Source organism: Triticum urartu, chromosome 7A (assembly GCF_056163025.1).
Source record: "Triticum urartu cultivar PI428250 chromosome 7A, HENAU_Tu73, whole genome shotgun sequence".
In the NCBI taxonomy this organism is placed as follows: Eukaryota; Viridiplantae; Streptophyta; class Magnoliopsida; order Poales; family Poaceae; genus Triticum; species Triticum urartu.
In genome coordinates this window covers 10,786,918-10,859,006 of record NC_141879.1, presented here as the reverse complement: position 1 = coordinate 10,859,006, position 72,089 = coordinate 10,786,918, and the positions used below count along the sequence as shown (strand labels likewise).

The following is a 72,089-nucleotide window of genomic DNA, read 5'->3' as shown; positions in this document are numbered from 1 at the left end:
GCAAGGAGCTTGCCGCGGGAAACCCCCACTTCGTGCCCGCGCTCCAGCTCACCTGCCAACGTGTCGCTCTAGGACTCTCCCAAGCACACGTGGCAGGAGGCCGTGCAGCTAGGGGTGCGAGGTGGCAAGCAGGCGCTGACAAGATAACCATCGTGGCAAACGGTGGCGTCCCTAGCGGTCCCTTTCGGTACTGTTTAGGCGACACAGATGGGCAATTAATGCCCTTGTCCCCTGCCGCCAGGGTTAGGTATGATAACACTGTAACAGGTAGCTGTACCTACCACAACACCTTTCCATTTTTGCCCTTTACCTCCGTTGCCACCTGTGGGTAACCCCTTGAGCATATAAAAGGAGGCCCGTGTGCAACGTAGAGGGGGGTTGGCCAGCTCGTCCACTCACGCTCGGTCTTGCTAGCCGCCGGTGTGTACTGTAGCACTCCGTGCTCCCGAGCTAGAAATCAATACACATCCACAAAGCAGGAGTAGGGTTTTACGCATCCGTGCGGCCCGAACCTGGGTAAATCGCCCGCGTGCTCCGCCTCGATCTGCTCTTTGCGCGACCTCCGCCCCCGCCGAACCGAAAGGGACCCGGTCCGCCGGTCCCATAGGTGCCCGTGGATCAGCAACCCCGGCATCTCTGGCGCGCCAGGTAGGGGGCGTCGAAGTTGTGTGAACCAGATCCGGCGTTCTTGCGAGCTAGATCTTCATCATCTTCATCAACATGCCGCCGAAGAAGAAAGTTTCGGAGGCAGCTGCTCCGTCCGCGCCGAGCCAGCCACCGCCGGAGCAAACGGTTGGTGGGGCGGGCACCGGCGGAAGGACACGCGCTGACGAGGGAACTCACGGTGCTACCAGGTCCCAGGACAAGGCTGCGCTGCCTATCGGCGGCGTAGCCGGCTCCCACAATGACCGGGCACACTCCAAAATCTCGGCATCCGTGCATGCACCGCGCCCATCTCAGGAGGCGCGGGACAGGCAGCGTCATGGTACTCACGGTACCATGCGTTCGCTAGATCAAGATCGAGCTGGTGGATCTCGGAGCGCTCAGGACCACCATGCACGTCAACCTGCTGGCGCGAGCGAGACACGGTCGCCTGGACGAGATACTGCTCCTTCTAACGTAGTTAGAAGTCCGAGCATATCCCGCTCCTCGCACCATTCGCCACAGCCACCCGCCACCACAGCAGAAGCTTTGGCGCGAGCTCAGCTGCTCCTAGACTACCCTCCAGCGGCGGACAAGATCGACGACTGGAGAGCCACTATCCAGAGTCTCATCGGCTTCGCCAACGGCGACACTCCACGGCAACCGAGCGCGTCTCAGCCGCGGCAAGCCAGCTAGGCACGAGCCAGAGACGACAAGACTGGTGGGGGTGCAACTACTATGCACTCTCCACCCCGAAGGCCAAGATCGTCGACTCGCCGGGTCCACCTCGACAGCGACTCCACCGCGTCGTCAGATCCGCGAGCTCGTCGCGATCAGCGCCAAGTTCTTCAAGAACGACAACAAGAAGACGCTCGTACTCGCATCGAGCGCCGGAGAGAAGCGCGGCGTCAATCAGACCAGCGCGCTGGGCCCTCTATTGACATGCATGCGCCGGAGGAGCCAGGCGACTTGCCGTACGCGGTAGGTTGCCCTGCGTTCACTCGTGAGCTGCGGCAAGTCCAGTGGCCCAGTACGAAGAATTTCAAACCAGATGTACCCATGAAGTACGACGGTAAGTCGCATCCATCGGAGTTCCTCAGCATCTACACCATCACGGTGCAGGCTGCTGGGGGGCGGGACGATAAGATCCTTGCCAACTACTTCCCGTTGGTGCTCAAGCCCAACGTCAGGTCCTGGCTCATGCACTTGCCGGACAACTCCATATCCTCCTGAGCTGATCTATGCCATCAGTTTGTCGGCGCCTTCACAGGCGGCCACAAACCTCATGGCCAAGAGAGCGATCTTCACCTGCTCGTCCAGAAGGAAGGGGTGCCCCTGCGCAAGTATATCCAGAGGTTCAGCCGTGTACAGCACAACATCCCAAATATCCACCCTGCTGCGGTAATCAGCGCGTTCCATCAGAACGTGCGTAACCGCAGGATGCAGGAGGAGATGGCGATGTGCAAGATTCGGGACGTCACCGAGCTATATGCCCTGGCCGACAAGTGTGCACGCGCTGAGGAAGGGAGGAAATTCCCCGGAGAAAGCACTGGAGCAGGGGGATCTGACAGCGAGGATGCCGCCCCGGAAAAGAAAAACCGGCGGCGCAACAACAGGAAGAAGCAGAACAAAGAGGTGCTGGTCGTTGAGCAGTCCAGCAGCGACGGCGGCGCCAAGCGAGCCAAGGTCGGTAGCTCCGGCAAGGAGGTTGCCGCATGCACCAACTGCCAGGCTGTGGCGGCCGCCGACAAGCAGGACGGCTCCGACAACCAATACTGCAAGATTCACCGCACCAAGGGCCATGACCTCCGGAGCTGCAAGAAAGTCGAGCAGCTTGTCCAGCAGCAAAGAGCTGAGTACGAGCGGCGCGACAAGGAGAGGGCCCAAGGGGGTGCTGAAGAATCCGGCAAGAAGCGCGCCAGACGGGGAGGACGCCGCGGCAAGGCCAAGCAGCGACAAGGAGACAGGCCTCCCCGCGGCCGCGACAACGATAAAGATGACGATGACGAAGACATGGATGATGTTGAGACCAGTGAACAGGAGTTTCAGAAAGCTACAGAGGTCTTGTGCGTTGACGGCGGTGCTTCTCTGCACACTTCACACCGCCAACTCAAGCAATGGGCGCGGGAAGTCAATGCAGCGGAACCGCCTGTCGAATCGCGCAAGCTTCTGAAATGGTCCAGCACGCCTATCATCTTTGACATTGAAGACCACCCTGATCGCACAACTGCGGTCGGGTGCCTGCCGATGTTGGTTTCACCAACTATCCGCAACCTCAAGGTCACTAAGATGTTAGTTGACGGCGGGGCCGGCTTAAACCTGATCTCCTCCGCTGTGCTCCAGAAACTCCAAATCCCTGACAGCGAGCTCAAAGAGACCGGCACATTCCAAGGAATCAACCCGGGAAGGAGCAAGCCGAAGGGGAAGGTCACGCTGCCGGTAACATTTGGCAGCGAGCTAAACTTCAGGACTGAGAAGGTCACATTCGACGTTGCCGATATCCCATTGCCCTACAATGGGATACTTGGCCGTCCAGCACTCGCCAAGTTCATGGCAGCCTCTCACTACGCATATAACATGCTGAAGATGCCAGGCCCGATAAGCATCATTTCTGTCCCTGGCGACAAGAAGGATGCTCTTATCTGCGCCGATAAGATCTACCGGGAAGCAGCAGCCACGGCAGATCGCAATCTACTTGCCGCTGAAGCTCCCGGGGGGAAGAAGACCAAGTCCGGCAAGAGTTCTGATGCCCACTCCGGCAAGCGCACCTCTTCGGAGTGCTGCGCTGCCGTCGAGGACGCACCATCGAGCTCCATCGGCAAGTGCAAGAAGACGATGGCAGCTCCGCCAGAGACTAAGAAGGTATCCGCCAAGGAGGGCGGCACTGGTGGTACCTTCACCATCAGTGCCACGCTCGACCCTAAATAGGAAAGCGCGCTCGTTGCTTTCCTGCGGGCGAATGTCGACGTGTTTGCGTGGCAACCGTCTAACATCCCCGGTGTTCCCAGGAAAGTGATTGAGCACCACCTTGCCGTTTGTCCTCATGCGCGGCCCGTCAAGCAGAAAGTCAGGAAGCAGGCAGTGGAGCGCCAAGAATTCATTGCAGAAGAGATCAAGAAACTGGAAGCAGCAGGCCTTGTCAGAGGAGTGCTCCATCCCACGTGGTTGGCCAATCCTGTAGTCGTGCGCAAGGCAAACGGGAAATGGAGACTTTGCATCGACTTCACCGATGTTAACAAAGCTTGTCCCAAAGACCCATTTCCTTTGCCGCGCATTGACCAGATTGTTGACTCCACAGCCGGATGTGATTTGCTTTCATTTCTTGACGCATACTCAGGATATCATCAGATCTTCATGGCAGAAGAGGATGAGGAGAAGACCACATTTATTACTCCATGTGGCACATACTGTTTCGTACGGATGCCTTTCTGATTAAAAAATGCTGGTTCGACGTTTGCAAGAGTAGTCCATGTTGCTCTTGAGCCACAAATACACAGAAATGTGGAAGCCTACATGGATGATATAGTGGTCAAGAGCAAGGACAGAGCAACCGTGATTCAAGATTTAGACGAGACCTTTGCAAATCTGCGCAAGATCAGCCTCAAGCTCAACCCAGAGAAGTGTGTGTTTGGAGTTCCCTCCGGCAAGCTTCTCGGGTTCTTCGTGTCTCAGCGGGGAATTGAAGCCAATCCCGACAAGATCAAGGCCATTGAGCAGATTGAAGCACCAAAGCGCGTCAAGGATGTACAAAAACTTGCCGGTTGCGTGGCTGCTCTCAGCAGGTTTATCTCTCGGTCTGCTGAGCGCGCCCTGCCGTTTTTCAAATTATTGAAAAAGGCAGGTCCAATGAAATGGACTCCGGAAGCGGAGGCTGCGCTGCAAGACCTGAAGAGATACCTGTCCTCCCCTCCAATACTTGTCGCACCTAAGCCACAAGAGAAGTTGCTGCTGTACATAGCGGCAACCAATCAAGTGGTTAGTGCTGCGTTAGTAGCAGAGAGGGAGGCAGATGATGAGCCAGCAACCGCGGCAAGCGCATCCAGCGACAAGCAGGGGGCTTCCCCGACAAGCTCTGGTCCCGACAAAGATGGATCCGCGCAGATGCATGAGGAGACACAGAAGAAAATGGTGCAGCGCCCAGTTTACTTTGTCAGTTCCCTCCTGCAGGGGGCTAGGTCAAGGTATTCTGGTGTGCAGAAATTGCTTTTCGGCCTTCTCATGGCCTCGAGAAAGCTGCGCCGTTACTTCCAAGCACATGAGATCACAGTTGTCACTCGCTTTCCGCTGAAGAGGATACTGCAGAATCCAGAAGCGACAGGCAGGATTGTTGAGTGGGCACTGGAACTGTCAAGCTTTGGCCTCAAGTTTGAAAGCACTTCAACTATCCAGAGCAGAGCATTGGCAGAATTTATAGTAGAATGGACGCCAACACCAGATGAAGAAATTCCAGAAACAAGCATCCCCGACAAGGAAGCAAGCAAAGAGTGGCTGATGTACTTCGATGGTGCCTTTTCGCTGCAAGGCGCCGGCGCTGGTGTGCTGCTTATCGCACCCACCGGAGAGCACCTCAAGTACATAGTTCAGATGCACTTTCCCAAGGAGCAAGCAACAAACAATACTGCAGAGTATGAGGGATTGCTTGCCGGTCTCAGGATCACGGCAGACCTTGGGATCAAGAAGCTCATTGTCAGGGGTGACTCACAGCTTGTCGTCCGCCAAGTAAACAAGAATTATCAGAGTCCGTTGATGGAAGCTTACGTTGACGAAGTGAGAAAGCTAGAAGAGCGCTTTGACGGCCTACAAATGGAGCACGTTCCAAGAGCTCAGAACGCCATTGCTGACGGCCTGTCAAAGTGCGCCGCACTTAAGCTACCTGTGGAACCAGGGATCTTTGTGCTCAAGCTGACTCAACCGTCCGTAACACCATCAACTGGACAGAGCAAGAAGAGGAAGTTGATTCCTGGTGACTGCCTGCCGGCAGAGCTTCCCGAAGCCGCCGCCAAGAAGGTCCCTAGGATCAACGCCGAAAGCGCTGAGGAGCAGTCTGCTCCGGCAAGCCCTGGGGTTTGTCCCGTTGAAGCAGAAGCTCCCGATAAGTTTTGCTCCGGCAAGCTTGTCGGGGAACGTCAAGCTCCGGCAGAGGTGCAGCTCCTCGCCGTAGAAGCGGACGTTCCCGCAGCAGCTGAGAACAACACCGAAAGCGCTGAGGAGCAGTCTGCTCCGGCAAGCCCTAGGGTTTGTCCCATTGAAGCAGAAGCTCCCGATAAGTTTTGCTCCGGCAAACTTGTCGGGGAACGTCAAGCTCCGGCAGAGGTGCAGCTCCTCGCCGTAGAAGCGGGCGTTCCCGTAGCAGCTGAGAACAACACCGAGAACGCTGAGGAGCAAGATGCTCCGGCAAGCCCTAGGGTTTGTTCCGTTGAAGCAGAAGCTCCCGATGAGTTTTGCTCCGGCAAGCTTGTCGGGGAACGTCAAGCTCCGGCAGAGCCGCAGGTTCTTGCAGTAGAAGCGGATGTTCCCGCAGCGGCAGATTTGCCTTTAGTCCTTGTTGTCGAGCCACAAGCTCCAACATGGGCGCAGCAGATTGTCCGTTTCCTTCAGACAGGAGAACTTCCCGAAGAGCAAGAAGAAGCGGAAAGAGTAGCCCGGCAGTCAAGTATGTACCAGTTTGTCGACAAGACACTGTACAGAAGAAGACTCAACGGTGTGAAATTGAAGTGTATTTCCCGGGAAGACGGACAAAAGCTGTTGGCAGAGATACACGGAGGCATATGTGGTCACCACATTGGCGCAAGAGCACTTGTCGGCAAAGCGTTCCGGCAAGGTTTCTTCTGGCCAACAGCCCTCCAGGATGCAACTGCACAAGTAACCAAGTGTGAAGCGTGCCAGTTCCATTCCAAGCAGATACACCAGCCAGCTCAAGCTCTCCAGACGATCCCTTTATCCTGGCCATTTTCGGTCTGGGGGCTCGACATCCTCGGCCCCTTTCCCCGAGCTGTCGGGGGTTTTGAGTACTTGTACGTCGCAATCGACAAGTTCACAAAGTGGCCGGAAGTGGAACCAGTGAGGAAGGTGACCGCACAGTCAGCCGTCAAGTTCTTCAGGTCGATTGTTTGCCGCTTCGGGATCCCTAATAGGATAATCACCGACAACGGTACACAATTCACGAGCCGCACCTTCATGCAATACGTCCAAGATCTTGGCGCCAAGATCTGCTTCGCTTCTGTTGCTCACCCGAGAAGCAACGGTCAAGCGGAGAGGGCAAATGCTGAAGTGCTGCGCGGGCTCAAGACCAGAACTTTCGACAGGCTGCACAAGTGCGGAAGAAACTGGATCGAGGAGCTGCCGGTGGCTCTTTGGTCGATCAGAACGACGCCAAATCGAGCCACTGGACAGACACCTTTCGCTCTAGTCTATGGAGCAGAGGCAGTTACCCCCACGGAACTCGTATACGGGTCACCTCGAGTGCTCGCTTATGATGAGCTCGAGCAAGAGCAGCTGCGGCAAGATGACGCGCTGCTCCTTGAGGAAGACCGTCTCCAGGCTGCTGTGCGAGCTGCTCGCTACCAGCAAGCTCTGCGCCGCTACCATAGCCGCAGAGTCAATGCCAGGAGTCTCGAGGAAGGCGACCTTGTTCTTCGGCGTGTTCAGTCCGCCAAGAATTCCAACAAGTTGACACCGAAGTGGGAAGGCCCTTACCGGGTGAAGCGAGTCACAAGGCCTGGCGCTGTCCGCCTTGAGACCGAAGATGGCGTACTAGTGAGCAACTCCTGGAACATCGAGCATCTTCGTAAGTTTTACCCGTAAGGCGCGGTTGTCGGACCCTGTCCGGCAACCACCCTTCTGTACAAGTCTTGCCGCTGTTGCATGTAATCCTTTGTACAGAGCCAGGCGCAGACCCTGAGCACAAGTAAATGAAGCGCTGACACCCCGGGGTTATATCATGCATGCTAGGTCGAGTCTCGTCCTTGGTTAGGGTTGATAGTGCCTAACAGCAGCTAACCCGTAGCTTAGAGGTCGAGTGTCTGTCCCTTTGCTTTTCTTTCGTTCGCAGGGCTCGCATATCCTGGCCAGACTGCTTGAGGACGGAAAGGAAAAGAAGGGCGCGCCGGCACCTGGGCCCCGGCAAGCCAGTATTGCTGGGGGCTGCGAGTGCCAAGATTCATCCACGGCAAGCCAGAGTTGCCGGGGGCTGCAATATCAGATAAGTCTTTCGTCCCTCATCATGCATCCTCTTATGGACTGGGGAATGCAAAACCGCGTTTCTTCCTGAAAACTGCCGTGCTCCCTCAACTCTAGGCCCTGGGGCTCGTTCCCGGGGCCAAGTTTGGTCGTAGTCGCGGCAGCAAAGGGATGAAACGAGGAGGCCGCACCCACCTCGTTCCCGCCTCCGTCAAAGGCGTGAGAAAGGTCGAGCGACGTGGGAAGGCGGCAGGGCCTGTTGCCGGGAGATGAACTGCCTGTCCGAGAGATACCAAGGATTTGCTCCTTGGCGTGGGTTCAACCCGCGAGACAAATAACCCGGCAAACATCCCCTTTTCATTAAAAAAACATCCCACTCAGGTACAGTCCATAGAGGATGAAAAACATGAAAGAGAGGATTACAAGTTTTAGATGCAGCTAAGGCCCGAAGGCTTACAAATTAAAAAGATAAGATGCCCGTAATCCCTTTCCTGTCCCTTTCTTCAGGAGGCAGGTCAAGGAGGCGAAAAGGGCAAAAGGGGCGCCTAGGCGAGCTACGGGTGCCAGAAGACACCAAGAGAACATCCCGGGGGCCGTCCGAAGGCTGGACGGTGATGGCGGCGCCGGAAGCGGGGCTCGAAGACGGGGCGGCAGGACGTCAGCACGCTGTTGAGGGAACCACGCCTTCGTACTCCGACCTGACGGCCTTGTCGCCAGCCCTCTTCCCCTTCCGCAGCCTCCCTACACCAGCCGCCCAAGGAGACGACCCCGGGGAGTTCAAGGAGCCGGCGACACGGATGATGGGGTCGCCGGTGCCGCGCGAAGCGGCGCCCGACACCTAGTCGGACCCGCCATCCCGCCGCCCGCTATCCTCATCGTCGCTGTCGCTCTCCTCCTCGTCACTTTCGCTCGAGGAGGAGCCTTCACTATCGGAGGAGCTGTCCACGCAGCACTTCGCCCGAGTGCCGAAGCACCCGAAGACCTTGACGGAGAGGAGATCGCCCTCCATCAACTTAAAATGGAGGGTAAACCCCTCCATCAGGCTGTGGATACGGGCGAATGTCTTCCACCCTCGATCAAGATACATCGCATTAGGGGCTGGGAATACAACGCGGACTCGCGTGCCGCTGATCCCACAGCCCCTCATGTGCAGTCTCAGTATCTCGGGCGGGTCCAACTCCATCGCGCTCGCAAACGGAGCTGGAAGCCGGAGGCGACGACGAGGCGCCCGGCGCAGCCTGACGAAGAACTCGCAAGGGTCGTCCCCTATATGGACCGCCGTGGGGGGAGGAGCCGCCGGCGGAGGCGAAGCTGGCGCGCCGCCCCGTCCGCCTCTTCCCCGAGCGCCTCGACCTCGTCCTCGACCTCGTCCACGACCTCGCCCCTCCCTCTTCCCCTTATGGCTGGCTCTGCCACCACGGGCGCGGGAGAAGGAGGGGTGCGCTGTCTGACGGCGACCCTCGCTGCCACCGATGAAGGGCCAGGGTTCCCTTTCTCCATGGCGAATGAGAGAAAGGGGAGCAGAAGCTGAAGAAAGGAGGAGATGAGAGAGTGTGGGCTTCTGTGCTCCCCTCCCGCTCTTTATAAAGGAGCGAGGTGGGGGCTCGGCCGCCCCGCTCAGCGAATCAAGGCGCGGGCAGAGCAGGGAGTCGGGGCCGACCCGCTGCCTCTGCTCGCGACGGCCCAGTTTCCCACTTCCACCGTCCGCGACCCCAAGCGCATGGGAGCCGCGTGGCGGGGATGCAGAACCAACGCGACGGATGAGGCGGCCTCGCCCCACCCCGTGATCGCGGGGAGTGGACGCCTCGAAAACCGCGCACCAGCCCCGTCCAGTAAATGCACCACGCCCCCACGCCTACCTCCGTTTAGGTAGGAGGGCGTGAACCGTCCCCTTCATCATGGCTTGACGCATGCTCGCGGGGCTTAGCCCCGCGCACGCCGCCCACATCACCCACGACGCCGCGTTTGACGTGTGCCGTTCTGGGCGTGCGCGGTGGAAGCAGAGAGATATGCGGCGTGACCTAGGCCGCGCGTGCCCGTGCACTGTTTTGGGCCTGGCCCAACAGCGCTCGGCACCGTGTCTGGCCCAGGCCCGGGGGCTCCTGTCGGTGTACTAGAGTAGGGGTACCCTAGTACCCCGAACTTGTGCACGGGCAGCCGCAGCATCCCGCGGCAAGGCTTGCCGCGGGACCGCCAAGACCCTCCGCTGCTACTTTGAAGACCATTCAAGAACAAAGTACTCAAACCAAGGCCCCGGCAAGAAAAGCTGGCCGGGAAGGAAACAAGACCCCGGCAAGAGGAGCTTGCCGGGAAGGCCACTCAAGGCATACCAAGAAAGCTTGCCGCGACACGCCGCGCGTCGCGGCAAGGCCCGGTGAGCGACAAGCTCCCGAACACGACAAGACGACGACCGCGGCAAGGAGCTTGCCGCGGGAAACCCCCACTTCGTGCCCGCGCTCCAGCTCACCTGCCAACGTGTCGCTCTAGGACTCTCCCAAGCACACGTGGCAGGAGGCCGTGCAGCTAGGGGTGCGAGGTGGCAAGCAGGCGCTGACAAGATAACCATCGTGGCAAACGGTGGCGTCCCTAGCGGTCCCTTTCGGTACTGTTTAGGCGACACAGACGGGCAATTAATGCCCTTGTCCCCTGCCGCCAGGGTTAGGTATGATAACACTGTAACAGGTAGCTGTACCTACCACAGCACCTTTCCATTTTTGCCCTTTACCTCCGTTGCCACCTGTGGGTAACCCCTTGAGCATATAAAAGGAGGCCCGTGTGCAACGTAGAGGGGGGTTGGCCAGCTCGTCCACTCACGCTCGGTCTTGCTAGCCGCCGGTGTGTACTGTAGCACTCCGCGCTCCCGAGCTAGAAATCAATACACATCCACAAAGCAGGAGTAGGGTTTTACGCATCCGTGTGGCCCGAACCTGGGTAAATCGCCCGCGTGCTCCGCCTCGATCTGCTCTTTGCGCGACCTCCGCCCCCGCCGAACCGAAAGGGACCCGGTCCGCCGGTCCCATAGGTGCCCGTGGATCAGCAACCCCGGCAGGACGCTGCGCCCTCTCCAACTGTAAGCCCCTCACCCTGGTGCTGCCCACTACATGTCGCCCCCAACGTCAACATTACATGCCCACCACCCCTGCTTCCTCTTTATCTTCTCACCACATTGTCTAAATGTTCAGTACCATTACAACAGTACTAAAAGTCAGTATCATTATGCATTTGTCTGAATGTTGTTGTGCCATAGCAAAATGTATCATACATGTTTGGTTCCTCAATCATGCGTGTCAGACATGGACGGGATCTCATTAGTGATTGCTCAACCTGCAGCATCATCATCCGCATCAGCGCCAAAAGCACGGGCGAGCCAACAACCTGCAGGAGCAGCAAGAGAGAAGTCAGCAGAAAAACATTATGACCTTCTTTATCTCTGTGACGCCTGAGCCCCCCTACCCACCACCATACGCCCTTGCCTCTTCTCCCCATCTCAGCAACAAGACAAGGGGTCTAGGGATCATGCACACGCACCATAGACGAAGATCTGTGGATGAGCTCGCCGAAGATGGCCTGCAGCCGGCGCGCATCCTTGGAGGGCTAGGGTTTCGGGCGTCTCCGTCCATGGCTGCTGCCGGGCCGGACCGGACCGCCATGGGCGACCTCGAGGACGGTCGCGGATGAGGTCGACGACGAAGCGCTGATGCCGCTGTGGATATGGACTTTCTACTTTCAAACGCTCAACCTCGCCATCCTATGCAATCTGCGCCATCAACAACACCAAGTGGTCAGTGCAGGAAGATTAACCAAAGAAAATGACCAGTCAACCAATGTAGCATGATATACCAAAAGGGCCAAGTTTCAATATGTTATACAAAAGAAAGCCATGATTAATCATTCATCTACTATTATCTCTCAATGATGAGTCACAGGAATGAGAACACCCATCATAGCTATACATTATTCAGCCCTCATCCATAATCCGTGTCCATTAGAACACAACATACTAAATATTCCCATCAAAAGAAACTGCATAAAATTCCAAACAATGGGCCTGAAAGCTGTACAATTAAAGGTGCTTCCTTATTCTGATACAGATGACCAAAATATATACACAGGAACTCTTGTAAGATATCATAGCTACACAAATGACCAAAATTATAAGATATCATAGCTACACATAATTCAGTCCTCATCCATAATCTCTCCAATCCATGCATCCTCAGTAATGAGAAGGAACCAAGTAGCTCATGACATAGGCTGAGTTTGAAAAGAAACTCTCCAATCTTAAAATATAGCAATATATTTCACAGCAGTGACAACCCAAGCAATTAAGATTTGCCACAACAATAAGAAATCTTAACCAGAAGGAATTGTACAAAAGAAGAGAGAGATTATTACAGATGAAATGAATGTAACAAACACATGTAACCAACTTGATAAGAAAGGGTGCGGTATTGGACAGTTTGTCACCCCAGCCTACTCCTATGCAATCAATGATGAATTATGGCTTAGATCAGGTCATGTCCAATTTATTTGAGGACAAATGCAAATAAAGGCCAATAAAAGTTAATAGGTGCAAAAGAAGATGGAATACATTGTAAAATTATACTATCTTTTCAGTCCATCTATGTAAACCTCAAGAGCTGAGTTTTAATTAATCACGTAACAATAGATATAGTTGAGAACAGTAGTAGCATCTGGTATACCTGGATGCAGTACAGAGACGACTTGGGAGTGTCTTCTGTATGCTGAGGAGGACGGTGACACTGAAGCCGATGGTGCTTCTTCAACACGTGTGCTTCTTCAACACGTCATCTTCATAGCCGTAGCTGATTTATCAATTCCAATGAGAATATATTTTAACCCTAAATGCTCGCAAGAATCCAAAGAAACACCACATACATGCTAGCAATGACATATTAGTTTTATTTCAAAGAGACAAAGCATCAGGCTTCTAGAATCAAAAGAGAATTGAGTAAATAGACCAGCAGCACAATAATGTACACATGAAGAACTGAAAAGAAGATCACAGAGAACATGACATTTATGCTAGCGCTAGCGTTACAAATGGAGAAGCTTATAGATTTGTCTTATCTTGCAAGGAAATTATTTTCTTGGTACTTGAAGCACGAGTTGCTTTCTATTTCTTGAGCCCTGTATAGAGATTAGAAGAACTGTATTCCAGTAGAAGTCGAAACCTCAACCTTCATTGGCCTACCAGACAAACAAAAGTAAATTGCAGAGCAGAAAACTTTACGTAACCAAATGACACAGGCTATGAAGACACATTACGGAGGCATATGATTAATAAGAGGAAGGGTTGCTTGTATTTTTCTTCGAAGTGGAGAAAGATAGATCCTTTATTCCAATTGTTATTCCAATTCTTGGAAAATATCTTGTATGTATGGACCAATAACCAATAATATGTGAGCAATACGAGGAAATTCGTCTACTAAACACAGTGTTATGTTATGTTATCAACCACCAATTCATAACATAATCTCACCACCATAGGATGCAGAGGACATCAAAAGGAAGAAAATCAGTAACACAAAACATCAAAACAATTTGAAAAGGGATTCTCATTAAACAGAAAAACATGCGCACATCTGCACAACAAAAGGAAAAATTATTTGAGAATAACTACGAACTGGTTGTGAACTTCAAGCCAAGATATAAAACAGCAGCATAAGAGACACGCAGCTCACCTGCTTGAGCTTGCCGTCTTTGCGGCTGATGGCGGTACTATTGGTAAAATTATGAGACCGGTCATGGGCTTCTTTGTTTCAGTTTGACATCCCTATCTCCTGGTGTTTGCATTTTGGGAGCTTCAAGGTCTGGCAGAAGAATAAAATCAAAAGCTATTTTTAGGAGTAAACATAAGGATAGGAAAATATAATTATTTCCTCTTGACATACCGCAGCAGCACCCTACAGAAAATTTCATCGTGCATTTTGCATTTATTCAGCTAATACGACACAGAAACAAAGAAGCAAGGACTTCAACAAATGAAGTGTGAAGATAAGGGACAAGCGGCAACCATGCCACTACTTTATGGGACAGATAGGAGTCAAGTTACATGCTACCAATTATAATTCCTTGTATAATGAATAGTTGAACTTATTTTTAAGACGTAGACCTTGAAAGACAAACACTGAATACTCAGGTGTCAGGTAGTCGCAGTAATTCCTTTCATGTGTAATGAAAATTCATTGGTGCTCTTGAAATAAAAAATAGGAGTTTTGTAGGAAAGAAAGAACAAGTTCTATAGCACAAAATATGTGCAATGAATACTTTGGTTACATGACGACCATAATGTTTGTTTTATGTAATGAAAATGGCCAAAGGGAAACCAGCTAAACACACCTCAGACAAATAAATACACATGAAAATATTATAAGAATGCATGAATGACTCTGTTCTAACCGGATATGCATCCTAACCATACGAGGCACTGACTAACTAACAAGACCACCACATCCAGTACAAAAATAGTAAGAATCCTGAGTCCAAGGCACACCCTGAACCTTAATTCGCACGCCCGTCAGCAGTAGAAAAATAGAACAAAACAGGGAGTGTTATTCAAAGGATACTTGATGCCTTAGACATAGCAATGCTTTGTATCTACTTAAATATCATCAGTTATCCACAGTACCTCCACAAGAGCAACAAAAGCAGCTGCCATCATGGCAAAGCATTCAGCAGCATGAAAAGTCGGTGCTCCCCACTGGAATGGGTATGGTACAGTTATCCTGCAAATTTTAAACCAATAATCTGCTCAATAGCTGAATTCCCCAGTGTAAATTGCAGAAACCATTCATAATATGAATACAGTTATTCTGTGATTGTCTTCAAATTTTACCAGGGAGCATCCCCAACAAGGCCAGATCGATCAATGCGGCAGCGGAATTGGGTTTGAAACTCACCGTCAGAGTTTATAGCCGAGGCCGTACTCAGAACGCCGGCGAGCTGGGCCACCAACTGGAGGAAGGACGCCAAGGAGCTCAAGCTCAAGCCTGCAGATCGGTGCCCTGCTCCGGAACAAGTACAGTGAGTACTCCAGCACAATCATGAAAATTGCAGTAACAGTGACCATAAAAATTGCTTATAAACTGAACTGGAACAATTTGAGCTTATAAACTCAGATTTCAGTTAAATTATCTCGACAGTACTCTTTGATAATGCATCATACAGTATAAATTACTCATGCAAGAAGAATGAAGAACAATCTTTTGGATTACAAAAGTCATAACTATCCAAAAATTCCATTAGCAGAAATGCAGACTGAAATTTTCACACATACTGAATTCCATTAGCAGAAATACAGTGAGTACTCCTAACTAAATTCCACTGATTAGACGGAATTGCTAATTGGTTAGGAATCACTAATAAAGCACGCATGGAACCGCAGGGGGAATTGTTGATTGCTATGTTCAGGTCGCTTACCATCACACATGATGGAGCTGCAGGGGGGTGGAGGCGCACCCCGTGGATCCCAGTGGCGGCCCTCCAGAAAGCAGCCGTGCATGCGGACGAGGTTGTGGAGGAGACGGCGCAGAGGGCAAAAGCTCCGGTGGTGGACGACCGGCGGTGGCCTGTCTCCACGCTGCCTCCTTGCGTCTGGTCTCACGTCAAGCTCGCAACCGCGTCCACATTAGCCCGACCGGCGCGGGAAGGAGAAGGGTCAGGGCGAGTCGGATGGGCGACGGGTCCAATGCGTACCTCATGGGCGAGGCACACTGGTAACGCTGCGGCCAGTTGGCGCAGGCTTCGTCGGCGGGGACGGGCTCGCCGAGGAACTCTGGCTTCCTGGCCTTCTTGGTCGGCTGCGCCATTCGCCTCTTGGCCGCCACCGCCGCGTGCCCCTGCTCGTTCTGCTGCTCCCCGAAGGTGGCCATCTCGCCCTCCTCCAGGTCGGGCTCCTCCACGCACTCTCGTCCTCTGCCTTCGCCTTCTTCTCCCTCGGCGCCTTGGTGGTCTTCTGCTACTTCTTGCCCGCCGCCGCCTGGTTTCAGACGTCGGTGAAGTCACCATGGCGGCGCGAGGGGGGCGGGGAAGAGAGGAGGAGCGCAAGCTTTGGAAGGGAGGCGGCGGCGGCTCCCCCTCCGTGAATAGGAAGAGGGAGGAAGACGATTGGGGAGAAACCCTATGGGCATTAGGCTTTTATACCCCATAGCGAAATTACGAAAATGCCCTTGGCGGGGGGCAAGATTTACGTGCGATGGCACGGGATCTTTACAGTGGGGTGAAACTGTTCATTGCTACAGGAGCACCTCTTCGATCCAACGGGCGAGGGCAACCCAGGGCTCGATCCGACGGCCCAGATCCGATCAAGCCACCAGATCCAACGGCCAGAAAGCCGAACGGATGACGAGGCTGGAGGATGACCGTCATCCTTATTTCTCGATATTTACTGTATTTTTTCTTGCTTGGTTGCAAGTAGCATTTTATTTTTGAAACAGAGGCAAAAGATTTGCCTCATCGATTAATTAAAAAGAAGAGAATTACTCAGAAGCTTCACATTCTATCGTATACACTTAGAGCATGTCTAACAGAGCCCTCAAACTGGTCAAACCCTCAAAATAACCGCCAGTTTGAGGGTTGAGCAAAAAAAGGCGTAGATCAGTACCCTCAAATCCCTAAACCCTCAAAAAAAAATCAGGCCGAACCCTCAAGTTCGAGGCCAACCTGCACTAGTGAGGGTTTGGGGCAAGTTGAAGGCCCAACCCTCACTTGGGCAACTCGTGCACGGGAGGGAAAATTCCCAAGCCTCCTCTCCCCACTGTCGGCTTCATCCACGCCGCCGCCACCCGTTCTTGTCGCCGCCGCCGGCCATGGAGCCCCTCCAGCCCCCCGGCCACCCCCTCCGCCGCTCCTCCGCCGCCGGCTTCATCCGCGCCCACGCCCATGCCCGCCCACGTCCCGCGCCTCCCGCCTCCGGCCACCTCGACCGACGCCGCCTTGGCGGAGATGGTGGCGGCCACCCACATCGGCCAAAAACGGAGGCGGGCGGGCACCCACATCGTGCCAAGCAAGCCGCCCGTGCCCGCCCCCGCGGCGAAGGTGGCAAAGCCCGCCAAGCCGGCAACCTCCACCGCGGCTGCTCCCAAGCGCAAGGAGAAGCAGCTTGCAAGCCGGGGCGCAGATCAGTGCCCTGTTTTGAGGGTTGGTTTGAGGGCACTGATCTGCGCAAGGATTTTTGGCCTTCAAAACGACATTTTCTCGGCCCTCAAATTGGTTTTGAATGTTGAGTTTTTGAGGGCTCTGTTAGACATGCTCTTATGTCTATAAAATTAGTTTGCAAGTTACCTTTTTAGTTGATGGCCTTGTCAAGGGAAAACGAATTTGATTATGCAAAAAATATCCCATCAATGAATTTGAAACCTTAGGTTTTACCGAAAAGGACCTAGCAATTTGGAGAATTCTCATGAGATCCAATAGTCATAGCGACGTCTACACATTTTCCAGCAACTGTGTCATCCAGTGAGTCCTCTCAGTTGTTGGCGACCTGTGGCATCAACGGCTTGACCAACCTAGCAATAAATATCTGTCTACTCTAGCCAACTTCCTTCAATCATGTAATAAAAATACCTCTTCTCACGTTAATCATGTCAAATACTAAAGCAATCACGTTTACCATTTTCTCCATGTGCATTTGCTAACCTTTTCAATTAATATAGTGTGATTTTTCGACATCGCCTATTTGCAGCTTTGCGGGTTGCCAATATTACTTCGTTCTCCCTTGACGATTCCTCCCACTACTCATGGAATTTCTCCCTACATAAAAATCAGAAAACTTTGCTACTCTCCATCCCTTCTTCACAGACATTCTCATCCGATTTCACATACCCATCAAATGCATCCAACGCGGCAACGGATGAATTCCTCACCACATCCCTTCGTAAGCTCTCTTCTTGCCATGACGCTTTCTATCGGATGAAGTAGATTATACTATTTTCTAGTTGGCCAATTATCTTGAACTTCCTGCAAATAAAAATGAAAGAATCTCCCCTAATTCATTTTCCAAGGGAGATTTGGGGTCTGGGATCTTTGGTGGTGAATGGATCTGGTGCGATCGAAAGTGGCTACAATGTAGGAAAAATATGTTCATCAATTGTCAAATGGCGAGAAATAAGAACTTTGTGCATTCGTAGATCGATGCATCGATAGTTCTTGTGTTTGAGGGAGTAATCGAAGAACACACAATGTGTGGAGCGAGGTAAGAGTTTGTGCCGGGGGGGGGGGGGGGGGGGGTGGAAGTGGCGGAGAGGTTTGGAAAGCAGAGGGAGCCGAACATGCGCATATGATCATAGGTAGGATGGTGGGCAAAGAGGCAAAAATATGGTGTTTGAAACTGGATGGAGGAGGGTTGGGGGTTGAGAATGTAGGCAAGAATTTGCGAGGCTTCAACCGATAATTGGGTGAGGTGGAGATGGTCATGGCACAATAGGACACATGAGATGTCTTCTATAGTGCATATGAGCCGCTTGATTTTTATGTTTTGAAGTGAGGTTTAGGAATAATATAGCGTAAAGTAAGTGCCATGTCCAGAAAAAAGTTCACGGCAGTAGATGCATTGGATGGGTACATGAAATTGTGTGAGAATGTATGTGAAGAAGCGAAGGAGGGTAGCGAGGTGTTGGATTTGTGACACAGGGAGAAAGTCCACGAGTAGTGGGAGAAATCACGAAGGACAATGCGATATTGTTGGTAACCCGAGAAGCTACAAGTATCTAGGTGATGTCCATAGATCACAGTGTATTAGTCGAAAAGGTGTAGTAGTAATAAACATTGAAAGAAAATGTCAATTGTGGTTGCCTTCCTATTTGACCTTATTCACAAATATGAGGTGAGGTGTATTTATTACACGATTGAAGGGAAAATTTTGCCATGGTTCGCCGCCGATGGTGATGTCTTCATGGACATCGAAGTCACTAAAGAACAGGCAGAGGTTGCCAAGACTATTGGATCTCATTAGGGTTCGTCAAGTTGTAGGTCGTTCATAGTAAAACCAAACGGGTCAAATTCGATGGTGTGATAATGATTACATCATTGAATTTGATCCCTTCGGTTTTACTGTCAAGGACCTAAGAATTTGTAGAATCTTCAATAGATCCAATAGTCATGGCGACCTTTACCCCGCAACTACGGCGTCCAATAAGCACAATCCATCATTGGCGACATGTGGCATCTAAAACTTGATCACCCTAGCATTTCCACTTTAGCTAAACTTCCTTCAATCATGTAATAAAAACACCTCTCCTCATGGTAATCATGTCAAATACGAAAACAATCACGTTTGTCATAATCTCATTGCATGTCTATTACTATGGTACATTTTCAATTGATGCATTGTGATTTGTTGACCTCGCCTGTTTACAGCTTTTCGGGTTACCAATATTACCTTGTTGTCCTATCGTTATCCTCGACTAATGATGCTGTTGTAAATCATTGACCATAGCAAGTACGTGATCACCGGTACACATGGCGGGCTTCTTCCGGTGATCCGCCTCGCCTTTGAAATGATTGTCTTTCTTTTGACATTGATGGTTGGTCGGAAGAAATCGACGATGGCCCAGGTACACATTCGTCCTGCATTTGTCCAGGTATATAGTTTTGGTGTTAGCTAAACAGTGCGAGCATGCGTGGTATCCCTTGTTTGTCTGTCCTGAAAGGTTGCTGAGAGCAGGCCAATCGTTGATGGTTACAAACAGCAACACATGCAGGTCAAATTCCTCCTATTTGTGCTCATCCCACACACGTACACGTTTTCCAATCCACAGCTGTAAAAGTTCTTTAACTAATGGCCTTAGGTACACATCAATGTCTTTGCCAGATTGCTTAGGGCATTGGATGAGAACCGGCATCATAATGAATTTCCGCTTCATGCACATCCAAGGAGGAAGGTTGTACATACATAGAGTCACGGGCCAGGTGTTGTGTTCCTTAGGTCACGTGCAAACTCAGCCCGGTACTTTCTCTCAATTTTTCTCCACTGCGACCCCTCAGCGGGTGCTCTCAACTTCCCGTCTTTCTTATGGTCCTCACTGTGCCATCGCATCAACTTGGCATGCTCTTTGTTTCTGAACAGTCGTTTCAACCGTGGTATTATAGGAGCATACCACACCAGCTTCACAGGAACCCTCTTCCTAGGGGGCTCACCGTCAACATCACCAGGGTCATCTCGTCTGATCTTATACTGCAATGCACCACATACCGGGCATGCGTTAAAAACCTCGTATGCACCGCGGTAGAGGATGCAGTCATTAGGGCATGCATGTATCTTCTGCACCTCCAATCCTAGAGGGCATACGACCTTCTTTGCTGCGTACGTACTGTCGGGCAATTCGTTATCCTTTGGAAACTTCTTCTTCAATATTTCAGTAGCTTCTCAAATCCTTTGTCAGGCACAACATTCTCTGCCTTCCACTGCAGCAATTCCAGTATGGTACCGAGCTTTGTGTTGCCATCTTCGCAATTGGGGTACAACCCTTTTTTGTGATCCTCTAACATGCGATCGAACTTCAGCTTCTCCTTTTGACTTTCGCACTGTCTCATTGCATCAACAATGACCCGGCGGAGATCATCATCGGGCACAATATTGTCTGGTTCCTCTTGATCTTCAGCAGCTTCCCCCATTGCAGCATCATTGTATTTCGGGGGCACATAGTTGTCATCATCCTCTTCTTCTTCGCTATCTTCCATCATAACCCCTATTTCTCCGTGCTTGGTCCAAACATTATAGTGTGGCATGAAACCCTTATAAAGCAGGTGGGTGTGAAGGGTTTTCGAGTCAGAGTAAGACCTCGTATTCCCACAGCTAGGGAATTGATAGCACATAAAACCATTCCGCTTGTTTGCCTTAGCCAGTTCGAGAAAATTATGCACGCCATTAACGTACTCAGAGGTGTGTTTGTCATCGTACATCCATTGCCGATTCATCTGCGTGCATTATATATAATTAAGTGTGTCAATAACCATTACAGAACATCATGGATAGATAAGTGATCAAATTAATAGAAGTTCATCATATTAAAACCAAAGTACATACATAGTTCTGATTGAACAACATATAGCTCTCCAGAGCATCTAATTAAACCATACATTGAAACTATGTAAAACATTTTAATGCAACAACAAATGCAATCATAATCGCAACCAAGGTAACAATTGATCCAACGGCATAATGATACCAAGCCTCGGTATGAATGTCATATTTTCTAATCTTTCTAATCTTCAAATGCATTGCATCCATCTTGATCTTGTGATCATCGACGACATCCGCAACATGCGCGCAACTCCAATATCATCTTCTCCTCCTCAATTTTTTATTTTTTTCCTTTAAGTACTTGTATTCTTCTTCAATTAAATTTAACCTCTCGACAATAGGGTCGGTTGGAATTTCCGGTTCACATACCTCCTAAATAAATAAAATCTATGTCACGTTGGTCGGCATAATTGTCATAAACAATAAAAGAACCAAATAGTTATAAAAGATAATATATACCACATCCGAATCATAGACAGGACGAGGGCCGACGGGGGCGGATACCAAAACCATCGCACTATATAATAACAAGCAATAATAAAAGTAAGAAAATTAGACAAGTATCTATCTAAAGTAACAATTTTTTTCTTTCAGAAAGAAGATAAGAACAAGAGGCTCGCCACGGTGGTGCCGGCGACGAGATCGGCGCGGGCGATCGACGACGGTGAAGACGGGGACGGGACGTGACAGACCGCTAAACCTAGACAAATCTCGAAGAAAATGGAGCTTGGAGGTTGAGCTTCGAGAGGAGAAAGCTTAACTAGTCTGGCTCAGGCATTTCATCGAACACCTCATGTGCATAGGAGGTGAGCTAGAGCACCACAAAGCTCTCCCCTTGCCGCCAGAAAAAACAGAGCAGTATGGGTCGCTCTGCTACGGCGATGGGGTATATATGGGCAACTCATTGTCCCGGTTCGTGGCTGGAACCGGGACTAAAGGCCTTCGTGGCTGGAACCGGGACAGAAGGGGGCCTTTAGTCCCGGTTCGTGGCTGGAACCGGGACTAAAGGCCTTCGTGGCTGGAACCGGGACAGAAGGGGGCCTTTAGTCCCGGTTCCTGCCACGAACCTGGACCAATGGCTGTGGGCCATGAGCGAGGACTATTGGTCCCGGTTCGTGCCAGGAACAGGGACAAATGGGTCCAGACGAACCGGGACAGATGCCCCACGAGGCCCGGCCGTCCCCCTGGGCGCACGAACCGGGACGTATGGCCCCCATGGGTCCCGGTTCGTGACTGAACCGGGACTAATGGGCTGGCCAGGCCCCAACCAAAGCCCTGTTTTCTACTAGTGAGGTCCTCCCCGGCGCCTCGTTCTATGGTGGGCGGGACTGAATGCCGGGCGATTGGAGGCGCGGTTCACGCGCGCATTGCTAGATCGGGAGGTCCTCCCCTCCAGCTGCACGCGCACGTCGTCCCGGTGCATCGGCGGCAACTAGAGCGTCGAGGAACGGCAGGCCGCCCCTGCTGGTCTGGTCGTCGCCCCTCCCGCCCTCTTCTTTCCCAGGCCGTCTTCCTCGCCCTCCCACCCTCTTCTTCCCCAGGGCGGCCCTACTACTCTGGTCGCTGCCCGGGCTACCCCAGTTGCAACGCCCTTGTCGAGGAACGGCAACGATGACTCCCTGTGGCGCCCTTCCTGCCGGTGTCGGGCTCTGGTACTGACCCTTGTATGTTCTCCTTCATCTCGATGCCACATGCTCACCACGCCGAGCTGGCTGAGGCATTCCCGGATCCAGTGCCCTGGCGGGACGATGGAGGCCGATGTGGCCGGATCCTGTTGGGGGCACGAAGGCGGCGACCCGGGGAAGGAGGGGTGGCGCCGAGCTCGTGTGCACGCTTGCCAGTGGCGGGGGAAGGGAGGTTGGGAGCGAGGGGAAAGGATGTGGCGTGGTTGGAGGGTGGGAAGCAGGGGGAGAAAGTTGGGGGGCGTTTTTGCATTAAACCGAAACGGTTATGCCACGTAAGCAGAAAACGAGCCCCGTCTGTCATAAACACACTTAACAGAGCCAGATCCGCCGTTCAGTGGTTTTTGCAAAATGATTACACAAGACACGTTGTTTTTTTGCAAACCTAGCCTCCAAAGTAGTGGTTTCCTGCAATTTACTCATGGAAATATACATGAATTTTTTTGTTGCATCAATGGCAGCGGAGCTTATCATGGTCCCAACATTATATTTTGTCAGATAAGCTCTCTGAGTGCACTGTCAAAGACCAATAGTACACCAAAATTAAAAAAAAAGGTATTTGAGGTTCACGCATATTATTGGTCCAAATATCCAAGTTTCACACAACCAAGTATGACTAAAATATATTACAATTAATTCCCACAATCATCTAGTATGAATAACAACGATAATTTACATTAAACCCATTAAGAGGCGCTAGCATGGTGGCCAACCAGCTACGCCATGTGGCGCATGCTGGTTGGTCACTGTGAGAAAGTATTTTTAATAGTTTTTTAAATGGTAGGGAGACTTTTTTTGAGCGAAGTTTTTCTAGGTTTTTTCTTTTTCCTTTTAAGATGGTTGTGATGTCCACATGACACGAGAATATTTTTAATTTTTTTTGACATGATGGTGAGGTGCGCATACCTTTCTCTCAAGCGGCCCGTAATGGCGGGCCCCAACCACTAGTGTGATAAATAAGGCGCGTCGGCTTACGCTTTGCACTTTGCCTCCTCTTCAAGAAAAGTTTAGGGTTCCTCCGGCTTCCGTCGGCACTACCGTCGGCTCGCCTCGTCTCCGGTGGCCTTAGGGCCATGCGGCACGGTGGATCCTGGCCCTTGCTGGCGGGAGGGCTCCGTTTTTAGATGTTTCTTCGATTTTTGTTAGGGTTTGTGTCCTTCTCAAAAAAGCGAGGCGGCGGCGGCTCCCTGAAGATGGAGTAAAGTTCTCCCCACCCAGCCTCCGTCTCGGTGGTGCATTTAGCATTATCGGTGGGTGTGTAGATGTGTGTCTCGGCGGATCTGTCTTCAGTGGATTTGCTTGGATCAGGTCATCGTTCATCTACGTTCGTGTGTCTTCAGGTTGGATCCTTCCGAGCTACGCTACTCTTCATTAGCGGCGGCTGCCGTTGTGGTGCGCTGGTGCTATAGGGCCTTAGAATGACGACTTACTGACAGTCTGCTATAATAAATTTTGCCCGGCTCCGACGAAGGAGGGGCGATAACAGCAGCGCGCCTTCGTCACGCTTCAGTGCTTGTAGTCATCGCTAGGTGGTCTACGGATATGGACATAATTCTTATTATTTCTAGTGTTCGTTATACTGCCATGATTGAAATGAATAGATTGAAAGGTTTCATGCAAAAAGTAAAATAATAAATAATAACGTTCTGAGAAGTGAATCCAAGTATATTTTGCATCATGTATTATGGCTACAAGTTTTCTTTTGTCATTTCAAATATTATTCATCCAGTGATTTGAACCTACATAATAAATAAGTATATAAATACCCACAAATTTAATAACATAACCAATTTAGCCTCGCAAATGCACGGGTCACCCCGCTAGTTTTACATATTTTGAACCACATATCAGCAAGGTCAATGTGGACATATGGACATATATTAAAGTTAAGTATCGGTTAGCTAGTTGCCGATCTACACACAAATGTCAGAACAATATAAATATATAAATATAAATATAAATATAAATATATAATCAATCTAGCTAGCCGGCAATCCTGCTAGTTTATGAGTATATAATAATTTCATCCAACTTTAAAATTCTTATAAGTATCTACTACATTTACACCCCAGATTATCTCCCTTGGCTAAACACCTGAGCATATCTTCAATTAATACACTACGAGACATATGTATACAAATAATTAGCTCTCCATCAAGTGAAACAAAATCATACGACAGAAATAACGGAGGTGTGTACAGCCGGCTAGAACTTGGAATACACCTTGGTGTCGAGCTTTGTATAGAACAAACGCTGGAACTCCTCGAGAATTGCAGCCTCTATGGACATGGACAGGCGCACGCTGCCATCCCCCTGCGCGCTGTTCATCATGAGCACGAAACCTCCGCGGTTTTGCTCGGCACGCAACATAGCGAACGGCTTTCCCCAGCTGAAATCCACATCGTACAAGGGCATGCCGAGCCAGCTGACCACACACAGGTCCGTCGCTGGCAGAACGCCGATAGCCGGGCGGTTGTCCCTCTCTGCCAGGTCGAGCTCGAGGTAGTCGACCGCCGAACGCACCAGCTCGTCGGTCACCCGGCCGAGAGTGTCTCTGATCCGGTGTGCGACCTGGGCTAGATTGCCTGAGACGACGTCCCATGTTTTGTCGGCGACACTTACTTGCAACATCGCGTTGCCGAAGTAGACGTCCGGGATCGATGGCGCAATGCCGCGTCGGAAGTTGGCCGGGAACTCTAGGCGCGTAGTGGAGTCTGGGGTAGCTGCCGGGCTAAGCACATGCACCGCCACATGTATGCGCTCACGGCGCTGAAGGCGCTCACGCCGCCGCCGCCACACATGTGCTTAAGAGCGGAAATTTGATCCTTGCGGAGGGTGAAAACCTCGTTGACAACGACAGGCCTTGGCGCCGGCGGCTGGGACAAGTTTGTTGTCTTGAGGCAGAATAGGGAGAGGGTGTCCGGATGAATAATGGTGGGTCGCGCGCGCACAAGAGGGTGCGGTCAAGGTAGGGGAGCTTCACCACATCCCGGTCGCCATCCCTGGAGAAGGCTGACCATGTCTGGAAGAAGTGAAACGCCGCAGTTCCGTCCATAGCGCCTTGGTGTGTTGCCGTCCCTAAGGCCACTCCACCACACTTGAAGAATGTTACCTGCATACATATATGGATTTGCATGTTGCACATATTACTTGCTTGTTGATACCATATGTAAGCATGTTTGTGCTATTGCAATATAATTGATTTGGTGAGAAGAAAGAAAAACAAAGGGCCTGCTTGGATTGAGGATACTTCTTTGTGTGCTTTAGCTCTTTCAGTGCCTACTTAAGAAAGAATCAAACCTGGGTGGCGCAGAGGATGTCGGATGAGTCATCCATGCGGGGAACAAACAACCTCCTTAGCTTTGGTGATGGCTTGAAGTCGCGGAAGTCATTGATGGTGAGACGAGAGTAGGCCACAAGAAAGAGCATGCCCTTACCATTGCAGTCAATCTCCAACCTGCCATGGGCACCCAGCCTAAGCCGGCCGGCCATGGGGTAGAAGGCCACAAGGGCCTTGCTCAACGCAGTCTTCAACCTAGCCACGTCAAAGAAGTGTTGGGTACTGGTTTCGTCGACACAAGGGCAGTAGAAGTGGATGAGTGGAGTGTAGCCTCTTCTGGCCAGCATGATGTCGAGTGGCGAGAGCCAGATCGCTTTTCTCGGCGTGTCTGCGGCCGGCTTTACAAAGCAGGATTCTACCACCCGCACCCCCTCCTCACTGGCGGCCATTCTTCCTCTTTCTTGCTCTCCTCCCCCGTTCTCTTTCTTTCTTCTAGTGCTACTCTGATAGAAATGGGCACCGAGCAGCAATGATTTAAAGACAAAGATGGCTCCCCATTGGCTGGATAAGTCACCGATCGACCTGGCATATTTTACTCACTACACCTTGCTAACCACCCTCGTCTCTTCTAGCTTTAAAATACAGATGATCAAACATCTTGCAAGTCTCTAAAAAAATGATAAAGTTTTCTTAATCATCATTAAGCTCTGGCCCCGTGTGAGTTCGAATGGTTGGCCCGTCCAAGTCTACACCTACTAATCTTAAAAGAAAGTAAGCATCTCCTTGGAGGCCAGCCTTTCAAATATTATACTCTCTCTGTCTCAAAATATAAGATAAAAAATGATCTTACATTTTGGGATGGAAGGGGTAGTTCATTATAGAGGCCAACAAGTTAACATGGCCAGAAAAGAGAAAGCAAAAAAAAAAGGTTCAGTTTGCAAATGGCCACGAACCTTTTTGTCCTTATCAATTGAACAGAGTAGAGAACTATTTTCACATTAAAGGATCAAACAAACAGACACACAGCTCTACAAAGCCTTCTGCTCCACAAAAGCCCCACTGACGAAGCGACGGACTGCCACTAGTTGAAATCCCCTTCCTTCTCAGTTCCTCAGTCCACAGAGAAACAAATGTAGAACCGGTGCGGACAGTTCATCACGGAAGAAAGAACAGACAACGAACTTTACCACTAGCTGAAATTAAGGGGCTGCTACCCTAAAAAGAAAGAAACAGACTGCTAGTTCCGGGCTTTAATTATTGGCTCCCGTTTCAATTTTGGATCTAGACACCATCACATGGCAAAGATAAATGAAAGTTCAAGACTCGAGATGCCACTTGATGGTTCTCATTTCAGTTGAACTGTTGAGCCTCCTTTTTACCCCCGTTGCCACTTGATGGATGTTTGTGTTATTGTTCAGATCGGTTAGTCAGCAAGTTTAGCTGAGAAAAATATAATGAATTAGTAGTAAAATTTTCTGTGTGGGATGGGCTACTAAGGTGAGGGGGCAGCTCCCCTTTATGGGACGATCCACAGTACATGATCACTAGCACGGGCAACCATGGCACTACCGTCAAATCTAATTGATCGAGATCACACATCTAGTTCAACTGGCAGCTACCTGGCAGAGGCCTCCTTATTAGTTTCCCTCCATGAACTAGCACACTGGCTGTGTGCATGCACGAGCAATTTACTTATTGCACATTTGAATTTCGGTTGAGATAAATACTTTTTAGGAGTGAACAGTTTCTTTAGTTTTAAACTTATTGGAGTAACAACGGAGTTATGAATATGTATCACTCAAAGTCCAAAAAACAGTATCTCAAGACTCAAGTCGTTGGCTCACTCGAATCTGAGTCTTGAGGTATATTCAATTTACTCTTCTTGGATACCACCTCATTGATCAGTGTACCACGTGAGCTTAATGATGCTCTCTAATCTCGGAGGGTTCAAAATGCAAACAAAAAACTAGCATTGTGTCCTTTTCAGACGTTTGTGGCTCCCCATTGGCTACATAAGTCACCGATGGATCAGTTGATCTGTCATATTTAAATCACCAGACCTTGCTAAACACCCTTGTCTGTAGCATGATCAAACATCGTCTCTCAGGTCCCTAAAAAAACATGGTCTAAGTCCTCGTATTTAGTCCATTGAGCTGCGGCCTCGTGTGAGTTGGATCATTGGCTCGGGTGAGGATGGCCTTTGGAATAATGTAGTAGTTCATTCAAGATGCAACCAAGTCAAGTTGTTTTTGAGAACGCTATAAAAATGGTTCAGTACGCCTGTGATCCTTTCACCAAAGACACATAGACAAACAGATAAACAAACAAACAAACAGCTCCACACAGCCTTTCGTTTCACAAAAAACCCAATGTTGAACTTTATCACTAGTTAAAATCAAGGGACCGCTAGTCTCGGTTTTTGGAATGGCTCTCATTTCTTTCAGATCTGGTCACCATCACATGGCAAATTTACGACATAACACACCAGAGGAGCCATCCTATTCCTTGTCTCCACTGCCGCTCTTCCCAGCAAATATTTTGCCACCGAAAGGTGCTCCTTTCGAAATGTCCACTTCAAGGCTAGCTGCCGCTGGACTTTGAACATATGCAAACACCAATTCCACTTGCTCTGCTAACTAGTTCCCACCCTAACCGCATCATATGGCATGAAAATTAGCGTACGGCTGGTTGTTGTTAAGACATCGTATTTGTTGCATATTCATGCACGATCTCCTCTAACCGCATAGGCCGGTGGTTGACTGATCTAGGAAATCAGCAAACGGGCCAGCTCCATAGCATGCGGGAAGAAAAGGCCCAACTGCTCGAGGTGCAGGTTCTCTAACCACAACGTGAGATCGGCCTAGGACTAGCGATAGTTAGCTGAAACTAACTGTACGGGAGAGGTAGTACAGGCAAGAGGCTTAGGCACCTAAGATTTTGGGATTTTTGGGAAAATCTTGGGCGCCTAAGATTTTAGGAAGGAGGGAGTAACTCACAAACCATTTTTACAGACATTAGCATATACAATATGATGCTAAGCTTCTGAACAGTACCTGATCTTACAGGGAAACAGGTACTCCCTTTGTAAAGAAATATAAGATCGTTTAGATCACTATATATACAAAAAATGCCTAAGAATATGGGGCACAAACAAGCCAATTTTAGCAGACCACAATGTAGAATGGAGCTGTTTGAATCTTTGTCTCTATAGACTCTAATTTTTTTTGATGGGATATCAGACCTGTGTAACTACTCACTAGTGCACCAGCGATCATATAATATTATGGTGAAATTCAGCAAGCGTACATACCTTCTATACACAATAGATTTTTTATAAACAGGATAACAATATCTGGATTTGATTAGTACTCCGTATGTATGAGTAAGTAAAAGCTAATAAGAAGACAAGGCATGGACTAGTGCACACCTTGGAGATGATGACCTGGGGATCTTCCCTTCCACGTCTGAACAGATAGATGCATCTGTAGTCAATCATACCCCTTCCTAGAAGAGTGCCATATACACTGATTGAATAACCCCGGCCTGATTTGATTACTTTGACAGAAATGACAGTGACGGCTGATGACACCATGTACTTCTCCAACTTAGGAATTAGATTGCAATCAAGAGGCGGCCCAAGGCCAAACTTAACTGTAAACAAAGGGCAAGAGACACAAGTCAGAGCCAGCCAACAAAGGATGCCTAGTTCATCATTCATTACATCCCTCCGTTACCATCCAGGCATCCACTAGCCACAACTAACCTCCAGCAGACAGGGACAGAAATTCTAGGGCACGACCAATCAGAACAGAGGCTCGTACTTAGGGCAAGTATAAATGCCCGTGCGTTGCAACGGGGTAATAAAGATGGACATTATTCTGTCAACAAACTTGGTCAAAATACCTGTGTGAAATTCGTATAAATTTTGTTAAAATTTTCAAGCTAAGTCGACAATGCATATAATACCCACATCTTAATCTTGGATAAAAACAGTCAGCAGTCATTTTCCTACACATCTCTATATGTCGTCTTTCTGAGCCTTAATTTGGATGAACATCCAACCATGAACCATCCTCGTTTCAACCTCGTTTCATATTTAACTTTGAACTCTATAATGCAGCTAGTTTAAGAAATACACACTTTCAATACTACAAGGTTAGGTAAGTGACGTGTAATTTATGTGAATGATATTTTATGAAATTCAAGCAGCTAAGGATTAACAAAAAAAAACTATGTCTTCTATTCTGAGCTATCATAAAAAATACACGCTAGAATCATTTAATATTGTGCACCTTCTGTATTTCTACTGAATCCCATTTGTTCATGTATGCATGCATATCGATCCAACTTCTTGCCAACAATAAAACTCGAGCAGAGGATTAGCAAGTTGTTAATCAGGTGATCAATATGCACCTTCTGTTTTTTGCTGACCATCCATTCACTCGTATATGTATGCATGCCAATCCATCCAGCTTTTCATCTACAGTCAAGTCAAACCTGAATCCTGAGTCCTGACATGCATGCATAGTGTCTCTCCTTGTGCACTGGACAGCCTCACGGGACGCTGCCAATGATGATAGTTAGAGCAACGGCAGGGCTACGATGATGATGCCAGGTGAAGCATATGTGCACCAACGTGAGATACAGAATAGCTTACCTGATCCTGAATGGTTTGTGCCGATGTCTTTTGCACATAATCCTAATTATTTTTCCTAGAAATCTACACTTGAGTTATCAAGCCTGGAGCAGTCAATGCGTGCACGCATGTAGAATTGGAACCATCGATCCTGCATGTAGAGTTGGAATCCATCATATTAACACAGAAGAGACTGCAAAGGTACTATATATATGTCCCAGACTCCCACGGAATTCTTTGCTTGGAAGACAGCAAAAGGAAGCCATGGATCATACTGGAACATTGGATTAGCAGTACGCATCGGCGCGTTGGTGACTGTGTAATTGGACAAATCAGCGACAGATAAATCATCATCTCCTATCGGCATGCAACATGATCTTTTTTCAAGAAAGCTTCTTCATCCTATAATCCTCATATCAATTAAGCGCAACAGCAGTGGCCTGCCCGGTGATAAAAATTACTCATCGGTGACCACGTGTGCATTGACTGCTTATGTGCATTTAGCACAGCTCAAGTGACCATCCGAGCCCAACGCACCAACAGGCGAGCCCCCATTCTCTCGATCCAAGCAGTCAAGGTGCAGGCATGGCGCGGTTCGAGTGAACTGCAAGCCCGTGGAGGGCGTGGACATGCTGCAGCAGCACCAGAGGATGACACGCCTCGACTTTTGGCTCTTTCCGGCGGTCTGACTGCTACTCTCCGTTCCCGACTTCAACGACGTTGTCTCTGGCTGCTACTCGCTGTCCCGACGCTCTCGTCATCCTTGACGTGCTCTCCACCTCCCATATGCTTGTGTTCAATCCACACGGGAGAGAACAGAGCGCCGCTCTTGGATGAGCACCAGATGGAGAGTGTCCTAGCGTCAGCTCCGCAGACGGCCGGCCTCTTTGTGCCGTCCCCGCGCTGCCTCAACCAACCGCTCCGCGGTCTTGTGCCGCCGCGCGTCGAGGAAAGCATGGCACTTGGTCAGTCGTGTGCGCTGCCATGCTTGCCCACGTCGGTTATGATCTCCATGGCATGGCGCTCCTTACATCAGCGGCCTGCAGTCGCCTACGATCGGTGCCCGCGCTCGCTTGTCGATCGATTGTGGAGATGTGGGCTATGCGTGCATTATATTGGTAGAGAGAACAGGCCCAGGGAAATATACGTGTCTGTATCGGCTATGTTCTACGGACTTGAGTCGACCTGTATGGGAGAACCGGAGTTTGAGGTACGAAAGAAACACACGTGACGACAGAAAATTTGGAATCAAGCATTAGATAAAGATAGATAAATCTTAGATGTCAATCTTTATGATTAACCTAGAATCAACGGGTATAAAGAGGTGACGAATGAAGAACTATGAAAGACTCCGTCCTTTAATATTAGGTAAAGATAAGCTCTGGGTATACTGGCCCCTCTTGTTAAGACATGTTTTGCCATTGGTTTGCACAGGATGGCAGTCCACGAAACCTTCACTTGCATCTCCCAGGCGCCGTGACTGCAAACTTGCTCTTCAGCAGGGTATGCTAGATTGACCACGGTGCCTGCATCCTCATCATCGATGTTGCCGTCATCATCAAGGAAGCGAACATAGACGCCAATTTCATCTTCTTCATCATCCAGATCAGGGACAGCTACCAGGTTGTGAGTTAACACAATAGAGGAGCTGCTCTTTGTATCTCTACTATCATACAGAATCATCTGAGCCATTGGGTTTTTACTAGTCCCTGCACATATTTTGGCACTGAAAGGCGCTGCTCCTTTCAAAACGTTGACTTCAAGGCTAGCTGCCACTGGACTTTCAACAGGTGCAAGCACCAACTCCACTCTGCTCAGCCAACTACTCAGCACCCTTGTGATTGGTTCAGGATCGTAGGGACCAACATGGAGCACTACGACACCTTTGCTAAAATCTTCGTCGCCAGCATCACCTTTCACCCTCAGATTCAACTCAAAATAAATATTATCTTACTAAACTAATCGTCGCCGTGGACCTATCAATCTTAGCATATCATCCTGCAAAATAATTTAGGATACGTTAAATAAGTCTCTATGAGTAAGTAGAGCAAGCTGTGTGGTAGGGCATGCTAACCAAACAAATCTGACTAGTCACACAAACTCCCATGAAGTAAAGCAATTAATCAGACAACAGTGTAGAAATTACGCAACTAAATCTCACATGAAGTGTAACGCCCTCGATGCGGCTATATCTCCCACGTGTCGAAGCACGACTTAGAGGCATAACCGCATTGAAATCAATGTCGCAAGTGAGGTAATCTTCACACAACCCATGTAATACATAAGGGAAAGAGATACATAGTTGGCTTACAATCGCCACTTCACACAATACATGAATAAAGCATTACATCATCCAGATACAATCAAGGTCCGACTACGGAACCAAAATAAAAGAAGACTACCCCAAATGCTACACAGATCCCCGATCAACCCCAACTGGGCTCCGCTACTGATCAACTAGAACGAAACAACACAAAGGATAAGATCTTCATCGAGCTCCTTCTTGAGCTTGGCTGCGTCACCTGCTCGGTAATATCGGCACCTGCAAACTGGTTTTGGAAGCATCTGTGAGTCACGAGGACTCAGCAATCTCGCACCCTCGCGATCAAGACTATTTAAGCTTATGGATAAGGTAAAGGTATGAGGTGGAGCTGCAGCAAGCGACTAGCATGTATGGTGGCTAACATACGCAAATGAGAGCGAAAAGAGAAGGCAAAGCACGATCGATGAACTATGATCAAGAAGTGATCCTAGAACAACCTACGTCAAGCATAACTCCAACACCGTGTTCACTTCCCAGACCCCGCCGAGAAGAGACCATCATGGTAACACACACGGTTGATGTATTTTAATTAAGGTCAACTTCAGGTTTTCTACAACCGGACATTAACAAATTCCCATCTGCCCATAACCGCGGGCACGGCTTCCGAAAGTTCAAAACCCTGCAGGGGAGTCCCAACTTAGCCCATCACAAGCTCTCACGGTCAACGAAGGATATTCCTTCTCCCAAGACAATCCGATCAGGCTCGGCATCCAGGTTACAAGACATCCTCGACAATGGTAAAACAAGTCCAGCAACACCGCCCGAATGCGCCGACAAATCCCGATAGGAGCTGCACATATCTCGTTCTCAGGGCACACTCAGATGAGTAATCCGTACAACTAAAACCAGCCCTCGAGTTTCCCAGAGGTAGCGCTGCAAGGGGCTCTAGTTTGGACCAACACTCAGAGGAGCACTGGCCCGGGGGATTAAAATAAAGATGACCCTTGAGTCTGCAGAACCCAAGGGAAAGAAAAGGCTAGGTGGCGAATGGTAAAACCAATGTTGGGCATTGCTGGAGGAGTTTTATTCAAGGCGAGCTGTCAAGGGGTTCCCATTATAACCCAACCGCGTAAGGAACGCAAAATCTGGGAACATAACACCGATATGACGGAAACTAGGGCGGCAAGAGTGGAACAAAAAACCAGGCATAAGGCCGAGCCTTCCACCCTTTACCAAGTATATAGATGCATTAATTAAATAAGAGATATTGTGATATCCCAACAAGTAAACATGTTCCAACAATGAACAACATCTCCATGTTCCAACAAGGAACAAACTTCAATCTTTACCTGCAACTAACAACGCTATAAGAGGGGCTGAGCAAAGCGGTAACATAGCCAAACAACGGTTTGCTAGGACAAGGTGGGTTAGAGGCTTGGTTCAACAATATGGGAGGCATGATAAGCAAGTGGTAGGTATCACAGCATAGGCATAGCAAAAGAGCGAGCATCTAGCAAGCAAAGATAGAAGTGATTTCGAGGGTATGATCATCTTGCCTGAAATCCCGCAAGAAGAACGAGTCCATGAAGAAGACAAACGGACGTAGACGAACGGGTCCTCACAAACGCGACGTTAACGGAACCAACCCGAAGAAGCAACACCGAAAAGAAGCACACAACATAGTAAACAACCATGACATAAGCATGGCATGATGCACAACCAAGTATGATGCATGTCCGGTTTAATGAAGCAAGGCATGGCAAAGTGCACAAACAAAACTACAAGTTAAGTGGAGCCCAATATACAACGAGTTGCATATTGACGGAACACCGCATCAATTATTTAGTTCACTCTTGTTTAGGTACCCAACAAGATTAAATGTTGATTAACATGGCAAGAGGGTGAAGAAAAAGTAAACTAAACATTTAGGCATGTTTAAATGAGGCCGGAAATTACAAACAATAATTCCGGTAAAACCCTATATGCATATTATAAGGTTTGGTACTGATCTGCCCTAAACACAATTTTAGAGTTGTTAAACATGCAAAGCAAGGTCACCATGTTAAACTAGGCATTTTTCTACCCCATTTACATATAAAGTTTATTAAATTCCGAGTTACGATTATTTAGTTATGAAATAAATCATTTTAGCAAGTTATTTAAGCAAATTTAAACAAACAGCATTTTAAACATGGATGAAAATGACATATTATGAAACTAGATGAAAAACTAAGCATATTTCATATATAATTCATTTTAATCCGATGCATGAATTGTGAGTTATTATATGCATGTTGTGCAAGGGGTTTTCTGTAAATCTGTAAACTCCTGGACAAATAGATAAATCACTCCGCGGAGAAAAAAAACATGAGTCAGGCCAAAACTGGCCCGAACTGGGCTCTACAGGAGCAACCGAAGATGGGCTTCCTCACATTGGGCTTCACAGAGTCGGTCCCTACTGGAGAGGTTGCTCACATGGGCCAAGGCCCGTCTAGTGGAGAGGTAGGCCGGCCTTGGTAGTTGCTGGGCTTGGAGGCGGTCCGCTAGGCCTCAGGTGGTGGATGGGAGGCAGGCCGACGCAGCGGCTTGGGTCAACGCGAGCAGCTGGACTCCTCGTTCGTTGCAGGGGAAAACAGGGCGATGGCGCTGCTGGACAGCGCCGAGGCGGGGAACTCCGGCGGGACGATGGGGATGGAGCAGACGGGTGAATCCGGCTTTGCTGGAGACCAATCTAGCCGGAGGAAGGGTCGAGCTCGGCCAATGGGAGCGGGACATGGTGCTGGGACTTGGCGGGGCGACGGCATCCTAGGACTTGGGCGGCTCGATGAAAAGGAGTAGTAGCGTGCAGGCGCGGCTCGTGCAGGGGCTCCGGGGACGTTGGTAGTGGCCCAAGGAAGCGGATCCGAGCAGCAAGATCCTCGAGACCCACCGGATCGAGTCAGAGGGCAGGCAGAGGTCGCAGCCGAGGCAGAGCTCCTGCTGGATGGTGCCATGGCCGCTGCCTGAGTTCTTGGACAGAGAGAGTGGAAATGAGAGAGGAGGAGGAGCACGGGAAAGAGGAAGAATGACAGGGAGGAGGCCGGCGCTCATCTGGTGGCTGCTGGTTCGCTCGCCGGCGCGGAGGTTGGCGGTGACGCAGGGTCGAGGGGCTCCTCCCCTCGATCCAATCGAGAGTGAGGGAGCAGGGAGGAGCACGAGAGGAGCTCGGGGTAGGGGCACGCGAGAGCAGTGGCTGGAAGGCTCTCGGTGGCTTGAGGTGATAGGGGAATCGGGCGAACGGTGCTGGTTGGAGGAGGTGGACGAGGGGATCAGGGAGGATCCCGATGTGGGATTTGATTGTGGCGGCGGCGAGGAGGAATGATGGGACAGACTCCCTAGAAGTTAGGGTTGGACCTATATATATACACCAGGTGGATTAGGTTAGGGGCTACCTCATCCCTACGATCGTAATCGGACGGTCGCGAATAAAATAGTTAGGGAGTCCAAATAAGAAAACAATGACGTTTTGTAGATGTTTGGGGATGATTCGGACACAACGGTGGCGACAATCCGGGTCAGGTCCGGGACAACTTTTCGGACGCGCGTGCGAGGGGGTTTGATGCACTGAGCAGAGAGGGTTTCGGACCGTGCGGTCGCATCGGACAACTCCGGAAGCGAAGAGGGGAAGGAGGATGGACTAGGTGGGCTGTGGCGAGACTGTGAGGGGGAGAAGAGAGAGAGAGGGCCCGGCATATGTTTCCGGAGACCGAAAACGTCCGACGTTAGACCGACTATAATGTCGCTATAGTTTAACGGTTGGGCTATCAAACGAACTCCGAATGCGATGAAACTTGACAGGCGGTCCATCTACACTATAATAAGACCACACGCCAACTTTCAACCCAAGCTGAGGACATTTTCTGGCCACTTATAAAAATAATGTTTCGGACATGCCGCGGGCGCGGGCGAGTGTGGTTGGGCTCAGAACGGACAACGGACGGAACTGGGGGAACCCGGACGGATGGATGTCTCGAAAACATGATGATGCAATACGGATGATGACATGACAAGATGCAACACGCAAGCAAAAGACAACGCAACAACAGCGAATAACTGGAAGACACCTGGCACATCGGTCTCGGGGCGTTACAACACTCCACCACTACGAGAGGATCTCGTCCCGAGATCTAGAATGGCACCGGAGGGACAACGGAAGAGAAAGAGGAGAGGTAAAACTAAGTTGCTCCTTTGACAAACGAGTGAGACCAAAGAACCTTGAAAAAGGTAAACCATTTCGAGAAAAGAATACAACGGAGATGAACGAAGTTGAAAACACTCGTTAGAAAAGAGGAACAAGGGAGAACAACTTCGGGCAGCACTCCGATTGAAAAGAAAAGGAATTGAATAAGAACTTGGCCAGATGAGAACATACTTGATGAAATCACAACACACTGCCTCCGAAACTATTGAATGAATGTAACAAGGGGTAAGAACGATTTCAGACGGCACTCCGGTTGAGAAGGGAGCCAAAACTTGACAGAATGGGAAGAACTTGAGAAGAGGGCATGACACTCCGGTTAAATGGATAAACCAAGAAAAGAACACGATCCTGACAAAACAAGAAGATGGGTTGAAGAGAGCAACATCACAATGCCTCCGGAAGGAATGAAAGAATGCAAAGAAAAGAACGGAGAAGAAAAACAACATGTTCTACCTCAAATGAGCTTGAAAAAGCATCTTTAGGAGAAGGTTCGAACGGAATTGTTGGAAAAACCAACAACGAAAAGAATAAGTTTTAAATGGTCTTATGGGATACATCTCAAATTATGAGGTGACAACCTGCCACTCACGGGAAAAAGAATTGGATTGTTATGACCAAGGAGACGAGAACGTATTTCACCGGGAGGATAAAGAAGAACTTGGGTCCTTTATAAGCACCATAAATAGCAACAATCCTTAGGGGAGGTTTAAGGTGAAATATAACCCAAGATAACTCCAATGACGAGATTAATGAATTTAAAATATCTAATTCTTAACAACATGTGAATCATGAAACATGAACTCAAATTATCAAGAATGACATAATACCACCTCCAATGATATGGAAGAAAAAATTGCACTCCGGATAGCAAGAAGAAGAATGCTTGAGTTCCTCTGAAAAGAATCTCGATGAACACTTCGAAAAGGAAATAAATCCTTTATGAACCATCATGTAGAACCTCCATGAAGAACTCCGGTAACAAAAGGATAACGAAAAAGAAAGAGAAGATGAAAACACAAGGTGAAACCTTGCAATGATTAGATGGACCTCCGCGACGATATATTTGAGAGAGCTTGGAACTCCGGAAAAGAAAACATGAAACAATAGAAACCGAGAATTTGGTGAACCTCCGGAATAAGGAATTAATCACTTGGATGAAAGAAGAATAAGAATTACATTATGCTTATCCTTCACCAATTTAGATTGATGACAAGCAACGGATTTGGCATACTACTTATTCTCGTAGAAAAAATTAAGTGAGGTATAGCCTAAATTTGAGAAGGTCTTCAATGATCCACCGGTAGAATCGAAACAACGAATGAATTGATATGATAAAGAAGGAAGAGAAATCCTGAACGAACCACCGTAAGGATTGAAAATGAACATTGAAAAATATAAAGAAACACCGGGAAGAATTATCAAATGAACGAAGGTGCTTGAGGGAATTTAGATCCATGAGAACGAAGAGATCACGAGCTTATTAGAGAATACTTGAATGATGCACCGGTAAGATTGGAGAATGATAACTGAAAGCTGAGAATGAATAAACCTGAACTGATCGACTCCGGATAACAAACTGAGAACACTCTTGAATTGCTCCGTAAGGATGAAAAGAATTCTCACAATCGAAAACAATTATGAGAGGACGGTATCAAGCTTGAACTACGCATCTCTGAGAGAATGGTTAAGATTTTGAGGAAAACTCTTCTTCGATCTTCAATATCTGAGAATGACGATGAGAAACACCACCAAATTGTTGAGATCTCCGGGATTAAAATTGGAAAGGTTGAACCAACGATGAAAAGAATTATAAGATCTTGGAGACAGGCATTTGATTGATGACAATTCATTCTTACGTCAAACTTCGAAAAGAATTTGAGAATAACTCCGGAAAAGTAAGAAGAGTCAGGTAAGATCCTGGGAAAAGACCTGTGGGTTAGGGCTCACTGAAAAGAAACACCGTAGAATGATTAAAAAGAGAGATTGCGCCGGTTGAATTAAAAGGCTTGAATGAGATAACAACCTTGAAAGAGTTTGAACGAAAGCAGAGTGGAAACATGAATCTTCGAGATATCTTGAGCACACCGGAACAAATGAATAGCGAAGAGTGGATGATTATGAGGTGCACCGGCATGATAAAACTTCTGAAACGAGGAAAAGATATGATCAACACCAAAAGCTTGAATTGAATCCACCGGAGAAGAATTAGAATGGGTAAAGATGTACTTGAGGTTCCGTTAGGATCTTTATGAAAATCACCGGGTAAGAACATTGACACAAAAGAATGGAGAGACTTCACAAAAATAAAGGGATACTTGATAAAGAAATCTTAGTCCTTGAGGAAAAAGGGTGGGTGGGCGGGAAAAACAAAGGCAGCTTGGGACGAATGAAACAAACAGCGTCGAGAAGAAATGATAATTGATCTTGCTGATGGGGAGAAAGATGGGATCATCTCGAAGAGAAGCGCATCGGTTGGAAAAAGGATTGACATGACAATCTCGATTATCAAGACGGATTAGTATTCACATAGGAGTATGAGAACACCACTTAGACAAGGGATGGAATCAACATTTGACTTCGAAGCAACTCGAATACCACAACTCAAAAACAAAACAAAGGATTGGCTTGAAAAATAAGCCAGAACAAACATATGATAGAGATTTCGTCCGAAGTTTTCGTGGTGGGGCCTACAGGGGCTCGATCGTACAAAACCATCATGTACAAGGCAGTGCACATGACATACGAAGCGTCTCCGAGTCGGCATAGCCAAGGACTCTTTAAGACACAACGAGACCACTATAAAACCAACCGTGAATAGGCAGACCACTAGACGTCGAACCCCAATTTCATATCATACATCTGTCGGAAAGATATCCTAAGAGCTACTTGAATTCCCACTTATAAACTCCCGAAATTTTCCGGTTATGCAATCAGGTGTTGGGGATATAGGGGAAGCATAATATCTCACCCAAACTAACAAATCCTACATCCAGCTGTATCCATCCTTCAACACATAACCAAGAAACCTTCGGAAATCGTCTACCTCAACCTTCGAAAAGCATCCGTTATACAAGTAATGGCAATACACCCGAACTCCTGCCCCAGTACTGGGTGGCGTCGAGGTTATCTCACCAACAACTGCATAAAAGAGATTTTCGATATCGGCGAAACTAATCTCAGGTATTCCAGAACTGCAACGATAAAATTGTGACGACAACACCTCGGAGCTCAACTCCCCGGGACACTGCCACAACCCCTAAATGACAGGAGGCACCAAGAACAATGTTCTCGTCACAAATCGATCGAAACGATTCCAAGATACCCGCGTGATCCTAAAATTTTTTTAGTGAAATTTGAGAAGATAAAAGTCAAAACTCTACGTCAGGATGCCTTACCAGAGCGATCAAGGGACTGGGGAGTAAAAAGAATTCCTAAACTCTCCGATATATAATTCCTAAATGACTCAAAACATTTTTCTAGACTCAACAACGCCAGCTAATTCGATCAAGGAGGGGGGATCCTAAGGTCGGGGAAGGCTCTCATACCAACTTGTAACGCCCTCGATGCGGCTATATCTCCCACGTGTCGAAGCACGACTTAGAGGCATAACCGCATTGAAATCAATGTCGCAAGTGAGGTAATCTTCACACAACCCATGTAATACATAAGGGAAAGAGATACATAGTTGGCTTACAATCGCCACTTCACACAATACATGAATAAAGCACTACATCATCCAGATACAATCAAGGTCCGACTACGGAACCAAAATAAAAGAAGACTACCCCAAATGCTACACAGATCCCCGATCGACCCCAACTGGGCTCCGCTACTGATCAACTAGAACGAAACAACACAAAGGATAAGATCTTCATCGAGCTCCTCCTTGAGCTTGGTTGCGTCACCTGCTCGGTAACACCGGCACCTGCAAACTGGTTTTGGAAGCATCTGTGAGTCACGGTGACTCAGCAATCTCGCACCATCGCGATCAAGACTATTTAAGCTTATGGGTAAGGTAAAGGTATGAGGTGGAGCTGCAGCAGGCGACTAGCATGTATGGTGGCTAACATACGCAAATGAGAGCGAAAAGAGAAGGCAAAGCACGATCGATGAACTATGATCAAGAAGTGATCCTAGAACAACCTACGTCAAGCATAACTCCAACACCGTGTTCACTTCCCGGACCCCGCCGAGAAGAGACCATCACAGTAACACACACGGTTGATGTATTTTAATTAAGGTCAACTTCAGGTTTTCTACAACCGAACATTAACAAATTCCCATCTGCCCATAACCGCAGGCACGGCTTTCGAAAGTTCAAAACCCTGCAGGGGTGTCCCAACTTAGCCCATCACAAGCTCTCACGGTCAATGAAGGATATTCCTTCTCCCAAGACAATCCGATCAGGCTCGGCATCCAGGTTACAAGACATCCTCGACAATGGTAAAACAAGTCCAGCAACACCGCCCGAATGCACCGACAAATCCCGATAGGAGCTGCACATATCTCGTTCTCAGGGCACACTCAGATGAGCAATCCGTACAACTAAAACCAGCCTTCGAGTTTCCCTGAGGTGGCGCTGCAAGGGGCTCTAGTTTGGACCAACACTCAGAGGAGCACTGGCCCCCGGGGGGGGGGGGTTAAAATAAAGATGACCCTTGAGTCTGCAGAACCCAAGGAAAAGAAAAGGCTAGGTGGCGAATGGTAAAACCAATGTTGGGCATTGCTGGAGGACTTTATTCAAGGCGAACTGTCAAGGGGTTCCCATTATAACCCAACCGCGTAAGGAACGCAAAATCCGGGAACATAACACCGATATGACGGAAACTAGGGCGGCAAGAGTGGAACAAAACACCAGGCATAAGGCCGAGCCTTCCACCCTTTACCAAGTATATAGATGCATTAATTAAATAAGAGATATTGTGATATCCCAACAAGTAAACATGTTCCAACAAGGAACAACATCTCCATGTTCCAATAAGGAACAAACTTCAATCTTCACCTGCAACTAACAACACTATAAGAGGGGCTGAGCAAAGCGGTAACATAGCCAAACAACGGTTTGCTAGGACAAGGTGGGTTAGAGGCTTGGTTCAACAATATGGGAGGCATGATAAGCAAGTGGTAGGTATCGCAGCATAGGCATAGCAAAAGAGCGAGCATCTAGCAAGCAAAGATAGAAGTGATTTCGAGGGTATGATCATCTTGCCTGAAATCCTGCAAGGAAGAAGAACGAGTCCATGAAGAAGACAAACGGACGTAGACGAACGGGTCCTCACAAATGCGACGTTAACAGAACCAACCCGAAGAAGCAACACCGGAAAGAAGCACACAACATAGTAAACAACCACGACATAAGCATGGCATGATGCACAACCAAGTATGATGCATGTTCGGTTTAATGAAGCAAGGCATGGCAAAGTGCACAAACAAAACTACAAGTTAAGTGGAGCCCAATATACAACGAGTTGCATATTGACGGAACACCACATCAATTATTTAGTTCACTCTTGTTTAGGTACCCAACAAGATTAAATGTTGATTAACATGGCAAGAGGGTGAAGCAAAAGTAAACTAAACATTTAGGCATGTTTAAATGAGGCCGGAAATTACAAACAACAATTCCGGTAAAACCCCATATGCATATTATAAGGTTTGGTACTGATCTGCCCTAAACACAATTTTAGAGTTGTTAAACATGCAAAGCAAGGTCACCATGTTAAACTAGGCATTTTTCCACCCCATTTACATGTAAAGTTTATTAAATTCTGAGTTACGGTTATTTAGTTATGAAATAAATCATTTTAGCAAGTTATTTAAGCAAATTTAAACAAACAGCATTTTAAACATTTTAAACATGGATGAAAATGACATATTATGAAACTAGATGAAAAACTAAGCATATTTCATATATAATTCATTTTAATCCGATGCACGAATTGTGAGTTATTATATGCATGTTGTGCAAGGGGTTTTCTGTAAATCTGTAAACTCCTGGACAAATAGATAAATCACTCCGCGGAGAAAAAAACATGAGTCAGGCCAAAACTGGCCTGAACTGGGCTCTACAGGAGCAACCGAAGATGGGCTTCCTCACATTGGGCTTCACAGAGCCGGTCCCTACTGGAGAGGTTGCTCACATGGGCCAAGGCCCGTCTAGTGGAGAGGTAGGCCGGCCTTGGTAGTTGCTGGGCTTGGAGGCGGTCCGCTGGGCCTCAGGTGGTGGATGGGAGGCAGGCCGACGCAGCGGCTCGGGTCAACGCGAGCAGCTGGACTCCTCGTTCGTTGCAGGGGAAAACAGGGCAATGGCGCTGCTGGACAGCGGCGAGGCGGGAACTCCAGCGGGACGACTGGGATGGAGCAGACGGGTGAATCCGGCCTTGCTGGAGACCAATCTAGCCGGAGGAAGGGTCGAGCTCGGCCAACGGGAGCGGGACATGGTGCTGGGACTTGGCGGGGCGGTGGCATCCAAGGACTTGGGCGGCTCGATGAAAAGGAGCAGTAGCGGACAGGCGCGGCTCCTGCAGGGGCTCCGGCAACGCTGGTAGTGGCCCGAGGAAGCGGATCCGAGCAGCAAGATCCTCGAGACCCACCGGATCGAGTCAGAGGGCAAGCAGAGGTCGCAGGCGAGGCAGAGCTCCTGCTGGATGGTGCCATGGCCGCTGCCTGAGTTCCTGGATAGAGAGAGTGGAAATGAGAGAGGAGGAGGAGCACGGGAAAGAGGAAGAATGACAGGGAGGAGGCCGGCGCTCATCTGGTGGCTGCTGGTTCGCTCGCCGGCGCGGAGGTTGGCGGTGACGCAGGGTCGAGGGGCTCCTCCCCTCGATCCAATCGAGAGCGAGGGAGTAGGGAGGAGCACGAGAGGAGCTCGGGGTAGGGGCACGCGAGAGCAGTGGCTGGAAGGCTCTCGCTGGCTTGAGGTGATAGGGGAATCGGGCGAACGGTGCTGGGAGGAGGTGGACGAGGGGATCAGGGAGGATCCCGATGTGGTATTTGATTTGGCGGCGGCGAGGAGGAATGATGGGACAGACTCCCTAGAAGTTAGGGTTGGACCTATATATATACACCAGGTGGATTAGGGTAGGGGCTACCTCATCCCTACGATCGTAATCGGACGGTCGCGAATAAAATAGTTAGGGAGCCCAAATAAGAAAACGATGACGTTTTGTAGATGTTTGGGGATGATCCGGACACAACAGTGGCGACAGTACGGGTTGGGTCCGGGACAACTTTTCGGACGCGCGCACGAGGGGGTTTGATGCACTGAGCAGAGAGGGTTTCGGACCGTGCGGTCGCATCGGACAACTCCGGAAGCGAAGAGGGGAAGGAGGATGGACTAGGTGGGCTGTGGCAAGACTGCGAGGGGGAGAAGAGAGAGAGAGAGGGCCCGGCATCTATTTCCGGAGACCGAAAACGTCCGACGTTAGACCGACTATAATGTCGCTATAGTTTAACGGTTGGGCTATCAAACGAACTCCGAATGCGATGAAACTTGACAGGCGGTCCATCTACACTATAATAAGACCACACGCCAACTTTCAACCCAAACCGAGAACATTTTCCGGCCACTTATAAAAATAATATTTCGGACATGCCGCGGGCGCGTGCGAGTGTGGTTGGGCTCAGAACGGACAATGGACGGAACTGGGGGAACCCGGACGGATGCAAGTTTTGAAAACATGATGATGCAATACGGATGATAACATGGCAAGATTGCAACACGCAAGCAAAAGACAACGCAACAACAGCGAATAACTGGAAGACACCTGGCACATCGGTCTCGGGGCGTTACATGAAGCTGAAAGGCAACAAGTATTGAACAAGTGAAAATAACTAAATGGGAAAAATCTAATAGATATATGAAAATGCACCAAATTTGATGAAATAGTACTGTCTACTATGGAACTACATTGACAAAACATAGCTTTGACATCATGCAAAACAGCATGCTGTGAAAGATAGCTACATCATGAGATAAACAGTAAGCTACAATATCTACATCAAGAAGAGAAGTAAGCTGTAATAGCTATCAATGTTTACAATCAAAATGGTAACTCACAAACCATCTTTGCAAACATAAGTGTATCCAATATGATGTTAAGCTTCTGACTTAGTGGTAATTGCAACCAAGAATGAGAAGAAACGTTTCTCAGTAAACACGAAAACATAATATTGGCAGAGCAGGATCTGTTCTTACAGGGAAACAGGTACATATACAAGAAATGCCCAAAGGTACAGACAGGACATCGTAAACCAATGAAATTTTAGCAGACCATATTGAAGAATGGAGCTGTTTGCATTCTAATTTGTATTTGGTCAAGAAAGTTTTGATAGGATACCAGAATGGTGTAACTACTCACTAGTGCACCAGCGATCATATAATATTGTGGTGAAATTCAGTATACACCTTTTATAGTACACATCAGATTCAGCATACAATATTTTGATTTGATTAGTATATACGAGTAAGTCAAAGCCCGGCCTCCTCCTCCTCCTCCTCCTCCTCCTCTCTCCTCGCCGCCGCCGCACTCGCTGGCAGGCAAAGCCCGGCCGGCCGCAGCGGCGGCGGGGCCTCCTCTCCTTCCCGAACGGTTGTGGGCGGCGCGGGACGACCTCGCCGATCGGGGACGCGGTGCTTCGTGGGGCACGGCGGCGCAGGTGGCTGCTGCCCCAGCGTGGTGGGCTACGTGTAGTGGTCGTCCGGGTTGTGCCCGTGGTGGCAGAGGCGGTGGAGGCCCAAATCGATTTGGATCTGGGGGCTCTCCTCTGGTTGGCGGCGCGGGGGCTGGCCACGACCGGGCATGGTCGTGGCGCTGGGCGTGGACCGCAGTGGCGCGCGGCCAGCTGCTGCAGGCGGCTGCTTCCGGTGCTACGGTGGTCCTCCGTGGATTTGGGCTGCCACGGTGTGGTGGGAGCCCAGAGTGGTGGCATGGGTCGGCTCATGGCGGCGGTGTTGCGTCGGCGTGGTTCAACTCATGATGGTGTACAGGTCATGGCGCAGCAGCGGCTGTGCTCTCCGGCGCCGGTTTGCCTGCGTGCAGCCCTTGGGGATGCTGTTGGTCTCTCTCGTGGATGCAGGTTGTGGCCGGTCCAGCTCCTCGCGCCGTTGAGCGGGTGGCCGGTTTGGGCCAGGTGTTGATCCAAGCTGGGAGTCCGGGTTGGTTGTCAGGGGTGACGTTTGGAGAGGTGGTGGGAGAGATGGGTGGCGCCGACGCGGTCAGGCCACCCGTCACCGGCAGGGGTACCGGACGTTGACGTAGTCCGCTCCCGTCTCGCCTCTTCTCCGACCTGGTTGCTCCCTGATCGATTTGGCCATTCCTGTCGCTGGCGGCTCTGTCGGTGGTCGGAGCTTGCCGGTCGGCTCATCGCCTACAACCATGGAGGACCTTTCAAGCATCTTGTTTCTTGGGCGGTGGCCCAGGTGGTGGGAGCCGCGGTGCTCATGGGCTGAGGCCGCGACTCAGGTGTGGGCGGCTAGCTGCCATGGCCGCGTGGGCGGTGTGGTGGTAGGCGTTTCGTCGTCCTAACGAAGGCGGGGTATGCTTACCAGGGTGAAAACCCTTCTGGTTTAGGCCAGACCGGCGGAGGCGGCGTCTGTGGGCGTCGTCATCTTCCTGAAGTCTCTGTTGTGGTTGCTCCCTCCCTTCGTCGTGCTCCAGATGAAAATCCGATCTCTGGATCGGGCGGTGGCGGCGCTACAGTGTCGTGCCCTTCCTGAAGGCACCGTCTTGGTGTGCACGGTGTCAACGATTCTCAACTTCACCTCTTCGTGATCTCATCGGAAGGGCGCCGGCGGCTCCGTAGTGATGCTTACTGTCTTCTCTTGTTGTCTACGTCGAGTCTATCGGTGTGGTGTTGTTGTAGCCTTTTGGGACCTATGTATCTGGCCCTGGGAGAGTGTGGTTCTCGTCTTGTGTGTTGTGGTTTGTATCGGATCTGTTTGTTGGTGGTTGGTGCTTTATATAAAAAATGGGGCAAAAGTCTTTTTCGGTAAGTCAAAGCTAAGGAAACAAGGAATGGACTAGTGCACACCTTGGAGTTGATGATCTGGGGATCTTCCCTTCCGCGCCTGAACAGAGAGACACATCTGTAGTCAATTGTATCCCTTGCAAGAACAGTGCCATATACGCTGACTGGTTAACCCCGATCGGATTCGATTACTTTGACGGAAATGAAATTGACGGCTTGAGACACCATGTACTTCTCTAACTTGGGAATTATTAGATTGCTACAAAGCGGCGGCCTAAGGCCAAACTTGGCTGTAAATCAAGGGCAAGAGACACAAGTCAGAGCCAGCCAACAAAATATGAGTAGTCTATCGTCGCAATATAGTAGATACACCAAGGGAAGAGACCACACTCATCAGTCTCTGCATGTTCAATCAATCAATCAATACCCAGACTATACTAATGAAACAACTGCAAGCGTACTCACACTCTCTATCGAGGTCGAAGTCCCCTATATTGAAGCTCCAGAAGTGGGTATGGACCCAAAGATTCTTCCAGGGATCCAACTCGGTGAAGCTTTTGACGCACGCAATGTGCAGCTCCTGCAGCTGGGCCTTTGTCTTGAGGTCAACCACACCATCGTCATCGCTGTCCCACATTGGGATCTCAGGCTCCTCAGCAGGGCGGAGGAAGGAGACGGGGACCTTCTTCGTCGCCTGCGGCGGCGTCCATGCTCCAGCGCCGCTTCCGACCGATCTGCGCCGGCATGGGAAGCTGGGTCTCGCCCAACATCTTGCCGCCCGAGAGGAAGAAGCAGAAGACTGTGTGAAATGATCGACGGCGGAAGCTACCGCTAGGGTTTGGGCCAGCGATTCGATTGGGGAACCGAATCTTTTTTTTTTAGAATTCATTTATCTTCTACTTCCCTCATGTTGCTGGGGTGCTTTGCCTTGGATGGAAAAAATGTCTTATTAGGCACCTTCACCATCAGCATCAGCCGCTGCCACGTGTCACATGCTGGGCGCTCCTTCGGGATTTTTTTTTGCCTTTCGGTTTTAGTTGATATTTTTGGTTTTTTGATTTTTTCCTGGTTTTCTCTAGGGTTTGAAAAAAAATCAGTTTAATTATTTTCCAGACGTCTATTTTTAAATTTGCCTTAGGCCGTTTTCCTGTCCATTGGATCCACATGAACCTCTCCGTGCATCGGTTTGTCCTCATTCTCCGTGTACCGGGTCATCTTGTCGTGTTGTGTCGTTGGGCTTTGAGGTTCGCGAGTCTTGGGTCTCCATTTCTTCAATCCATGTGTGTGAGCTGTTTATTGAAATTTCTATTCAGTGAATGGTGGGCGGCGGCTTTTTATCTTAGCTGAGGAGGGGATGGGCCGAGGCAGGCAGAGACTGCGGAGGGAAGTGGGGACTCCTTGTCGGTGATTGGCAGTAGGTCGACCAGGCGGAGATGGCGCATCGTGGGTCCCTATGCAAGGAGTGCTTATATGCAGGAGGCGTGCTTCACTGGGATGACAATGCGTAAGACTAGCCACAATGGGTAGTAATATAGATTAGTAACATGCACATGTTACTAGTCTATGTTACTATCTCTATAGTGGGGAGTAACATATGTGTAGTAACATGCAACACTTTATTTATTAAGCTATAGACTCATTTTGCCTTGATATGTATGATGTTACTCATACTATTAGTAACTAGCTATGTTACCATTTTCCTTAATTTCTTTATTTATTGCTTGTCACATCATCTATTTTATCTATATGTGATGATATTATCTATATTACTCCCACTGTAGATAGTCTAAGAGAGATGTTGGTCTGGAGCTTGGCAGAGCTATCCCGTGGTGCTCGCCACCAGCACGTGCCCGTCGGTGTGGGAAATAGTAGTGCCGGCGGTGACAGGGCGTAATGTATTTCTCCCCTATATCCCCGTTGTTCTCGCTCTGCCCGTTTTTTCACTGTTTGCTCGATGTGATGTTCCTCTCCCCGCGTTCGATTAAGTTCATCGTCATGGTCGCTGGTCATAGAGGTCATCGCAGCGGTCAGTTAGCTGGTTTTTTTGGCCAGGAATGGTGTGATAGCTTAGTTTATCAAAAATGCTCCTGAATTTTTTGCAACCGCCTATCCGCACGTGTACCCCTTTCCACAGATTCCCGTTGATGTTTTCTTCCTCCTCTAGATCTTCCTCCTCTAGATCAACGCTAGAACCAATCTAGAACATGCTCCAGCCGATCTGCCGTTAAATCGCTTCTTTGAAGATTTACAACCAATGCATGTGCTTCGACATCATAGCTCACTGATAACTTATCCTGTATTATGATTGCTTTCCATAGATTTCCGTTGATGTTTTCTTCCTCCTCTAGATCAATACAACACGACCTTCAAAAAACCTATCTCATGATACCACTTGTTAGAATAAATACGAAGCGCATAGTCAATCATTCGAGAACCAAACAATCATGCAAGGCACGACACCGAAATCTGTTAACAAGGTTCAACGAACATACTACATCCCCGGAAACTGACTACAGGCGCTCTTTCCCGTGGCACTGTCACAAAACCACAAATGGCCACTCAGGCGCCGGCACACGCCGCTGGCTCTCCCTGCGTCCATGTGCTATTATGTTGGTATAGTTTTTTTTACATTATTTATGTTGACATAGGTTACATCATGTGTCTACCCCCACATTATATGAGAGGCTTAGGATAAAAAGTGTCCTACTAGGACACGACTCCATATCATGTAAACACAATATAACTCAGAGTCGAACTATAACCTGTCTTGTACACGACACAACTCCAACACACTCTGTTTCCAAATATTTGTCGAGTGTAACTAAGTGCACATTGAACATTCAGGCTGTTTTCTATTTCTTCAGTTTCTGAAGTTTACAGGAGATGTTAGAAATTTGATGGTTGTTGGACTATTTGCTCTTGTTTAGATTATAAGGAACCTGTGTTATCAGTTTCTAAAGATGAGTTGGATCATTAGGTGGTGTTGGGTGTGCCATACAGGCTGCTGCGACTATATATGGGCTCTGTCTCCTGAATATGATGAAGTCCTCCCAACATGTTTCTCCTCTCTATACTGTTGCTTCCAATATGTGATTTTGTTTTCAAGCATGCCGATTTGGTGGGTTTTTCTGCCGTAACAAGGCTTACCATGTAAGAATGTATGCTCTTGATGTCGCTGTATTTGGACCTGGTGGACTTTGTCGTGTCTGAATTTCGGAGAAGTTTTAACATGGTCCTTCATTCAGTTATAGATAAAGGACCATCTTTTTGTATCAAGGAAAAAAAATAACGCGCTGCAATAAAATAGCACCAGCCACAAAATACACTATTAGCATGCTATATTGCGCTATAGCATGCTATTAGCGAGACATTGTACACTAATTTATTTAGCGAACCAATTCTCAACATGATATAGCATGCTATTTTTTTCCAACGATTTGTATACTGTTGAAAATGTTATATGGTCCTTCTTTTTGCAGAGTTTTATTTCTTTCTTTTACTCATACTATGTCTGAAGTCTGAACTAAGAATTGGCACAGCAAGTGGATGTCAGATTAAGAAAATGCAGACTCCTCTACCCAGCGACACCATTTTCCTCCTCGGCAGAGGACCGAAGCAAACGCTGCTCCATCACGCTAATGGCGGATGCTATCCTTTTTTGTTGGAGCAGGGAGTGCTCTGCATCATACTACCCCCAACAAGGAACAAACATCAGGAACCCTAGTTAGCTAGCTACAAATCGAAATCGAACACTTACGGATATTGGCGCTGGGCAACCTCCGCGACGGCCGCCGGCACAACAATTCCCTCGCCTTGCCGGCATGTGTGCAGCGCGGGCCGGACAGCCACCAAGACTCGGGTGTGATTTAGGTGGCTGCTCTGCTCTAGTAAATCTCTCTCTCTCTCTCTCTCTCTCTCTCTCTCTCTCTCTCTCTCTCTCTCTCTCTCTCGTTAAAATGTCATTTTTATTCTAATAGTTTAAACTCGTGTTTAATCCTAGGTTATTAAGGGTACACCCACCATCACTAACTATCAAAGCAATGTTTGATTTATTGTAACACATTTATTCATAGAGCAGCAAGACCATTGGTCACCAAATAAAATTTTGGATACAAAGGAACAGCTCAAGTTGAACCCATCACTTGCCACCCACAGTCCAGGCACACACATGAACCTTCATCGCAGTCGCCATCATCAGCACTGTTGTACATGCACCACACATGATAGGTCGAAGAGTCAAAACAAGGGATTGATACGTCTTTAACGTTTCTATAAATTTTTTATTGTTCCATGCTATATTATAAAAAATTTTATGTCATTTTATATTATTTCTATGGACTAACTTATTAGCTTAGTGCCCAGTGCGAGTTCCTGTTTCTCGCATGTTTTTGTTTCGCAAAAAAACATACCAAACGAAGTCCAAACACGATGAAACTTTACAGTGTCTTTTATTGACTACAAGATACCCTAGAAGCTTTGGGGAGAGACCAGAACACATATGAGGGGGCCACAAGCTCTGCTGGCGCTCAAAGGGGGGTAGATGCGCCATGCAAGCTTGTGGCCCTCCGGTACTCCGTTTGACCTAATCTTAGACTATAAATTACCAAATATTCCAAAACCCTCGGAGCGCGACCGGAAACAATTTTATAGCTGTCGCAAGTGTTTGTTCTTCTGCAATCCATCTGGAGGCCTTTTCCGGTACTCCGTCGGAGGGGGAATCCACCACGGAGGCCATTTTCATTAATTTTCCGCATCCATGATAATGTGTGAGTAGTTCCTTACAGGACCTTCGGGTCCATAGCACTACCTAGATGGCTTTCTCTCTCTCTCTCTCTCTCTCTCTCTCTCTTGATCTTGATCTTGATCTTAGCTACAATGATCTCCTCTGAGATCTATTCGTTGTAATTCTCGCGGTGGGTTTGTTGGGATCTAATTACTTGTGGGTTTATGATCAGATAATTCATTGAAAGTATTTGAGTCTTATTTGTATATGTGTAGTTTTATAGCTATGTATCCTTTTCAATATCTATAAGTTTTATTTGGCCAAGTTGATGAGTGATGCATAATAGTGGGTTCAATATTGCGGTGTACTTACTCTATGACAGGAGAGGTTGCAAGGAACGTATTTTATTATTGCTCCTAAGGACAAAATGACGGGGTTCGAACATATTAGTTTATCTTATTATGTATTCTGTCTACATCATGTCATCGTGATTAATGCGTTACTGCGTTTTCATTAACTTAATACTTCAAGATGCATTGCTGGATAGGGTCTTGGGGTGGAGTAATAGTAGCAGAAGGCAGTAAGTTTAGCGGTCTACTTATCACGGACGTGATGCCTATATATGAATTATGTCATGAAGAATCACAATCATAACTATCCGCTATTTTGGTAATTGTCCAACAGTAATTTGTTTAGCCACCGTTGCTATGCTTACGACAAAGATGCCACTAGTGAAAATATGGATTCTGGGTTGACTTTTCCATTAATACTAACAATCCTACAATTGCTCGCTGTTTTTTTATTTTACTTTATTTATACATCTATCTATCACCGCCAGATTTGATCAATGCAATTGGTAGGAAGAAGGGGATTGACAACCCTCTTGCCTTCGTTGGGCGCAAGCATTTTATTTGTGTGTGTGCAGGTACCTTCACGTTGTGTGTGTCGTATTCTACTGGTTCGATAAACCTTCGTTCTCAACTGAGCAAAATACTATCTGCTACTATACTACTTCACCCTTCCTCTTCGGGAATCCCAACACCTATAATGAGTAGCTGGGATTTTGGTCTTATAGTCATATGGCATGTGCTTTGAACCACATCTGCACAAACGAAAGAAAGTTAATTTCTTTTACTTAAATGAACAAAATACCTATATGGAGACAAGAGGACATTATATTCTTATTACCACAAGATATGAGGAGCGCCAATATGAGGATGAATTCTACAACATTAAAAACCTTACGAGCCATGGCTAATTCTTAATCTAGTTGGCTGTCTATCATACATGCGTATTATATTTATATGGAAGGTTTCTCACCTCCTTCCTCTCATAGTAATTTATGTCTTCCTATTTTAGTCTTGTCGCCAAAATCTTCCGATCTAGCATTAATTTCTAAAGATTTGAATATTGATGAGGTGTGTGTTATTTGATTTTCCTCGCAAAAAGATTCTGCCCGACATTAATTATGAAGATTCGATATAAATCTTCTGCTTAATAGTCAAGTAGTTCATAATGCTCATTTATATGGGGGATTTACTAATTAAAATAAGTTTGGGTCGGTGGCCTGGATCATTTTGTCGCCCCTTTTAGCTTGAAATTTGTAAATCTGTCATCGAAGAGGAAATGGACCAATCGTAAGGGATAAGTAAGTACCACTTATTGGATTTAATTGGTCTGAACAATTAGAGATGATAATAAATCCAAAAAAGTCTATTTGATTTTCTATGTGTTATGCAAGGGAATCAATTAGTAGAAAATGCAGACTCCTCTGCCGGTGAGTCCATTTTCGAGTGCTCCGCATCAGACTACCCCCAACAAGGAACAAGCATCAGGAACCCTAGTTAGATAGCGACAGAGTGAAATAGAACACTTACAGATATTGGCGTCGGGCAACCTCCACCACAGCTGCCGGCACAACCATTCCCTCGCCTACTCGGCAGCTTTCTCTCCCGGCTCCTCTGCTCCCTGCATCCCAGAGGCATGTGTGGACTGGATGGCCACCAAGAGACTCAGGTGCGATTTTGGTGGCTCCTCTGCTCTAGTGAATCTCTCTCTCTCTCTCTCTCTCTCTCTCCCTCTCTCTCTCTCTCTTTCTCTCTCTCTAGCTTTAAAAAGGTTAATTTTTATTCTAATACTTTAGTCTAGGCTTTAATCCTAGGTTATGAAGGGTACAACCACATTCACTATCTATCAAAGCAATGATTGATTTGTTGTAACACATTTATTCAAGGAGCACGAAGACCATTTGTCACCAAATACATTTTTGGATACAAAGGAACAACTCAAGTCGAACCCATCACGCGCCACCCGCAATCCAGGCACACACATGAACCTTTATTGCAGTGACCACCATCAGCACCATTGTACTTGCACCACGTCTGACATGTCGAAGAGTCACGACAAGTGACCTTGCTGGTATACTCATGGCATGTGCTTTGAACCACATCTGCACAAACGAAAAAAGTTAATTTTTTTATTTAAATAAGCAAAAGTCCTATATGAGGAGAAGAGACCATTATCTTCTTATTACCACAAGACATGAGGAGCGCCAATATGAAGATGGATGCCACAACGTTGAAAACCTTACGAGCCATGGCTAATTCTTAATCTGGTTGGCGGTCTATCATACATGTGTATTGTATTTATATGGAAGGTTTCCCACCTCCTTCCTCTCATAGTCATTTATGTCTTCCTATTTCAGTCTTGTCGCCAAAATTTTCAGATCTAGCATTAATTTCTAAAGATTTGAAAATTAATGAGATGAACTACTGTATTGATGTGTTATTTGATTTTCCTCGCAATTTTCCCCCAACATTAATTTATGAAGATTCGATGTAAATTTTCTGCTTAATAATCAAGTAGTTCATAATGTTCATTTATAACAATCAAAATCAGACCATGCTGGTGGTCCGGACCGGACCATTTTGTCGCCCCTTCTCGCTTGAAATGAGTAAATCTGTCATCGTGGGGGGAATCGAGCTATCGCAAGGATTAAATAAGTACCACCAGCTGGATTTAATTGGATCTAGACAATTAGAGATGATAGTTTATCCAAAATTCCCAAGTCAATTTGATTTGCTATGTGTTATGCAATGAATCAATTCCAAGAATAAATTAGCAGAGTGTTATGTTGAGAAACATGTATGCTTTTCCTATACTGAATCACACCGAGCAGTGATTAGTGCATAAAACACAACCAACCATACACCCGCATGGAGCACACATGTGCACAGAAAAAAGAAATAAAAAACCCATAAAAGACCGAAGAAAAAGAGAAAAGATGAAAGGAAAACGTGAAGTACCAAAAAAAGTGAAAAAGCTAGAAAATCGAACAAAACTGAAGAAATGAGAAAATAAAAACAGAGCGCTGTTTTTCACCGCTCTGTCGCTCGCTGGTGGCAGTCCACCATGTGTTGGCTTTGCGCTATGCACGCGTCACTCGGGCAGGTCGACGAGTGTCATCACTCTCGTGCCATTACCACCCGAACCCAGAGCCGCCACGCCAGGGCCCACATTGCCGCGAGCTCGATCCTCCAAGATGAGCAGCAGTAAGTAGGGCGACGCACCGATCAGCATGGTCAGTAGTGCAGTGAGCAGCCACCGCAGCGCCATCAAGAACAGGGCATCACCAAGAGACTCCGGCTCCAGCTCATCATAACCGAAGAGATCGTAGAGCAGCATGGTGTGAATTGGGAGAAGCAGCGCCGTAGTCTTGTATAGACCGAGCTCAGTGTACGGTGAGCAAGGTCTAGGAGAACCACACGTCGTTCAACCACTGGCAGCCAGTCTTGTTGAAGTCCGGAACACCTCCAGCTGCACCCTCACTCTCTCGCGCGACAGAACGCAAAGAAGAAGAAGAACAGTGGAGCACACAAAGGATTTTCCGGCAACGAACGCATGTATCTTGGCCTATTATTTCTCTGGACTCCACTGAAACAAACGTGAGTACAAGTGATTAAGTAGCACACGGCCACACGCACGCCGCACGCACTCAGCTGGGGCAACAACCTGCCCATATTTTGTGCCACTCACGCACTAGCCAACTAACCCACGCATGCACTACTATCCGGCCACCACATTAGGCCACTAACTATTCCTAACCATGCACACACACGCACTAAGCTAGCCAGCTCTCCTTGATTCGCTCCAACGTCTATCACGCAGCCAACAAACTCCATGCATGCTGCAACTACTTGCCAAGCCATGGCGCACACCATTGCCTGACCTAGACCACCACCATGGACACGAACGCGAGCACGGACTCACGCGCCACCGGGGCATACACGCAGACTCGAGAACACACCTACGGACTCGGCACGGCCACGAACCAGTGCCCGGCTCGACCAGCATCACACGCGCACACACACTGGTCACCACCACCGTGGCTTATTCCAACAGCCAGGAGACGAATCCAGGAGCGGTGTTGACGAGGTGCTAGCCCGTGATGGGAGGGCTCTCTCCACTGGTATCATGCACGCCACGCACTACCACGGCAAGAGGGAGAGAGAAGCCGAGAGCCAGAGGTAGAAAAAGAAGGCTGCGAGTGGCCCCTAGGCCCACATGTCATTGAGAGAGCCCACTGTTCATTGGAATGCATCTAGCCTTTTTTATACTCACTACATCTCAAAATAAGTGTCTCAACTACTAAGGTTGAGACACTTATTTTGGTACGGAAAGAATATTTAAGAAAAGAACATTTTGTTTTATTTATTTGAAAAATCCCCGGTGGTCTATACTCTATAGTAGTGGTGATAACCCCATCGCATCAATGTATCAATCTGGGTGCACCAATTAGTGGTACCACTAGCTTGTGTCTTTAAAGAGGTTGAATAATCAACTCAGAGATATTTCCCACCAGGGCAGGTCGGCGACTTGCCGTCAACTTCCCAGTCGTCCCTGTTTCTTCTTCCTCCCGAAGATTACCTACCTAGCGCTCCATTGCTCGATCCGCCGCCCTGCCCACTCATCAGAGCAGCGCTGGGATCCAGGGGAGGGAATCCATTTGATCCACTCGATCGGACCACCGCCGCATCAGGGAGACGCCTACCGGACGCCTACCGGAGTCCACAGTCCGCAGCTGCCCAGGAGCCCCACGGTGTGCAGCAGCAGCAGCTAGCTATCCTAATCCTATCCAGCAGTCCGACCGATGTAGGTATGTCACTTTCTCTGTCCCCAATTCATGATTCATTACGCCAGGATCAATCACGATCGAACTCACGATTGATCGACTAATTAGGACAGGTTTTCCTATGTGCCTATGTTTCATCCCTGTTGCAGTCCATTGTGGCAATGTCCAATTTTTGTTGCTAGAATGTAAATTTTACTGCAGAAATCGTGAAAAATGAAGACAACAGAGTGTAGGCCAGACACATAGATTTTTTAAGCTTTTTATTTTGATGAAGGTATGTGGCTTCTTTTATGCTGAAGTTGCCTCCTGTATATTTTAATATGTTTGCAAGACCATTATTGATCTATTTCTGTTGTGCTATTGGTAAATTAATTTTATACTGATACTCCGTCCGACAATATAAGACGTTTTTACACGCTAAAACATGTTGCAAAAACATTTTATATTATGGGACTGAGTGAGTAGTATTTTGGCATGACGTAGTATATGTTGTCAAACTATTTTTTAAGGTGGGCCACCCTGTTTCATAATCCTAGATCACTCAGTGTTAACAAGTGTAATCATCATCATATCAGCGGATTTATTGCTGATGGATTTGGTTGTGCATACAGAGAAAACAAACGGATCGATATCCGACTACCGAGCGCAAGCAATGAAGGAGGCTCTAGTGAGCGCAGCGACCGGGGCGCTGCAACCCGTCCTTGGAAAGCTTGCCGCCTTGCTCAGCGACGACTCCAAACTCTCCCATGGGGTGCGCAGCGAGGTCGAGCTCCACACCAGTGAGCTCGCCGCCATAGAAGCGTTCGTCCTCATGAAATCGACGGAGGAGGATCCCAGCGCGCAGGACAAGGCCTGGATGAAGGAGGTGCGGGAGCTGTCCTACGACATTGAGGACGACCTCGACGAGTTAATGGCTCCCGTCGGCGGCGACAAACCCCCCGCCAAGCCGAACGGATTCATGGACAAGATTAAGGTCATGCTGGACCGGACCAAGGCTCACCATCAGATCGTGAAGGCTATCGATGAACTGAAGAAGAAACAACTAGTCCATGTAGCCAAAAGGTACAAGATCCACTAGGCCGTCGCCTCCAGCGCTAGCAATGCGTCCAACATTGATCCCAGAGCTCTTGACATGTTCGAGGATATGTCCAAGCTTGTTGATGTCGATAGACACAAGAAAGAGCTCGTTCAACTGTTGGCCGATTGTGACTCTACGCAACAGCAACCAAACATAGTGGCTGTTGTTGGGCTTGGAGGACTGGGCAAGACAACCCTCGCAAATCAAGTGTACCAGGATCTCAAAGAATATTTTGAGTGTCATGTTTTTATATCTGTGTCACAATATCCAGACATCATCAAAGTTATGCATGCCATTTACAGTCAGCTAAATAAGAAATATTCCCCTGGTATGGAGGACTTACCACAACTTATCAACATGATTTTGGAGTTCCTCAAAAACAAAAGGTACCACTTCTTCGAATCCTAACAATTTTATTTGTTTTGCTAGCTATCCAGTAATATGATTCTTCTTTCTTGTTGTTGATACCGACAAGACCCAGCCAAATGATGATGTTTGCTGGTTGGTATTGAGAGGACTCTTAGTACCCGCAAAAAAAAGGGCGCTGGTGAAAAAAAAATCACTCGATTTAGTTTCTCGCTCGCCCTTAGTGCTAAAGCCCCTTGATAGATAAGTGCTCTCATTCCTAGAACCCACCCGGGGCGAGTTGGTAACTGTATGCCTTGGATCTACTAATGCAAGTGAATGAAAATGTAGATAGATTTTCTCCTACTTCTGTAACATAACTTCTCTATGGATAAGCTTCAACCGCGGGTCAAGGGACAGTCTCAGGTAGACATTTTCCATGGGGCGTAGGCCTCCTAAAAGGTAATGGAGGCGTGCAAAGGTTTCCTCGGGCCAGACGGACATTGGTCCTCGAGTGCAAAGGAAGAACAAAGCTTGACTGCAAGAAATAATTTGATCCATGGACGGCACCGTTGTGATAAAGGTCATAATTCCAAAAGAATCATTACCGCAAGGAATAGAGGGGGAGGTCATAAGCGCCTATACCGTAAAATAGTTTTTGACGGAATAAAAAAGACATATCTGGTAGAATCATAACCTAAACACAAATCCTTGTTTTCTTGTATAGATGAAACAAAAATGAGAACTAAGTAGGTTTCGACCCATTAAAGGAGTCAATGGCACGCGCACAAAGCAGGAGGAAATCGGTACCCCCAACACAGTCATTAGTATGATGCTGATCTCTTAGTCTCTTAGGATGGATCGCTTTCTTAACGAGAAAGATAGCTTAGCCTTACCCCTTAACAATTGTCTTTATTGGTTGACTGACCCCTTACCACACAGCAATCAAACTTTTGTGATTACCGCGACACCTATGTTGGCATGCATGCTTAGAGAAGTGGCTACGTCAATGTATTTTGAATTTTTGATCTAGACAGGCAGTTTTGCTATTTCTCTCGTGACCAAGAACACATCCATAACACTAAGGCAGATACTATTTAGAAGCAACATGAATGGCATTTATGCTTCGAGCTGAGCTAACATTTGAAGAAGAGATGTTTAGTTGTTTCATCTTTATAACAAAGAAATCATTGATTACTCACATGCCAGTTAGGCCTAGCAATGTTGTCCCTTGTTTAGATCACCCCTCGGTGTAAATACCAAATGAAGAGTTTACCTTTCCGGGGGGGATTTAGCTTGTAAATTATTTATATTTCTTGAGGCATCACAATGTACTAGTGGAAACAACTAGTGAGTTGTTCATTCTAGTGCAAATTCCATTGGAACTTGTCCTGACCATGTGACCAAACAAGTATATGATTCAAGATGTATTGAATCTCCATTGCTATCTCTTTTTTCGGTAGAATTAATTTTATTTATATATTTTTGCAGGTACTTTATTGTAGTTGATGATATATGGGATGTGGAAACATGGAAGGCTATCAAGTGTGTATTTCCCACAATCAGTTCTAACAGTAACGTAATGATCACCACTCGTATAGATGATGTCGCCCAATCATGTTGTTCCTCTTTCCATGGCCATATATACAATATAAGGCCTCTTAGTATGGTGCACTCGAGGAAACTTTTCTACGAAAGACTATTCAACTCCCAAGAAAAATGCCCTTCACACCTTGAAGGAATTTCTGGTCAAATCTTGGATAAATGTGCTGGCTTACCTTTGGCAATCATTGTTATATTAGGTGTATTGGCTCATAGAGAAAGTGAAAAGGAACTATGGGAGCAAGTGAATGATTCAATTGGTCATGCCCTAAGAAATAGTACCATCGAAGACATGGTAAATATAATATCCCTTAGTTACATGGATCTTCCTCCTCATCTCAAAACTTGCCTACTGTACCTGAGTATATTTCCGAAGGATCATGCTATCGAGAAGGAGAATCTGATAAGGAGGTGGATTGGCGAGGGATTCATTCACAAGAGGGATGGGTATACATTGCATGAGTCTGGAGAGATGTGTTTCAATGAGCTCATCAATAGGAGCTTGATCCGACCTATGGAGATAGACAGGACATTTGGTGATCAGGTGGAGAGTTGCCGACTTCATGACACTATTTTTGATTTCATTGTATCCAAGGCCGTCGAAGAGAACTTTGTTACCGTAATAGGTGTACCTGGTGTTGTAAATCCTGACTCAAAGGGCAAGGTTCGTCGAGTGTCTTTGCAGAATGATGGAGAGATTCCACTGGGTCTCGATGTATCTCATGCCCGTTCACTCCATGTGTTTGGCAGTAATGCAAAAATCCCATCTTTATTGGAGTGTCAACTCTTGCGTGTTCTGGACTTCAATGAGTGTTTGCAGTTATAAGATGATCACCTTGCTGGTGTTGGCAATTTGTGGCACCTCAAGTACTTGAGGTTCAAGCATGCCCATGCCCTCACAAAGCTTCCAGAACAAGTGGCAAGGCTGCGGCATCTAGAGATTGACATATATGGATACAACAAAGTAATGGAAATCCCTGTGATCATCCAACAACAGTTGACCTGTTATGTAACTCTATCTGTGGATGATTATGTAACAGTGACGGATGAAGTCGCAGAAATGCAGGTACTGCGGGTGTTGGAAGGTCTCAATGTCTATACTCAGTCAATACAGTTTCTCGAGAGGCTTGGCCAATTGAAAAATCTGAGGAAGCTGAGCATATTATTCAACAGCTATGATTCTGGAGACAATTGGTATGCGGAGAAGTTGATATATTCCATCTGTGAGCTCAGCAAAGCTGGCCTCGAGTCTTTGCACATCGACATGAATGAGGCAACCAACGAGTACTTTGAGGGTCCATGGTTCCCCGATCCTTCGTGTGGCCTTCGGGAGCTTACCATCCATGGGGGTGTGGTCTCAAAGGTTCCGGCATGGATGGCCTCGCTCATCAAGCTCGAGAAACTATACATCCCCATGGACACGATCATGGAGCAAGACGTGGAGATACTGGGAGCTTTGCCCAGCTTGCACCATCTTTGCATTGAGCATGATAAGGATGCGAAACTTGAGCTGAAAGCTGCTATGGAGAAAGCAATGAAGGAGCACCCCAATCGTCCCACCTTGGTTTGGAAATTTTATGACTAGGTCCATTGGCTGGTTTTCAGGTATCAGTTTCATTTCTTCATACAGAACTATTTCTTGCCTTTCTTGGTTCAGAATGCTAATTCTTCTTCTCTTTTCCTTCGTACATATTGTTGTGGTATCTATGTCGCAATTAGATAATATCTCTCTCTTATCATTCGTTGTTTTCTTATACTTGTATGTGTTAACCAAGGCGAGAGCAGCCACAAAATTAAAGCAACCAAGGTGTTTGTTAAACCTCCTATCTGTACCAGTATATTTACATCTGCCTTTGCTTTTCCAAAACATGGATAAATGATTGTATCTATCTTGTACCTTCAAATCAAACATTCCATTTACACATTGCAAATTTTGTGACAAAACTTCGATTTGAGCCGAAGCTGGCCCCTGTTCAGCCAGCACCATTGTACCAGGAGCCGGTGGCGCCGAGCACCTGTCCTGTGTCCTCTAGGCATTCTGGTTTCAGATCTGCCTGCTCTATTGATTATCGTAGCTACGAAATCATAGTCTGCCCCAGAAGCAAACCATTAGTGGTACCAAACAAAGCCAGCAACCATGTGAGTAGGATACAATGTTGATCGGGCCGCTGTCACACAACGAGCGGTGCTCTGGATGAACATGAGGGTATGCCAAACCCCGTTCATCGCAGCTTCCATTTAATTCAGACATGCTTCTTTTAGTTGTTCCTGCAGAAAGGGACGTTGGATCAGCAACAACTGTTGCTACTAACTGTTAGCAGATATACATGATAGCTGTGATTAGTTAGTATCTAGCAGGTAGTTAGATATTGTTAGCTAACTTGTACTACACGTACATATCTATAACCGAGCATATCTTTCTGTTGTACATGATCGGTTATTGTACCCTAAATATAAATAGCAGCATGCGCCATCTGTTTGGATGTGCGATCCAATCTACCTCGTGTTTTCACATGGTATCAGAGCCTAGCTTCGACGCACGTCCAGAAACCCATCTCTCGCTGCGATTCTCCTCGCCGCGATGACCACCTCTCCCAACACCTTGCGTCCACCGCATCGGCAACCATGAGCTCCCAGCTTTCCGGCACCACCGGTGCTCTCACCAATTCCTCACTTCCAGTTGGGTCGATGATGACCGGGCAGGTCGCCGTGCCCAACCTCGCCCAGCTGGTGACGGTGAGACTCTCAAGGGAAAATCACCTCCTCTGGAAGGCCCAGATTGTCCCCATCCTGCGGGGGCATCAGCTTCTCGGCTTCGTCAACGGCGAGAGCAACCCCCCGGCGCGCCTCATTCCCGCCTCCACCGCTGAAGGGGCGGAGATGGTGATCAACCCAGCCCATACGGTCTGGCACGCCCAGGACCAGCTGCTCCTTGCCAGGATCCTCTCCACGCTCTCGCCCGACATCATCGCGCGCACGCTGAACTTCACGACCTCGGCGCAGATATGGGCGGCACTCGAGCGCATGTACGCCTCGCAGTCTCGCTCTAGGATCATGCAGCTTAAGAGGCAGCTCACGCACGCCCAGAAAAAGGACATGAACATGGCTGATTATTTTGGCCATGTCAAGGGTCTCGCTGACCAGCTTGCTGCGGCCGGCAGCCTCGTCTCCGAGACTGATGTGATCGACTACATGTTCACAGGCCTTGATAACTCGTACAACGCCCTCGTCACATCGATCAATCTGCTGCTGGCCAACGGCGGCATCTCTCTCGATGAAGTGTACTCGCACATGCTGGATTACGAGGCGCGTCAGGACAATGCCAACACCGGGTATTAGTTGTCGGCCAATCTTGCGGGACGAGGCAACGGAGCTCGAGGCGGCGGCAACGGTGGAGGTGGCTCCTCTGGCGGCAGCGGCGGCCACAATCGCAATAATGATGGCCGCAACCAGCAGGGAGGCAACCGTCGCAACGGCGGCGGCGGTAACTCTGCTGCAGGCAACGGCTCCAATGGTCAACCAGATGGCGGTCACCAAGGCGGCTACAACAGGAGAAACTCCAACTCCGATCGTCCGCGGGTGCCGTGCCAAATCTGCAACAAGCTCGGCCACTCTGCAAGGACCTATTATGATCGCTACAACCACGAGCTCCCAGCAAGAGGATGCACGTTTCGCCAACAACATCTCCACCGGCTCTCCGGCACTCGACCCAGCATGGTACATGGACTCCGGCGCCACTGATCATATCACTGGCCACTTAGACAAGCTGCACATGCGTGAGCAGTACACCGGCAAGGACCAAGTGCATACAGCGAATGGAATTGGTATGGCTATTACTCATGTTGGAAAAGCTCTTCTTCCTACACCGCATGCACCTCTTGTCCTTAACAGTGTTCTTCATGTTCCACAAGCAACAACAAATCTTTTGTCTACTGATCGACTCACTTCTGATAACAATGTTTGCGTTGAAATTCATCCTCTTTATTTCCTTGTCAAGGATCGGGCTTCGAAGAGGGTTCTTCTTCACGGACCTAGCGAAGGTGGTCTCTATCCAGTTCATCCTCAACAACCAAGTAGGAATAAAACGGCGTTCTCTGCCGTCACCAAGCCCAGTCATGATCGGTGGCACTGTCGACTCGGTCACCCCTCCTCACGGATAGTAGATCATGTATTAGGTCATTTTAATCTTCAGTTCAGTGTGATGCATGCCAGCAAGGGAAGAGTCACCAACTTCCTTATGCCAGTTCTTCTAGGGTTACTTCATTCCCTCTTGAGCTTATTTTCTCTGATGTTTGGGGGCCTCCGTGCACATCGTCAGGAGGTTTTAGCTACTATGTGAGTTTCATAGATGATTTTAGCAAATTTACTTGGTTGTTCTGTCTTAAGCATAAATCCGATGTTTTCAATATCTTCCATAGCTTTCAATCTCACGTCGAACGTCTCCTTAATCGCAAAATCTTGCAGATTCAGACCGACTGGGGGGGAGAGTACCGTAAGCTTAATACTTTCTTCCAAAACATCGGCATTGAACACCACCTATCATGCCCACACACACACACCAGCAAAATGGATCAGCAGAAAAAAACACCGCTGTCGGGTGGTAGGTGCGACATATGCCAACGGGTGGCTTATCATTGTGGGAGCCAGTAAGACATCGCCGGTGCCTGGAAACGGGATGAGGCGAAGACATGCACGCCGGCGGATCTTACCCAGCTTCGGGACTCTCCGTGGAGATAACACCCCTACTGCTGCTCTGCGGGGTCGCCGCATGATCACTAGATGGACAAGTAGCTACACAATGCTCCTTGAGCTGTTTGGTGGGAGGAGGAAGAAGGGCACGGCCGGCCTGCTTCTTCTCCTTGTGTGGTGTCTAAAACTAGCTAGGGGTCGAACCCTTTGCATGGGCGTCCCGGGGGGTTTATATAGGCCTACCCCCCGGGGATACAATGGTAATCCGACTGGGCGTGGGGCCCAGCCATCTGTGACTGCGCTCGCCGGCTTTTGCGCCGGCCGCTGGGGCCCGCCGACTGGTGGGTCCCGCCGGCTGCCGGCTCCTCGGTCGACAGGCAGGCCCCACTGTCCAGGACCTGGTCGGCGGCTGGTTACTATTGCTCCATTTTGGTGACGTGGGCTTCGTCGTGGTAGGCGTTGCTACAGTACCGCCGCCCGGCGGGCGATTGCTGTAGCCTCACCGCGTCTTGTCTCCTTAATGGGGCGTCTCCTTCGAGGAAGGCGGCAAGCCGGCTGCGGGGAGCCGGCTCTGTCTTGGGCCGACTGGGGGAGGCGTGGCCGCCTTCGGGTGTCTCTCTGCCCGAAGGGGCCCACCGCCCGTGGGCCGTACTGGCCGCCCATCGTGGATGGCGTCAGGGTCGACATGGCAACAGTGTTGCGCCGGGCGGGTCATGGTCACCTGTACGGCGCACTGTGCCGATCGTGCTCCGGGATTTGGGGGCGGCAGGCTTCACTGTAGCCACGCCCCGTCACATCGCCGCTAGGTGGATGCAAACTTTGAGGGTACGGTCTCGACCGCCTTATGGGAGCCGGCTTCTTGGAGTCGGCCTTCTCGCGGCCGGCTTCTCGAAGTCGGCCCTCCCGTGGCTTTCTTCGCGAGGGCTAAAGTCGGGCCGCCTTCCGAAAGCCGGCCTGGGTGACAGCCAGCAAGGGGAAGGTGGCCCCACGTCTGGGATTCTTGAGAGCCGGACGGGCTCGTAATTTTCTCAGAAGGGCCGGGGGAAGCCGGCTAGGCTACCCATGGCTATTTACTCCGACAGTAGTCCCCGAAGCTGATCGAGCTTCGAGGTGGACAGAGGGACGAGAAGCTTGGTCAGCTTCCTACCCTGAGGAGCCGGCTTTGCTGGTGTATGCCGATTTCGGGGAGCTCTGTGTCTTGTAGGTGGGAAAGTGGTCGACCCACGTGCTGACCGCGGGCCCTCCCGCGGGCCACGTGGCAGCGAGACCCTGCCAGTGCACGCGCGCGACGGGACGCCGCCGCAGGCCCGGGCCCGCCACTCCTAAGCCTCGGCCCGAGCGCTGATCTTCTGCGGCCCAGGTGGACCGCTCGCCTTCCTGTGGCGATTTTATTTCGCCGTTAGGGCGCAATAAACGCGGGACGTGGGGGAGTGGGCACGATCGATCCCCACGTTTCCCCACGCCGCACCTCCTCGGCTCCGCCACGCGAGCCTATAAGTAGGGGGAGGAGGGGGAGAGACAGAGGTTCGCACGCTCTCCCTCGCTCCGCCCCTCCTCGTCCTCCTTTCTTCCTCTCATTGCCGCCGCAGCCTCCCGTCTCAGCGCCGCCGCGCCGCCACATTGTCTTGCTCCCATGGCGCTGTCGAGCTCGTGGGACGGCTCCAACGTCCATGAGGACCATGTTGAGTTCCTCCGCCAGACTCGGCGCCTGCCCGACGCCAACCTCGTGCGGGTCCGCCTGGCGCTGGAGACGGAGATCTCGCCGGCACCGGAGGAGGGCGAGCGGGTCGTCTTCGGCTCGCACTTCTTGCGCGGCTTCGGCCTTCCGGCGAGCGGGTTCCTGCGCTCCTTCCTCGAGTTCTACAATCTTCAGCCGCATCACCTCACGCCCAACGCAGTGATGCTGCTCTCGGCCTTCGTCTCTCTCTGCGAAGGTTTCTTGGGGGTGCTCCCCATGCTGGAGCTCTGGGGGGAATTCTTCCAGAGCAAACTCGGCACCGTCGTCGCAGGCGTGCCCGCCCCCTGCGGGGCCTACATCGCCATGAGGAGGTCGGGCGAGAACAACCCGTTCCCGTCCATCCCCTGATTCAGTCGGTGAAGATCTGGCAGAAGTCGTACTTCTACGTGAAGAACGTCGCCCAGCAAGGAGACCACGTCAACCTGCTGGCTTACGTAGCCGGCCCGCCGGCTGGGAGGAAACCCTCATGGAGTTTCCGGTCCCGGTCGCTGTCTCAGGCCGGGAACGCAGCAGTCTCCCGGCTTCGGGTGATGATCCAGTCGGAAGGCCTGACCGGGGCCGACTTGGTGGCCGCCTTCGTGGAGCGCCGGCTACTTCTTCTCCAAAGCCGGCCCCACATGATGTGTCAGATGAGCGGCCGCTTCGACCCAAGCCGGCTGAGCACCAGGGAGATGCCTCATGCGGAGGTGTCGTACATGGTGAACTATATCTCCAATTGCAAGCTCGCCGAGGACTGGCGATACGGCAAGGCGCCGTATTCTCGCGCCAACCCTCCGCCCGTGGTAGGCTTTCCTCTCTTTCTTCTTTTTGTTGGTAGCCGGCTTCATGATGGCCGGCCTCTGATCAGTCGGTTCTTCTTAGCAGAACCCCCTTCTTCCACCGACGACCGGGGCAGCAGGGATAGAACGCCAGTACGTTCCCGACCGCACGGTGGACGACGTCGACGACCCGGATTCGGGAGCGGCCGCCATGGAAGACGCCGTCGTGGGGGACAACGCCAAGCCCGGAGGCACAGGGCTTACTGCCGGCTTCGAGGACTGGCCGGATGATGCCGAAGTCGAAGTCGCCCCGTGTCGCCAGCCGGCGTCCGACCATCAAGGCGCGGGCTCGTCCACCGCGCCGGCTGCCAGCGGCGGCGCACAGAAACGCCGGGCCGCGTCAATCCTCTTCGGCAGCCGGCCGAAGAAGTCCAGAGCCTCCACCGCGGCGACCAAACGAGATGAGGCGGCCGCGAAAGCGGCCCGCTTCCGCAAGGCGGTGAAGCAGCCTCAGGCGGTCTCAGCGTAAGTCGTCGATTGCTTGGACGCATGCTTTTCATTGTTCTCTTCTGTTGAACATTCTTTCTAACCTTTCCCCGCTCGCTGGACAGGGCGCCGCTTTCCCTTGAGTGGGGTCCGGGCGGCTCCGTAGTTGGGCCGACTGGAGGGTCTTCGGGCTCCCGCCGCGTGGACCCCCGCGCCGACCTCAGGGAGGCCACGGAGCGGAACGCCCGTGAGGCGCGGGAGGAGCGGGAGGCGGCGGAACAGGCGGTCGCCCAGGCGGCGAAGGAGCAGGCCGACGCGGCAGCCAAGGCCCAAGCGGAGGCGGCGACCGCGGAGACGGAGGCGGAGGGTTCGCGTAACCAGCCTCCGCTGCTCGCCATTCCCCTCCGAGCCGTGGCCCCTGACACCCCATTGCCACTGGCGGAGGAAATCGTCCAAGACCCGCCGCTGATGGAGAGGAGGGAGGACCTCATGGTCTTCACGGAGAGGGCGCCGCCGACAGCGCCAACCGGAGCGGGCCAAGGCGGCCAATCATCAGCGGCGCCAGAGGAGCCGGCCGGGGGCGAGCCGGGGGTTGGAACCGGCCTCGAGGTGCAGCCGGTAACGCGCCGGCGGCAGGAGGAGGCACCGCTGTGCCGGAGCCGCGCCGAGTTGCGGGCGCCGGCCAGTCGGCGGAGGCCCTGGAGGCAGCCAGCACCGCCACGTCCGAGTGGACTCCCAGCGGAGGGACCGGCAAGCTGAACGTGGCGGCCCAAGAGGTCCGGAGCCGGCTTCAAGCTCAGGCCGCCTTGCAGCAGCAGTACACCCAGGAGTTCCTTTTGACGCGGGCCGCCATCCGGGTGAGTCTTTCATCCTTGGCCGCTTTGGTCTCTTGATTTCTTCCGTGGGGGCGCGTCAGCGCACCCACTGGGTGTAGTCCCCGAGATTCGGGCCGACTGCTGAGCAGTTGGGTCGGATCTTCCTTGACGACTACCTTATTCTTGCTTCCTGTCTGATCTTCCAGGAATATCATAACTCCCGTGCTGCCGCCTTCAACTCCCAGGATCAGGAGTTGGGTCGGAAGACCGAAGACCTGGTCAACAGCCGAAGTAAGTATTTGATCTTGTTTGTCTCCTGTGGGGGTGCGTGAGCGCACCCACTAGGTGTAGTCCCCGAGATTTGGGCCGACTGCTGAGCAGTCGGGTCGGATCTTTCTTGACGACTTTTTCCTTATTGGTTTTTTCTCTTTGTCTTTCGTTCTTGCAGGGGCCAACGCCGACTTGAGGAGGGAGCTCAGCGATGCGCAGGCCGCCCTTCGCACCAAGGATGCTGAGTATGCTGCCTTGGTCCAGGAGCGTGACCGCCTGGCCAAGAAGCTGGCTGACCAGGAGGAGAGCCACAAGGCGGCCTTGAAGAAAGCGCAGGATAGCGAAGCCGCCCTGAAAGCAGAGTTCGAGACTGAGGCGGTGGGCTGGGCTGAGACCCGGCAAGCGCTGGATGAAGGCTTCGGCCGCATCGAGGACTTGGTCGACGGTAAGCCACCTTCCTCGCTCCTCTCCTGCCCCTGGCTGCCTGGTTTTTGCTTTGACTTGTGTTGCTTCCTATTTTCTGTGCAGACTACTTTCCCAGCTACTCCGTCTTCGCCGCCCAAACCATCGAGGCCCATCGCGAGGCGCGTCGTCAGGCGGGGGTCAACATCGCGCCGGACGCGAATCGGACGCTTGAGGAGTAGCTCTTGGCAGTCCAAGCGCGGCTGCAGCCGGCTCACCGGATGCTTCGCCGGCTCCAACGTGCCGGAGCGCAGGTGTTGGCCACTCTTTGGCCCGGCGAGACGATCCCCCGCACCCCGAGCCGGACTGCCGACTGGCTGGAGGTCGCAGTCGGTCGTTTTGAAGCTTGGAAGGCGTCGGCGGCCCGGCTTGGAGCCGGGCGGGCGTTGGAGTTCGTCCGAGCCTGGTACCCAGGGCTGAACCTGGACCAGCTGCGCACTTGGCGGCTGGAGGCCGACGCGGAGCTGGAGGAGGTGCGGCCGGCTATCGCCCAGCGTGCTTCGATGATCGCCGAGTGCACCGACATTAGCGTTTTTGCGCCTGAAATCACCGATGACGGCGTTGCCCAGCCGGAGGAGTGGTTCGGGCTGAACCCGGCGGTGGGCGAGGACTCGGCAGAGGAGATCGCCTCCAGCAACGAGGGCGAAGATGACGAAGAAGAGGACGGTGAAGACGTCGAGCCGGCTAGTGGAACAACCGGCCGGCCTCAGGCTGACCGTGCCTCCAGCAACGAGGCGCGCGGAAGCGCGCCCTCTGCGGGAGGTGGTGACCAAGCCGAGGTTCGCCAGCCGGCCACTCCTTCAACCGGCACAACCGTCTCCACCGACCAGCCCGGCTCGTCGGTTGCTCCGCCGGCTTAACCTGCGTCCTTGTTTTTCCTGCTTGTTGCCTTTTGAACAATCTTTATTAAGCTTTCGCAGTTCCACCCACTGGGGGTGTATCCAAACTATGTTGAATGCTGGCCTCTTGGAGGTCTTTTATGTAAATATTATTATGTGCATGTTTGGTTTCCATTCGCGTATGCTTTTTATCCTTAGGCTTTTTCCTTTGCCGCCTTCCCTCTTTGGGGAGGCAAGTGCTCGAGCTTTCTTGGATTGAAGTGAAGTGAATGGAAACCGGCCGGCCGGCTACTCTGGTAGTCGGTCGGTGGTAGGCGGCAAACCGGCTTTCGTTATATTAGTCCGTTGGTCCCTGGCCATTTTTCGTGTGGGCATCCTTTTCTGCTTTTGACTCTTGCCAGCCGGACAGCCGGTTCTTCGAACTGCGACTTTGGCAAGAGCTAAGCCTGGGTGTCGGCACACTACTTGTCTGACCGCGGGTAGGACTTCTAATATAACTCCAGTCGGCCAGTCCCCGGGCCGACTAGTCGAACCCGGTGCCGGACGGAACAAGTAAATAAAATGACAAGGTCATAAGCATGATACTCTTCATTCATAGATAAAAGATGGCAGTCCCCGAGCCCTCCTCGGGGGGCCTATTGTCTCGTACTTAGTATAAAAGTTAGCGTGATACATACCACATTTTAACTGTAAAATCTTCGAAGGAGGTTGGCGTTCCATGGTCGTTCCGACTCCTTGCCGGAGTCGTCTCTCTTGCGTGCCTTGGGCTTCTGCGCGTCGATTAGGTAGTAGGAGTCGTTGCCTAAAGCTCTGCTAATGACAAAGGGGCCCTCCCAAGGGGCCGAGAGCTTGTGCTGGCCGGCTGTTCGCTGGATCAGCCGGAGCACAAGGTCGCCCTCTTGGAAGGATCTTGGCCTGACCTTCCGACTGTGGTAGCGGCGCAAACCCTGCTGGTAGATGGCAGACCGGCTGAGGGCTAACAGCCGGCCTTCTTCCAGCAGGTCGGCGCCGTCTTCTCGTGCTTCCTTGGCGTCCGCCTCCGTGTACATGGTTACCCGGGGCGAGTCGAGCTCGATGTCGGTTGGGATGATCGCCTCGGCACCGTACACGAGGAAGAAAGGAGTGAAGCCGGTTGACTTGTTTGGGGTAGTGCACAGACTCCAGAGGACAGCCGGCAGCTCATCGAGCCAACAGCTGGCTGAATGCTCCAGTGGTACGACCAGTCGGGGCTTGATGCCGGAGAGGATGAGGCCGTTGGCTCGCTCGACCTGGCCGTTTGACTGCGGGTGGGCGACGGACGCTAAGTCCAGCCGGATACCTTGCGTTGCGCAGAAACGTGCCAAGGCTCCTTTGGCAAAATTCGTGCCATTGTCGGTGATGATGCTGTGTGGCACGCTGTATCGAGTTGTTATATCTACGATGAATGTCACGGCAGTCGGCCCATTCAGCTTCTTGATCGGCTTTGCCTCAATCCACTTGGTGAATTTGTCCACGGCGACGAGCAAATGCGTCATGCCGCCGCGCGCCGTCTTGAATGGGCCCACCATGTCCAGTCCCCAAACGGCGAAGGGCCAGGTGAGGGGAATGGTCTTGAGTGCCGAAGCCGGCATGTGTTGCTTGGAGCTGAAGAGTTGGCACCCTTTGCAATATTTAACTAATTCTTTGGCGTCGTCCAAAGCAGTCGGCCAGAAGAAACCATGGCGGAAAGCTTTGGCGACGAGTGATCTTGAAGCCGCATGGTGGCCGCATTCTCCTTGGTGGATGTCTCCGAGGATTGCAATGCCCTTCTCTTGCTCGACGCACCGTTGGAGGACTCCAGTGACACTGCGCTTGACGAGTTCTCTGTTGATGATTGTGTATGCTCCGGCTCGACGTTGGACTTGTCTTGCCTCTGTTTCGTCAGCCGGCAGATCTTGGTTTACTAGGAAGTTGAGGATGGACTGAGCCCATGACGGAGTCGCGACTTCTCCTATTGCCAATGTGGCTACTGCCACCAGGGTGGGCGGGCTGGGTGGTGAAATGCTAGAGTCGGCCGCCGGCTGTTGTGTTGGTGCAGTCCCCGAGCCGACTACTGCAGTCCCCGAGCCGGGTGTGGCAGTCCCCGAGCCGGCTACCGAAGTCCCCGGGCCGACTACTAAAGTCCCTGGGTCGCCTGCTTGGTTCTTCGAGCCGGACCCGGCCGCGTTGGGGTCAGGCGGTACGAAGATGGAATCGGAC

General features: G+C 49.7%; 1 long non-coding RNA gene and 3 pseudogenes across 2 annotated transcripts; 1 reads left to right on the top strand and 3 right to left on the bottom strand.

The window, feature by feature from the left end:
* Positions 1 to 24,753: 24,753 nt before the first annotated feature.
* LOC147956890 (putrescine hydroxycinnamoyltransferase 1-like) lies at positions 24,754 to 26,277 on the bottom strand (annotated as a pseudogene).
* A 5,483-nt stretch (positions 26,278 to 31,760) lies between these two features.
* On the bottom strand, positions 31,761 to 47,573 carry LOC147956889 (uncharacterized; annotated as a pseudogene).
* A 6,291-nt stretch (positions 47,574 to 53,864) lies between these two features.
* On the bottom strand, positions 53,865 to 54,368 carry LOC147956888 (uncharacterized). Its single transcript, XR_015612218.1, has 2 exons — positions 54,193 to 54,368; positions 53,865 to 54,108 (listed from the first exon to the last, which is right to left on the bottom strand). It is a non-coding gene; the product is annotated as an uncharacterized LOC147956888 (long non-coding RNA).
* A 2,150-nt stretch (positions 54,369 to 56,518) lies between these two features.
* LOC125528066 (disease resistance protein RGA5-like) lies at positions 56,519 to 61,400 on the top strand (annotated as a pseudogene). Its single transcript, XR_015611414.1, has 3 exons — positions 56,519 to 56,814; positions 57,402 to 58,254; positions 59,705 to 61,400. The product of XR_015611414.1 is annotated as a disease resistance protein RGA5-like (transcript).
* The last annotated feature ends 10,689 nt before the right edge of the window (positions 61,401 to 72,089 follow it).